This window comes from Phaseolus vulgaris, chromosome 6, assembly GCF_000499845.2.
Source record: "Phaseolus vulgaris cultivar G19833 chromosome 6, P. vulgaris v2.0, whole genome shotgun sequence".
Taxonomy (NCBI): Eukaryota; Viridiplantae; Streptophyta; class Magnoliopsida; order Fabales; family Fabaceae; genus Phaseolus; species Phaseolus vulgaris.
The window spans coordinates 21,173,580-21,242,880 of NC_023754.2; the positions used below are offsets into that span (position 1 = coordinate 21,173,580).

Below are 69,301 nucleotides of genomic sequence, written 5' to 3' on the forward strand. Positions count from 1 at the left end.
CTCAGTGACACCTCATACTATGTCAATAAATATTCCTTCTTTCAAATCTCCCTATAATATTTTAACCCATTCATTGGGGATGTAAGGATTTTTTTTAAAAATTATTACAATTTTTTCGACCTATCTTTGATTTAAAACATTTTTTTGCATTAATTATCTTCCTATATAAATCAATTTTGTGTAAAAAATCAATTTTTAATACGATATTATAATTTAATTTTTATGCATTTAACCGTTATGTAGACATTATACATATCTATAAATACTTACCTGAAATATTTTTAACATCTAATTATTATTTTTATTTTATGTTTATTTAATTATTCTATAATTATTAATGATTTAATATTAAATATGACCAATTTTTAACCATAAAACTCGATAACTTTCATAAAAAAAATAGTTCAAACATCAATTTTAAGTTCTACAAACACATCTAAATAAAAATATGTTGGAGATCACATATCTATTGAAGATGAAAACAATTCATTATATATAAGTAGGTGCAAATCTCACCTTATGAGTCAGTTTTATGGGAGTTGAGTTAAGTTTAAAGTCCACTTTATAAAAGAATAAAACTAATCTGATTAAAATTAATTGCTCTTAAACTCAATTCTTAATAATCATTATACTAGTTTTAGGATTTTTAGATGAAAAGAAAATCTAAGAGTTTCATTTTAAATAATTTGAAAAACTAAAAAAGAAGACAAGTTGATGGTGTTAAAAAAAGTAATTAGAATAAGTAATGAGACCATGGATTGGTTCCAAAAGTAGAAAGTAGGAAGAAGTTAGGTTGAATGAAAGGAAAAGATGGTGGGCGTTGAAAAGGAAGGAGATATGGATTGGATTATGATGCAGAAATGAAGAGCAACCAACGGAAATGGATGAGGGTGGCATGCCACCTCACACATTCATTTTATTCTATTATTTAATTCTATCAAACACTGCTATTACATAGCAATAAAACGTGACGTAATTTGTGTGGATAAAATTGAAATTCTCACCAAACCATTTGTCATATGATAGGTCAATTCAGTGAATGATGTGATTATTGGAATTGAAACTTTGATGATTTTGAAGAAGAGGGAGCATGGAAAGGGTGTTGTCAGTAGATGAAATATCGGAGCAATATTGGGTGGCAGCGAAGAAGGAATCATGCAAGTTAAAGTCAAACATGAACCGTAGTGAATCGGAATGGGCCTTTCAGCAGTTTCTGCAGGAAGCAGCTTCTCCTTCTTCATCTTCTTCTTCTGATGTTAAGGATCCCGACATAAACATTAACATCAACATCCCTGTAACTCTAAATGTTGATTCCCAGGATTACCAAACAATTCTTAAGACCAAGCTTAACCTCGCATGTGCTGCGGTCGCTTTGACTCGGGTATGTTGGAGTTTTTATTTTCTCATTTTTTGCTTTCTTCCAATGTTTTGTAGATTTTAGATTTCAGTTAGATTATTCACTTCAAATGGGGAGATTCGAAATAATAGTGCATGCTTTGTTGGATAGCTTGATGTTTTTACCATGTAATTTTTGTTATAAACATCAGTGTTGAATTAGTTTTTCTAAATTTTCGTCTGATGTTAATGTTCATCTCTGTACAACAATCTTTTAAGAGTTATGCGCTTTTACAGATCAAACAGTATTTTAAAACTGTGAAAACCAATATGGAAGCACCAGGTCTCTTGAAAAGCTTCCATAAATGTGGTCGATTATGGAGAAAAATTTCCAACACCTTTACAAAGCTTGGCATTCTCAGGCTTATGCATCATACAATGGCATGATTCGTGCATCTAAAATCAATTATATTAAGAGGCATTGATGAAGCACAGATAAACTTGACCTGTGGTGAAGTTCATTAACCATTCTTTTTTGTCTAAATTGAATTGTTGCATCAATTCCATGTTTTCCATATGCTCTGAAACATGGAAGTAGTTTCATTTATGTAACTTATTTTTTTAATCAGCAAACATTTCATTTATGTAATGCCTGCACTCCACCAACCTTATATTTTATACTGTTTTTCTGTTTCTCAATCTAATTCTTCATAGTGTTTTCCTAGATTATATATTAAGTTATCAATCCTCTATTTCTGTCACCTACACAGGCAGTTCCTTCTGAAGTGGGATCGCAGGCTACCTTAAAAGGTTTGAATTGATATATTATTTAGGATGTGTTTATGATTTTTTTGCATGTGTAAATGAAAACATGGAAGGTCCATTGAACAATGTAGATCACATTTTAATACAGGCTCAAAGTGTAGAGTGAGGGTGAATGTGGAATGTAAAATGAAGTATTGGCTACTAGAAGAATAGCTTCATGAGTAGAGTGACAGAAAAATCTTGTTGTACAATTTTGTTTAATTGAGAATGCTTTAGACATTTAGTTTTTTATCTCCTAATATGGTCAAATTGAACACATGCTGAGCTAAAAGATCTACATCTTTTCATTTCCTGTGTATGCTTTGATCCTTTGGGAAATGATCCCTCTAAATTACAAAATAAAGATGCCAAAGAACCAACTGGGATTCCTTGCTCACATTCCCTGCAAAAGAAGCCTGCTGTTGCAGTGAGGCCAACAATAAGTGGATCATCAAGAGAACAATCAGACGATGAGGACGAGATTAGTATCACTGAAAACATGAATCCAACTGATGCAAAACGAGTAAGGAGGTAACATCAGTCTCATAATCCAACTTACGAATAATGATTTTACTGTTTCTTCCTAAACACATTCTTTGTATATCTTTGTATATTCTTTGTAATTTTTGCTCATTTCAGGTACAAATTCTACCTTGTTTAATTTTAAAGCCTAACAAACTTGTGTTTTAGGATGCTTTCTAATAGAGAGTCTGCCAGACGCTCAAGAAGAAGAAAACAGGCTCATTTATCTGACCTGGAGACACAGGTGTGCATGTTTTTTTTTTCATGTCTCTGTAATAATTCCCTCAAAGAGTTATACACATTCTGACCTTTTAGTCTATCTTAGGTCTCCCAATTAAGAGGAGAAAATTCTTCTTTGTTAAAGCGCTTAACGGATGTGAGCCAGAGATACAACAGTGCTGCAGTTGACAACAGAGTTTTGAAAGCTGATGTTGAAACATTAAGAGCTAAGGTAAATCCTTGCTAATAAGTTCCCTTACAAGACAAATTATTAAATAGTTTAAGAACACCATGTATTCATGGTTCAGACCAACCTCGTCAAGTTTTTGAATCTAGGAGAAAAAACTAAAAACATTGGACTAGGTGTCATGTTATTGGGACTATGACGGTCTCGGACCATGTAATATTTTTTCCTTGTTTTTGGTGTCTATAAGGTAAGAATAGGAGCTCAATGAGGGTCTCAATCAACTTTATAGAGCAGAAACCAAGTGAAAGGAAAGGAAAACTGTAATATTGGTTTCTGAGTATATTGACAGTGATCATTTCCTTTTTAGGTGAAGATGGCTGAAGAGACAGTGAAAAGAATTTCTGGTTTGAGCCCCATGTTTCATGCCATGACTGAGATGTCATCAATAGAAATACCATTGTTTGATGAAAGTCCTTCTGAGACATCAGCTGGTGCTGCTGTTCCTGTGCAAGAAGACCCAAATCATCAACTTTGTCAAGCCACTTCTAACAATGGGTTTTCTTCAATTAAAACTGTGCAGCAGAATGTTACGGCAGTGGTTGGTGGGAACAAAACTGGGGGAGCAACTTCCCTGCATAGAGTTGCTAGCTTGGAACATCTTCAGAAGCGGATTCGTGGTGATGAAGATTCACGCGGAGAGCAATAACATAGTAGCTAAATTACATTATGGTTTCATGAAAAAATTAGTCTGAAACTCTTGTTTCTTTTAGTTGTAAGTAAGAGTAAATTCTTGTAAATCAATTTGGTGCATGTGAATCATATTGGGCGTGTTCTTCAAATCTTAATGCATGGTTAATGTGTAACATATAATAGTTAGAAGATATATTGGCATCATTTGCATATATATATATATATATATTACGTTGTAGACGTGACATGATAAAATGAAATTGACGGATAATTCTGGCTGATTCTTTCTCTCTTTCGTTCGATTTTTCTTTTAGTTCGAAATTCCCACACTCAAACGTTAAACTTTTATATTTTTACAAAATTGTCTTAGTGTCACATCACTTTCATTGTCCTCAGTGCCATGTCACTCTTATTATCTTTAGTGCCACATCACTCCCATTAAATTACAAAATATTTCACGTATATTATGCATAAAGTTTGTTTAATACTCTATTAAAAAACAAATAATCTACCTGAAATAAAATATTATATTATAATAAAATAATAAATAGAATTCTATTTTTATTCTCTCTCTTTTTTTTCTCAAAATTAAACAGGACATGCAATAATTTATAATTTACAGGAAAAAATAATATGAATTGTGTTATTTAGAAATGAGTAAAGACCATAAATATATTAATTGTGTAATCATTTCCTCTTACACACATGATAAAGCTAGGGATGAGAAACTTGATCTCCAAACCTTGTATATATTTTCATAAGAAAAGAAAACTCCTTAAATTGCTTGAGCTTAGAATTCATTAGTCCAAGTAAGAGTACTGTCCAACATTTGTTTTTATATATAATTTTATTTGTTATATGAGTGATTTATTTTTCATGCCATTTTCATCGTGTGTATGCCATTTGTATGTATGTATACGTCAATACAATGAAACAATTTTTACAATTTAAATCAATAAAAAAAACTATTCAAAATCATGTCATAAAGTTGAAAACAGCGATTATTTTGAAAGCACGTTAATAATCTTAGTTTAGAAAATGGAAGACTAAAATGAATATTAAAAAAACAAAATTTTGTATAAAGATAAAAAAAAAATAGATTTTTATCCAAACTAAAAGGTACTTTACCCGGTTTTTAAAACTCCATGAAAACACAGAAAAGAAATTCCTAATTCTCTCTCAAATGTTTTCTCCATTGTTATAGAGCAGCCCCAAAAAATTTAGTTGAGATTGGTCACTTAATTTATTGATCATTACGAAGCTAGCAAGAACTAAAAAAAGGGGGGAAATTAAAAGAAAGTTACTGTAATTAAAATTTCACACGTGATGGATCACAAAGAAGTAAGGAAGAGGTTGTTTTGTTGTTTGTTTGCATTTGGTCAATGCGTTTTTTTTTTTCTTCATTAGGGTTTTAGGTTATTATTTAATTTCAATAATATCTAAAAAATCGCAGCCACAGAGCAAGAAGAGGAAGAGAGAGAGAGAGAGGAGATGGAGATGAGGATGATGAGCTGCGTTTCGTTTTCGAGTTCAATCCCAAAAGCTGCAATTGGGTTGGGTTCTTCTTCATCTTTGTGTTTGGGAAACCCCAAGTTGTTGAATTCAGGAGGTGGAAGGGTAAGGGCAGTGAGCGTTAAGGGTGGGAGAAGAAGAAACAGAGGCCTCACTTGCAACGCCATTTTCGGATTGGGTATGCCGGAACTTGTCGTTATTGCCGGCGTGGCAGCCCTGGTTTTTGGGCCCAAGAAATTGCCCGAAGTGGGTCGAAGCATCGGCAAAACTGTGAAGAGCTTTCAACAGGTAAGTGTTTCCCTTCTTCTCTTTCACAAACAATCATTTCACATTGAAGCCTTCTTCTTATATTAGATTTTAGATTGAAGTAGACTCAAATTCAAATTATATTATCATAGTAGTAGTTAATCTTGGCTGTTTCAATCACCTGGTATTAGATCACTTATAAATATCAAAATCTGTTCATTTTATACTTGATATGTGTAGTCTCATGATTGAGTGTGTTTTAGATTTGCCTTCACAAATGATACAATAATTAAAATAGTATGTGTGTGTATATATATATATATTGCAAACAACAGTATCTTTAGGTTTCTAATTTTTGGATTGTGTTAAAGCCAAACTCAAATTAATGAACTTGAAGGGTTTGACTTAATTGTTAAAGATATGTTACTTGTGAAGTGTTGTGCACATTTGTTTTATTGCTGGTTATTGTATTTTGTGAATATTGTAGGCAGCAAAGGAATTTGAGTCAGAGCTAAAGAAGGAACCTGATTCCACAGAAGGGGACTCTTCTGAGAAACCTATTGCCATCGGTGAACAGGAGAAGCAGGACAATGAGTTGTCTAGTTCTAAGGAGAGTGTTTGAGATTGTAGACTAGATATGATGAGTAGATATCAAATTATCACCATGACATTGTTATCCCTTTAAAAAAAACTATTCTTCTTTAAGATCTGTTAGTTTAGTATTTCTGGGATTTTGAGTTTCTTCGTTCCACATTTCCTTGGTAATCCGTCGTGTCCTTTAGAGTAACATTCTTCTCACTGTGAGTGTACTTTTACTTTCTCACGTTTAGGTTAGAGGAATGGGATCAAATCTAACTAAACACCAGTGGAATTCTTTCATTTGTTGTCTATACGAGTAAAATGTCATGTTGATTCATGAAATAAATTTTATAGGTCAAAATGGTTTTCATGTTAACTTGTGATTTCAAATGTTAACAAAAAACGCATTGAATGTTTCTCAATGCTAATGAAAAACATGAAATTACGAGTTTTAGTCATGGAGTTTTAATAGTATGAACTAATTTTCGCTTCGCTTCACGGTCGCGCTATATTCATATAATGCCAAATTCATGGTGCATGAAATGACAAAAATGCGGATTATTACAAAACTAAGTGGTTGTGTTGTGATTCAAGTGAAGAATTTTTGCGATTCACATTGTTCATCCCTTCTTTCTTCGTCACAACAGTTTACCGTTGCGGTGTATGAATTGAAATTCTAGGCTATTTAACGTAACAATCAAACAGAAATGTTTTACCATTACACTTTGTTTTTACGATAATCCAATCGATACATTAAATATATATACTTTTTGGATATTTAAATAATTTCATGTTTTCAAACAATGGTCCATAGACCAAACGTGTTAGGCTATACATCAACTTTGCAAATTAACAAAGGCAATTTCTCCCTGCATCATATCATTTAAGACATCTACCAACATAAATGACTTCATCTTTGCTTATGAATGCAGAAATCAAGAAGTAGTTGCTATATACTCTAGATTTAGATATTTGGAAGATCATTTTCGTGATTCATTTAAGTTTCTGGATGGTAATATCCGAAAATGAGTTATGAGTTCTGGATTTCCATATCCATAATGGTATGGTGTAAATGGTACTGAGGATCAAGATCCATAACTTATTTATGTTTGTTTATAGATCTTGGTATTCGGAAGGGTCATTTATGTTATCTAGGTAAGCTTTTGAATGACCAAATTCAGAAGTGACATATTAATTCTTAACTTGTATATCCAGAACTTTGTGATTTAATTTATGGATATGAATACAAATTTGAATTGATCTGGTGCAGTACAGAAAAATCAACCATTACCAAATACACCTTGTTAGTTTAATTTTTGTAAATTTTGTTAATATAAATTTCGAACTTTATTTCAGTAAAAAAATAGAAGGGCATTTGAAAAATGTGTTTATATTGTCTTCATTTATAATTACTTTTTTTTTCTCATTCCATAGTTTTTTCTATTGTAAGACCCTAGAGTGAGAAAAAGAAACCAATAATTCTCGCTATTTCTTAGATTCATGGACCAATTCAATTCAAAAAACTACCTTGTCGCTTTAATTCTTCCTCACTCACAATAAATAAACCTCCTCCTATAGATAAACAATACATATTCAACTGAATCCTCATTCAAATTTTGGTTTACCAAACCCTTAAAATGGGTAAAATCTAAACTACCAAAATCGTCTTCAAAAGCGTTTCTAATATTTCTAAATACAGAAAAAAAAATACTATCTTTTTCGAAGTTAAAACTACTATGGTCCAAACAACCTATAAATTCAAGTGTCGCTGAGCCATTTCAATGGTCACGAGGATAACATTACACAATTAAGAACCTGGTAAATGAGGTTATTGCAAATTACAATAGATTGCAAGTTGTCTCAAATAAGATGCAAGTGTTATTGCCACAGAGATGGAGCGTAAAAAAATTCCTTTACTAATTCATTTGATGTCATCTGTACAATAGCGCCCCAAGCCAGAAAAGTTATGCCATGATATTACACTATCAGCAAAGATATTGTACAACCTAGATTATCTGAGAAACTTAGAATACTCGTTATATATATATTTGGTTAGTAATCTAAAATTGGTGCCCGCAAATCTAAGCTTAACTATCAAAATTCATTTTATCAAAATTATCTGTAACCACCTGTGCACTTTCTCCATTACAGCAAAGCTCATCTCCAATAGAACTTCATAACCTACGGAGCAGAAGAAACTTGCTAGGATGGTGGGGGCATGCTTAAACTCAGCACGGCACCAATATAAACTAAAATGCACTATTGACAGCACTAACCCAACACATATATTAACAAAACAGTCACGTTGCTCCAGAGCTGGTTGTGACCCCATTACCATCTCTCAACCCTTGAATGCACATATGCAGATTTCTTTGCACACTATCCGCAACTAATTTCAACCTACCTTGACTTACATCTGCTGCTGAGCTCCCATTAACCTCCACCGCTCGTGCCACCCTCTGTTTGCATTTCTCCCAATCATCAACACGCAACCAACAGGCCCTACCACCATGGCTACCATTCATGGCAACAAATGATACATTAGAACTTTCACCAAATGAATATCTCAATCTTACTGAAACACAGTACGGCAACCATGCAGCACCACCAGCAGCATTAACATGAGGGACGTGAGAAGAATCAAGGACAACAGTAAGCGCAAAATCAACAGAATTATGAACACGATCATAATGGATGTTGCTCCTGAATGCAGATGAGCTCTCAGAGTTCTCATCAACATTCAAACCAGAATGATTTTCAAGACATAACTCAATTCGTGGTTTTTGAGCTGAAACAACATCTCCAACTTGTGTCTGGGATAATCCTTTTTTCCAAGCAATTAATTTCAAGAATTCTCTCAGTACTGATACGGGTAAAGTGAGCATAGTTATGAATGATGCAACACGAGATGCATCATAGGGTTCTGATGCCACACGACGGCTGAAGTAATCACATATTTCACTTATTTCAGACGGACTTAATTCCTCTGGTGCGGGATTTGAATTTTGCTGTTGTTGTTGCTGCTGCTGGTGAAATCGTTTTACACTCAATACCTGAAGTAGAAGCTGAACTCTGTGGACAGTGATAGCAAATACATATCCTCTGCAGAAAGATGAAAAGATAGCATTTCAGTGTCTAATAACTAGAAGAAGAATACCAAACATTTAAGAACCTGAGAAGACTAAAAGTATTTTCCTATTTAAGATTGGTTACAATTTTAGTCTTAGTTTCACCATATATGACTTTAGTTTAAACTGCTACATTAACCTGTAACTTAAAGTGTATAAGCAAATAAGACCCCATCATACTGTTTTTCACGCACATGGCTTTAGATTTGATTCTCACTTTGTAATATTGAACGTGTAGCACCTTAGTTATTTTTTAAAATACAGATTAAGGTTTAACTTGAACCTGCAAAACTAGCTTGTAAAATGAGGTTAAGATCCCACCAATATATTTTAGACTGACACCAACATCTCTGTAGAATAGTGTGTAGAACATGTCCAACACTTTTTGGACACAACACTTGTCATACACATCTTCAATAGTGTCATAATTTTTTCAGCCCAGCACATCCTGGATGCAGTTGAACATGCGTAAAGAGAGTGAGCCGACACTATTCTTGACTACACACTTCCTAGATATTACTATAATAATAAAGTTAAAAAAAGCTTATATCATAAATGATGTAAGGCCCATACATTTTTTTGTGGTTTGTTTCCCTGAGACTTAACTAAATATTTTAACTATTAAGAGATACTCCGTCCATTTCTTTTTAGGTGTTGTTTACAAGTAATTGCGGAGGAACCAAGAAATGCAATATATTTTCTTGATTTTAATAAAGTATATATGAGATTTTCTATTTTACCCATTTCATCAGTACACCATGATAAATAAACTAATTAAAGAACAAGAATAAATCACAAAGAGTAATTAATGGTGTCTTAAATTTTGAAAATGACAATTAAATAGAAACAAAAAAATTTCAAACAATATAATAGTTAATAGGAAACAGAGGCAGTATCTTTCTTCGAATTCTATTGTGAGAGCTGTCGTTATAGGGAACCTGAAACTTGGCAAATTCATTTATACAGTTTGAATTATATAAATTTTAATTCTCATTTGAGATTTTTGTCATGTTATATGTTGGACATTAACTGTGTATTGTATCCGTGTTGATGTAGGTGCTTCATGGGACAAAATGCCCTAGAGCAAAAATAGCCACTTCTACAGGTTATGGGCAGGGAGGAATATTTTGCATCAACTCATAAAAATACGAGAAATTTTATGCATACTGAAATTAAGGGGGTAAATTTGAACTCTCATAATACTGAAATGAACAAAATGTAATAAACTTTTTCCCCTTTTTTCAAAATATAGATAATAAGTCGTCAAGTATCAAATATGCATAATATTAGCTAGCATGGAATAATCAACTTCACGTACCATGCTCAAATTAAGGAATATAAAAAAAAAATAATAAAGGCATTTTATATTACATCCTAATCCAAAATCCAAGAATTTATTGTGCAATAACTCACCAGCCTAAATCACTCAAGGTAACAAGGCAACAAAACAGAGAAGCAAGGAACACGTTGAAAAAAGAAAAGGGAGGAATAAAATCAAGCACCAATTCTGTAATATCACAACTGCAATTACCCCCCGTTAAGCAGGAAGGGAAAATATATAGAGAAAGTCGGTGTATCAAGAAGGAATGCAAAACTATAACAGAGAGAAGTGTGTAAATAAAATAAAAAATCTACACACAAAAATTGGGGTAACAGAAGAAGGGTTCTAGATACTTACCCAACAAAAAAACGCAAGGCAGGCTGCTCAGGGTCCAAATTCAAAAGTGCACCTTCATTTTCCTTCAAAATAGATCCCAGGATCTCTTTCAAAAGATCAGGTAACTGGGCAAAAAGCCACAACACTCCAAGATACTTGAGAATGCCTCTCAAAACCTTCTTAAGAGCAACGAGAGGAACCCAACCACCTCCATATCCTCCATCATCACCAAGACCAATAATAGCTGTGTTAAGCTCACCTCTGACATGTGCTGGGACAACTGCTCCAGGTGGCCTCCGCAGAGAGACAGGTGATGTCATCAAAGCTAAGTTTGAAGAGCCTGCTAAAGCATTTCCCACACGGTTTAAACTGGCTACTTGATTTCCTGTCCTAGACATTGCAGCAGAAATTGGAAGGTTTATTCTATTTCCATTTGCAGCCATCATTTGGGATCCTGAACCAGGGTTTGGATTATTTGAATTTGTCAGTCCACCTGCCTGTTGTCCAGTGAAACTGGGATCCAATCCATTCAATTCCTGGGCAACATGTTCCATAATAAAAGGCCGAAACTGGGGGCACGGTAATGACCCTCCTGAAAGACGACCCTCTTTAGGAGGTGTTGCAGGCTGCAACCACACCTGATCTCCTGCAAAGCAACGCATGTCAACAGAAAACTGTTTCCTGTAAATGATTCGTATCCAATATGGACCCCGGAGCACAACAGAGACATCAATGGGCAAAAGTGAACTAGGAACAATGCCTGGACCACCACGCCCAGCAGCAGCTAACATTGAGAGGGTCTGGTTAGTGGGACCACTTGCAGTAGGCATGACGGTGTTTGCCCCAGGACCAGATGCAGGCTGACCAACATTAGTTGTTGAATTCCCAAGCAGAAGTCCCTGTGACGATATATAGCCGCCAGACTGTTTAGGAATAGAAGATAGAGCAGCTGCAACTCCTGGAACAGGACCAGCTCTAGCTGGCCTGGTTGCAGCTGCCAGAGCATGCAATGGCCCAGCAGTCAGCCGAATGCAATCCAAAAGTGATGAAACTTCAGCTCCATTTATGAAATCTTCCAGAAACTGCACAGAAATATAGGACAGAAATTTATCTTGGGAACATAGCAAGGGCAAAATATTAGATACATCAATACAGAAGACAACATTAAGGAATTGGTTTCTAATCACCACTGAAATATCAAAAGGAAAAAATGGCATCAAGCATTATCCGTCATACATCAGCAGAAATAACCATAACAATAAAATTAATGCAATGCATTTTCATGTTTATATTGCACAGCCAACTGAACAAGCAAAAAAAAGAGATGTCCCACAGTAATCAGTCAATGGACCCGCTCAGTCCAAAGAGAACAATACTCTGGTGGGATCATGTTAATTCTCATGATAGGGGAGAAAGTCCAAGAACAATGGAGTAAAAAACAAACATGGTGAAAACAAATCAAAGCCAACAATCATGACAGAATAATGTGCTATGCATAATTTTTTTTTATCAAAATCATCAAAATTTTGAAGCACAACATGGAAATAAAAGTCTACTACTGACGCAAAAATAAACACAATGGAAGAAAACAATAAAAAATGGACAGCAGCAATCAGTTGAAGAGAAATTAGCACACCTTGGTATGAGGCCAAAGTTGATCCGGAGATACATGCATTGTGCAACCCTCTTTACCAGATTCCCATTCAACAACAAAACGAGCAAGGACACTTGAACCAAAGCTAAACCACAAGCTCATTAATCCAACTGCCTCAATTCTAAACGCCCTTCTCATCTGCTCAGATAGTTTATCAGCAGTATCTGAAGCAACCTTGGTACTTGGTATTTTGCTGTCAGTACTTGTAACAAGCTCATCTGACTTCTCCTCTGCTCTTACGCCAAGTAATTTCCTCATGCCAAGGGCAAATGTTCTTGCATTGGCAAGCCTTTGGATATCAGCCACTAATTTCTTTATACTATCTACCTCAACAGATTGATAACTCAAAACAACACCATCTGGATCATAATGTATATGTGAATCTATGTCAGATGTATTAGCAATTCGAACACCTGAACCCCATGGTGTATTATTGCTCCCTTTTTGCAGCTCCCATAAATCCCTGAAGTGTTGATCATTTATTTTAACATCCCAATACATGCAACCAGGTCTTCCAAGTCGCAAACATATATGTTGCCATGAGTCACCTCTAGCAAGAGGAAGTCGAAACCAAATGTTAGATGATCCACTTCTCAAACCCACTTCTTCAACATATGAGATGTCTAATGCATCCATCTGGCTGGTTAGTCTAGCATGCTTAATGCAAAGTGAACAATGCCTGACCACATGAAGAAGAGACGCAATGTAAATGCTGGATGGAACAGTCCCTTTATTCACTTCAGCGATTAAACTTCCATAACTGTACCCTTCAGTTTTGGGTATCATTTCAGCAGACATAGCACCCTGTGGCAAAGACAGTTGACAGCCAGATGAATCTGAAATTTTTCTTCTCTTGCAGATTCCTGGGTTGTTTTCAACACCTTGAAGTGATGGAATCAAGGTCAACATGTCTGAAGCTGTTCGCTTTCTGGATTTCTTGTCATTTTTTGAGGTGACATCTTCTCCTGCAATATAACTAACTGTGGATTCCAGTGTTTGGGCTGCAAGCATTCATTTCTCCAGTCACATTTCACAATGAAAAATAAATTGAGAACAGTATGAATAAACTCATGAAAAAGATGAAGATGCAAAGGAAGTATCTTACATACGGGAGTTGTGGCACATGAAGCAGATCCAATAACCTTAAACGAATCAGCTTGAGGTCCATTAGGTCTGGAATTAGGTATGGACATTCGAGAGCCAGTTGGTCGTGGAGGAGATAACAATCGGGATGATCGACTTCCAGATAAAGCCTCATTAGAAGTGTCATTCAACACCCTTAGCTGTTCTTCATCAATTGCGATGGAGGAACTAATGTCAACTGAATGTGGAGATTTTGGAGAGGCCAAATCCTGTTCAGACTTGGAAGCAGACAGCTTTTTCCCAGCAGTGTTCCTTACGTGTCCTGTTGGTATGGAGCCAACAGAACTGGACTGGACTGGGCCCTTCACACTACCAGATGAAAATAAGGAACCACTGTAGAGACTAGTAGCACCAGAAGCTTTTGTTACATTATTAACCTGTGCCATCTGCATTCCTCCTTCCCACTTTGGTGAAGGGCTTCCAGCCTTTAAACTATGGATATTCATGGGGACAGATCCATATTGAGAAGGAAGTGATGTATTCCCAGACGAAGGAACATTTTGAACAGATAATGGAGCCACTGAAGACCCTTTCTCAAGTCCAAACACTTCGTCAACAAGTGATGAAAAACCTGATGGATGACCTCTTGCAATCTGTACAGAATTCTCAAGGCGAATATCAGAAAAAAACTCATGTGCAGATGTTTGATTTGGACCAATGGCATTGGGCAGAACAGAACGTAATTTTCCCCAGTCAACCAGGCTTAAATTCATTTCATCCTCGTGAACCTGCATTTGTCCTATATCAATTTTCTTGATCCGCAGCACCTGATTAAGGTCACCACCAGATAAATTATCTGTTCCAGATGGGTCAGGCTGAGTCTCTAACAACTTAAACAAGGGTTTAAAATCCTTATCAAGCTGCATCAGCAGGAAGTACGAGCTTCCACAATCTGGAAATCCCATCACTAGCATAGCTGAACCATTTGAAGCATCCTTGGGTATTTTAACTATATTGAATCCATGCTCATATACCTGCAAGAATCCCAAATGATCCATAGGTCTTAGACTTTAAGGTAATCCTGAAACCCAAATAATATGCTAGAAGACAGTCCAAAGGAGAGAAAACAGGTAAATATACCTCCAAGCCTAAAACCCTTCCAATAGAAGCAAATAAGTGTAATATACTTTTGCTTCTCAGGCTTATGAAAACCTCAGCTGCAGTCATAGATCCCTGATTCAAAGCTTCTTCACATTCTATTAAGGCTGAAGAAACCACTATGTTTTGTGAAGATTGAAGAAGAAAACGGCCATTCCTGAATAGCAACGCAGAGGAATAGATTTGAGAAAACCCCCCCAATTAAAATGCAATAGATTAGAAAAGTGCAAGTTGGGTACCTGATATTAATTCCAAGAGTAAAAAAGGAAGAGCCATAGGCACGCACACACAACACCTCGTGGCCCTCAGAGTCCTTGCTGCAACACTTATCATCCTTCTATAGACAGAAGCAGAACTCAGATTTAAAACCTCGTGCTAAAATGAATGGAAGAAGGTAAGGCATAAGATTACATGCATGAGATCCATGGAAAGGTATCCAGATTCAGAAATGAAGGTATAATAGTTTGCATGTCGCAAAGGTGAATAGTCTTTCACAGGAAAAGATGTGCATATCAGCATGAGGCTAATGTAGTCCTTAGAAGGCTTTGGCAGTTCTGTCCTTACAAGCCTATTTTCTGGAGTTGAGGACTACTCAAGCCTTATAAGGACTACATTTGCAATATCTAAACATGATATGGAATCTCAACAACAACAGTCTTTGGCAGATAATGCCGAATTAATATTGATATTATTTTGACCAGAAAGGACTGACACCAAACAAGCACTTAAAACAAAACCCTAAAAAAATTGAATATCCAGGATCTGAGAATCTATCTATCTTTTGAAACCTAACCGATGTTAACAAAGTCAAACCTTGAAAGGACTGACACCAGACATGCAGCTAAAACAAAACCTCAAAATAATCATCCAAATTTAATCCTAAACGAACCTACAAAATTCCAATGCAACACAACAAATTGAAACCTCCAAACTCCCAAAAAGAGAAAACGTTTAAATGTTAACCAACCTGCTTATATTCAATATCAGGTTCACCCATTCGGGACTGGAGCACAACATCATCTACAGTTCGACAGACCTGAACATTTTTCACCAGTTCTCTCTTAATTTCGAGCAGCCGAGTATATTTGTTGCAACAAATAGCTCTTAGTAGCAATCTCTCAACATCAATACAACTCTGGTCCAAAACAAACTCTGCCTCCTTGCCTGTCAAGGGGTCTATGACAAAGCTGCTGTGGAGGCACTTTATCTGAAGATCTGACCCAGGTTCAATTTTAATAAATGGGCACGTACCCGATTCAGACACGTTAGCACTCTTATCAAAATCCAACCAGTACACAATTTTCAAGCCAGGAGTTCGAAGGGCAGACGATTCAGATTCCCCATCAGGGTTCTGAGCAGAGCTAGAACTCGCTCCATGACCCTCAGATATGAGCTCAAACCGAATTGCATCCTTCCACCTCCCCTGTCGAAGAACCTGCACTTGCCTTATCACCGTGTCCATGACAAGTGCAACACACAGCTCATGAAGAACCGAATACAGCACCGAAAATGGATTCTCTGCCGCCGCCATTCGCCTCTCCAAATCATCTCCAAGCACGTGTCGCCGCATTTCCTCCAACTTCACAGTCTTATTTTTCTCCCCAACGAGCAGCTCCAAATGCAATATCCTCCACAAAGACAAGTGTCCTCTATACCCAAGCGTTATCAAAACCTTGAACTCCCCAACCACCCTAAGCATTGCGGTACCATCAGAAACCTTAATATCAGAAAATTCTTTGGGAATCGAAACCTGAAGCAATTTGGAGCGAACAAGCGTGTCCAATTTTTTCAAAGCAGGTTTCTGCTGATCCTCGGTCAGAGCATACTGAGTCCCCACATCCTCTACACATTTCGGCAGACGCTGGTAACTTCCAGTGAGAAGAATATCAATTGCGGAAGGAACATCATACACGGGTGCACGCGCCTGTTGAAGCCCCTCGTGCATGAAGAATAGCGAATCTGCAGCTTGCGTGAAACACATGTCGTGATTAGAAACAGTGGAAGCCAGTTGCTGACAGTGCTGTATCAAAGGAACCTGCAAAAAATTTAAAGAAACCAATAAATTAAAACGAATAAAGCAAATTCCATAACAATAAGGGAATGATAAGATGGAGACAAAAGTGAAGCAAGAAAGTGAGAGAGAAATTGAATCACCTGCTGGCACCACTTGGAGAGGACATTGAGACGGATCATGCGCTGCTGAGTCTTGCTGAGGAATTTGAGGATACTAATCTTCTTGTCGGTGTCGGATAATTCGGAGGACCTACATTTATCGACGAGTTCTTTGAGGGAGGCGTATGAATCGTGCGCGGCGCGTGTGACGAGCGTGGAGAGCTCCACCGTCTGTTGCCCTAACTCCGCAGCCATTGGAAGTTGTGGTTGTTAGGGTTCTTCCGATCTATTTGTTTTGTCAGAGCAGCATCGAAACTAGGGTTTTATGAGAAAGAGGGAAAAATTGTTATGCGGACAAGAACAAGAAGAAGAAGACTAAGAAATAGAACGAAAACGACGAAGCCCGTTCCCAATTCCTCTCTCTCTCTCTCTCTCGCGCACACACACACTTTTCACTAGTCTCACTCAGGGTCAGGGCTAAGGTTCGTTTGCTTCTCTCTCTCTTCTAAATATATTGTTCGTTGGTTGTGAAACGCTCTCTCACAAAAATGCGTTACTCTTTCTTTCTTTCTTTCCTTTTCTTCTAAAGCCCTTGACTCCTCAATCTCAAAGCGCCCACCAATTTGGGATCGCTACTTTCATCTATCTCCCAATCAATGAATAAAATGTTCAACTTCTCTTTCCTCCCATTTATATTTTATTTTCCCTCGCTCTTTCATATTTCTCCCAATCATAAATCATTTCGGAATCATTTCTTTGCCAACAAATATTTGTCAGATTATTTATTTAGATCCAAATTTTTAAACAAAATCTATAATTTATCAATTACAAATAAGTAATCTATTTTTTTATTAAATATATTTTTGATTTTTTATATAACATAAAATTGGATTTTTTTTTCAAACTTTAGACTTTATAATACGAAAATAATTAGAATAGATTTTTTATATGGAAAGTAATTGTTAACTTTTTAAAAAAAATTATTAATTTTTTTCATAATTTATTATTGTTTTGATTGAAAATTTATCCAAATTATTTACAATAAAGTGAATCATCAAATTGAATCAATTTTATATAAAAAAAAAAATATTTCAATCATTTACATATTACAAACATTTATATAATCTAAATATAATCTAAGATTTAGACAAAGACAAAAAATAATTTTGTATTATAGTATAAAATGAAACATATATTTAATCCTATGTTTTTTTATGTTAAAAGGATATAATAACGTACTTTAGAAAAAAATAAAATAAAAATATTTATTATTCATTTTTAAAATTGAATTTTCTTTCATTTAAATTTTTTTGTCTTCTGTGTTTGTTTATTCAGTATTGATTTTTTTTTTGTGTTTTCTCGTCTTTTCTGACTTTTTTTATTTCTCATCTTTCATTTTTTTTTTTTCCTTTCTCTAAATATTTTATTATTTAACTTCGTTTGCTCTTTTAATATTGGAAAATACATGTTGAGTAAAAGAGAGAAAAAAAACTTGTTATATGCAGGGAATAGTAATTGGATTTGAGGTATACATGTGCAGTGAGTGTAAAGTTACATTTATAGGTTATTGATATATATTTAGTTTCATTTTGCATTGTTTCACTTACCTAGTATTATCATTTTTTATTTTTTTTTGTTACTATGCATGAATGTCGTAAAATTTGAATGAATGATGGACTCAAGGTCATTGGATGAAGACTGAAACCTAATAATAGTTTTATAATAAATGTATATTGTATAAATTGTTAAACATAGAGTGATATTGATAGATTCTTGCTTGGTAGTTTATGCTACATGCATTTGACATAGGTGGTGTTTATTTTTATATGGAGTTTTTTTAATTTTCTTAACCTCTTTTAAGACTACTTTATTATAACAGGTTTGTTACAAAAAAAATTATTAGGGAAGTTGGGTCACTTTTTTTTCTTACAGATAAAGTGTACCATGACTTTAAGATATAACTAGGAGGGACTTATGTTTATTGATTTGGTTTGTGGGCTGGTTCAATTAGAGTTCGATCTTATGGATCTCTCTCACCATTTAGATGTAGGTTTACAAATGTTTCATTATGAGTTTTTGTAGATTAACCAGTTTATTTTATTTAATATTTAATTAAATTTTAAGTATTTTTATAAATTCGTCATTTTTACTTGAGTATAATGTTTGTTCCTTTAGCAGAATACCAATAGTGATAATAATATGCTTTTCTTCAAAGTGGATGCAAAAACACTAGCGGATAAAAGAGTTGTTCTTCTGTTTGTATTTTTGGGTATTGTATTTTGAAGCAATGACTAGATTCTTTTTTTTGTTTTTATATTTTAACGAGTAGACATATTGTTATGTCTGCTTATAACTTCTTTATATTCTAATTAAAATGATGATTTCATTTATATATATATATATATATATATATGACATTAGGAAAACAATTGAGTTTTAGAAAAAATTTAAATATTTGACATTTATATTTTTTAATTGTTTCAGGATTTATGTACATTAAAAAATTATTAAAAAAATACAACAAATTTATAAAAATACAAAATTTTAAATTAATGAGGATTTTTGAAAAACCCTGAAAGTAATAGGGGTTTAAAAAAAAGCCAGAAAGTAATGGATATTTACAAAACCGTTGAAAAAATTTGTTTTTCCAATGATTACTCTAAACTGTCGATAACGCTCTTTTCAAGAAAATACAAATTGTGTTATGAGATACACATTTAGTATGAGTAAAAACCACTGAAAACGTTAAATATAATGCCAACTACATTCTGTTTTTAGTAGTGATACAAGATACTAAGTGTTCTTACTACATAGTTATCTTAAAAAAAATGTAAATCCGTCTTTATTATTATAGAAATAAGAATAATGATGTAAAAATAGTATCTTTTGCTCTTATCTACAAAAGTTAATCTATGAAAATAATTGATTGAATAAAATTTATTCTGTGTTTGTAAATTTTACTGTTGAAGATAGAAAAATTTCACAATTTAACTTGTTTATTATTGTTAAGTTGTAGCTTAAAAGTGTAAAAAAATGAAAAATACCAAAGTTTCGTATCAATAAATTATAAGTAAACCTCACTATACCCTCGACCAATGTTAAGTGATAACTCTTAATTGTAGTGAAAATAAAAATGATAAATATATGAGGTGCAATCATACATTAGTTATAGACATTTAGAAAGTCATGAAAGAAAATCACACAATAATTGGTTGCTTGTGATTTTTTTTTTTAAACTAATATGCAATATTATTACATCTGTTATTTACCTTGATAAGGTGTGCTAATTAAAGTTTAGACAGAGTGAGAGATTTTTTTTACAAACTATTTTATTAATATCTAACGTAATATCAAATTGTATATTACAACTGCTTTTTGAGAAAATTATTCTCTCATATATTATTAGTTTAGAATTGTGTCACTTTATATAATAGCTTACATAATTTAAGATACTTTCTCCAATGTTTCTAAAACATTTTTTTTAGATTATCTATGACTAAAATATCTTTAAAATTTTAGAATAATTTTAGTAATTTTAGTATGTGTATTTATAGTAAGAGGGCATGGGTGGTGCTAAAAATATACATGCTTTGTCCAACCTCAATCCAATGCTAGGGTTAATGGTTTGGGTGGAAGAAGAGAAGTATGCTAGCAATTACTTATTGGGTTTTGTCCTCTAATGTTAGCCCACATTTATTCAAATCTTAAATGATGTGTTGGACCTCCAACTGGCCCATGTCAATTTATATGCTTCTTCAAAGATTTCTTCCATATTTTTAAAAATATCAAAATCGTCTATTTTAAATGGTATAACCTAAAATAAATTTATATTTTAAATTGTATAATTTAGAATACAAAATTTATATTTTATATTACAAATCTGGAATGTATAATTTAAAATACAAATCTAATCTAAAATATAAAATCACAAAATTTAAGTTATGAATTCTATAATATAGAAAGTCTACAGATTTAAAATTTCAAATTAAAAATAAAACATCAATAAAAATATATAATTTAAATATTTTTCAATATATAAGCGAGCTCACAAAAATGCATGGAGGTGCAGAAAGAATTTCCCCTTCTTCACTGCGATTTTGGGATGGGCAGCTTAAAAGTTTTTGAACAGTTAAAGGTTTCCAAAAAAGACAACTTCTTCCTGCACCCCCTCACTCTCAGAAAAGACTGTTTTTCCCCTTTAAAAAATGACTTCCAGATTGTTCTTTCCGAAATATTTCTGGAATATCTTTTCCAGAACATGTTTTATAAATTCTGAATTTATAAATTAGGAAATAAAAAAAATGTGTTTCGAAAAAAATGTTTTGGAATGATTTTTTTTCTTCCATATTTTTTATTTTGAAAATATCCTTTGCTTACGGAACCACTATTTGGGAAACATTTCAAACTGTAAAGAGTAGTTTTGGTATTTTTGAATAATGTAGGGGTGCTGGAAGAAAAGTGTAGAGGTGCAGGGAGAAACACCCTCCAAAAAAAGAGAGTTTTGAAGATTTCCTCCTCTATCCCCGTGGGTGTAATTAAAGACAGATCAAGATTGTATATCAATATTTTTAAATCATTAAATTAGATAAGGCAGTAATTTAAAGTTCACAAGTTATTATAATCAATGATGAAATTGATATTAATAAAGTAGCAATAATAGTTAAATAATACACATCATAGTATTTAAATTAAGTTTAAAAAAATATACAAGAATATATGTTAACAATTATAAACATGAATACTCATACAAACTATTTGTACTCATCTTTAGTCGATGTGGGATCTCCAACACACTCCCTTACGCCGAGGCTACCAACTCGTGCGTTGGACTATATATTATGGGTGATCTGATGACCCGATAGTGGGTGGTTTGAAAAGCCCAACAAACAATCGCTATGATAGATTCAAAATGACATTGATACTATATTAAGAATTAGACTTTAAACTTAACTCAACCTCATAAAATCGACTTATAAGGTGATGTTTGCACCCACTTATATACTATGAAATGTCATAATCTCTAGTCGATGTGAGATTTTCAACAATCATGCTTAGAAATATAATTATAAAAAAATTTAAAATCATATGATTTCTGTAAAAATACAAAAAGATTAACGTTGTTTTAGAAGACTATTTCTATTTATTTATTTTTTGTCAAAACTAAAATAATTTTAGAAGGACCACTTCAAAATAAATATAAACTCCTACTTACATTTACTCACATTTCTAAAACATTTAAATTTAACCTATTTTAATAAAATAATAATAGAATTACACCATCCCAAATATACTTAATCACAATGAGCTTTTACCCATTAATGTTGGTTAGATGGTATGTGGACTTTTGTTGTTCTCCATGGTGCTTTTGGATTAATACGTTCCATGTTACATCAATCTGAACTTGCTCAATTTTTTCAATTACAACCTTATAATAATGTAATTGCATTCTCAGGTCCAATTGTTATTTTTGTTTATGTATTCCTTATTTATCCACTGGGTCAGTTTGGTTGATTCTTTGCTCCTAGTTTTAATGGAGCAGCTAATTTTCAAATCATCATATTTTTCCAAAGATTTCATACTTGGACATTAAACCCATTTCATATGCTGGGAGTTGTCATTGTATTGGGTGTTGCACTACTATGCGCTATTCATGGTGCAACGGTAGAAAGTACTTTATTTGAAGATGGTGATGGTGAAAATACATTTTGTGCTTTTAACCCAACCCAACCCGAAAAAAACCTATTCAATGATTACTGTTAATCGCTTTTGGTCCCAAATCTTTGGGGTTGTTTTTCTCTAATAAGCATTGGTTACATTTATTTATGTTGTTTGTACCAGTAACTCGTTTATGAATGAGTGTTCTTGGGATAGTTGGTTCGTCCTTGAACCTACGTGCTTATGATTTCGTTTCTCAAGAAATCTGTGCAATAGATTTAAGACTTTATACACTAAAAATATTTTCTTAAACGAAGGTATTCGTGCATGGATGACAACTCAAAATCAGTCTCATGAAAACTTTATATTCCTTGAAGAGGTTCTATCACGTGAAAACACTCTTTAATAGAACTTTAACTTTTAACTAGTTGTGATCAAGAAACTACCAATTTCGCTTGGTGGATTGAAAATGTTGGAATTATCAATTTATCCAATTTTCTTGTTAATTTACGTACTCAAACAAATAGACCTCAATTTAAAGAAATCTCATCTTCTACACATTGACTATGAAAACATGAATCTTTTTAAAGGACACTATTAAGTAACAGATGGAACTTTTTTTTCATTTCAGAACAAGTAGAAAAAAAGTTGTTGCATAATTCAATAATTTCGTAATTAAATTTTTCAATTTTAATAATTAGTTTCTTTTATATACAATGAATTCCAATCAAAATAAAATAAATAAAATATAAGAACAAGGAACTTGAAATTATAACTCTGTGTTGGTAAATGTTTAGTTACCCCTGATAAAAGTTATAATATGTTCAAGAGATAAGAAATAAAATAAAATGTTCAATCCAATTTAAGTTGAATTCATCCTGCAGCCAGCTTTTGAATATTCAACTAAACAGCTCATTTCATTTTGCATCTTAAGCGTTGATTTTACACATTTTTTAGATGGAATGAAAAAAGTTAATTTTGTTTATACCTTTCACATTTCTAAATGTGATTTTATAATTCTCAACGCGAACTTTTTATAATGAACTTTATAAATTAATTATTAAAATAGATATATATTTTTTTTTAAATGGATAAATTATACCGTCCTTAAGCAAAACTAATACTCAAGATCGAAAACTAGATCCATTGAGAATAGACGATAGAAGATCGATGAGGACATATTCCCATTTCGTGTAAGAAAAAATTTGTTTGGCATTGATAATTATATGAGAAGCTGTTATAAAATGGAGAAATTTAAATACATTATTTTAAAGTGGATAAGGAAAAGAATGAGAAGAAGGAAAATAAAATGTACAAAAAAAATCAACATCAGGTCATAAATGGCACACGTGTGGTGGGATAAAAGAGTTTGAAAATTGAATTGAATAGGGAGGTGTGGGGCCTGGGATAATGAGAAGACAGATAAGGATGTAGTAGATGGGCCCATGCCATGAACGCACGATGGGGCTTGACAGCCCACTGGTTTTGGGCCTCTCTCTGGTTCACGTCATTTTCTCTCTTCTTGTTTCTTTGCTGCTCCTCCTCACACCTCCACCTTTCCACCCTTATATTAACTCTCTCATTGGTCCCTTAGGGTTTTGGTTGGTGCAATGCATGCATTTGCATCTTATTTCGTTACTTGTAGCATTTATACACTATGGCCCTCCTTTCAATGCTCATGCACACCACACCTACACTTTTTGAAAATTCTTAACACATGATCAATTAAAAGCGTAAGTAGCTTCCTTCTCTGCTTTTATCCAACAAAAAAAGGTTATCGAAAATGTTTGACATGCAGAAGACTGTCCAGCAAGGTATGCTCTGGTTCCAATTCTGAACTTGTGAAGCATGTGGTGTCACCAGTCACTGTCACTGCAACTCAACTCTCACCAATTATGTTTCATCTTTTTTAGCTCTCTCTCTCTCTCTTTGAGATATATATAAGTTAGTTCTTATAATGGTGTAAATTGAGCATTGCGATCTTAGATAGGATTTTCTCTGTGTCATAATCTATTACTCCCAAAGTCGTCATCATCATCATCTTAGAAAGAATTTAACCTAATTAAATATAAATTGATTGAAGATATACATAATTAAAGTGGGCACCAAGGTTTTGAAGTTATTTATTTACAGTATTTGATTGAAATGATAAGAGGAGATAAAGAGTGAAGAGTGTTGTTGAAGGTGAAATGTGGAGTGTTGTTGAGGCATGAGTGAGAAACAATGAACCTTTTCACAATAACGGTTGTTGGACCCTCTCTAGGGGACCGCTTTATATGGCGGCCACGCAAAGTGGACAAAAAGGATAAGTATCATACAACATTCATAAATATATTATATTATATTTATTTAACCCTTATCTCTCCCTCTTTTTCTTCTTTTACACAATCTTCCATTATAAAAAATTTAGACTGTCAAATTCAACTAATACAAATTTAGTTATCTAGTTATATATTATACAATATTTTTTTATAGTAAGATGAAATTTGTACTCAAATATATATATTATAAAATATTTTAACTAATTTATATTTTAAATTTATAACTATTTATATATTATAAGGTATTTTACTCTTGAATCAATGGGAGATTAACCGATTAAATTATACTAAAGATCTTTAGTATAATTTTTTAAATTTAAATATAAAAAAATGAAATGATTAACCGATTAATCACCTATTTCAAGACTTAAACGTACCTATATGTAAACGTCACTATAATAATTATAAAAATGAAATAATAATGTTACGATACCCTTATCATCATCACAATTTATTTGTTCTAGTTAAATATGTTCATATTTATGCTATAAATTATTTCAGCTAATTTTTTTTGGAGACTTTTGATGTTGTTAGAACATTGGATATTAGTGTTATTGCCATGAGTTTGAAGACTTTTATTTATAATTTGATAAAAAAAATTATGGTTACAATTTAAGATCTTTAATTTAATTAACGTTCAGAATTCTTAATTTTATTTATTATTTAATTGATTGATTTATTTAATTATTGTATTATTTTGGTTGCATCTATAATAGTCATTTTTGAAAGCTGTACTATTTAATTAGCTTTTAATAGTTAATAAAAATTGTTTGATTATGCATGATTGCCATTTGCATGTGACCTTGCAATTTGAGTCTTTATTGCGTTCTCATTTTATAAATTATGAATAAGATGATAAAAACGTGTGCCGATAAATGTTATATTATCGTAATTAGAGACGATTTGATGTTTTTAAAAAATAATAATAGTTAGATATAGTCATTCTTAAAAAGCATTCTCAAAAATATTTATTTTGTAAGCTTTGAGAAAATATTTTAATAGTAAGCAATAGCTAGGTCATCTACACCAAATAATAAAAAAATAACGAAATCATTTTTAACTAAAAATTACGGTCTTATCATTGCTTTAAGATTTCTCACTTTCTCTCTAGCATTTTTTTTTTTTAAATTTAAAAGTAAACAAAAGCTATTGTGTAGTGATATTTAAGCCACTACGTGAATTTTTTCTCCTCTATCCCCATCATATATATATATATAATTAATTTAGTGAATTTAAATAATATCTGAATCTCAGTCTTTAACCTTTTAGTTATTTTTTTTACTCATGTTTTGGTATTTTGGTCGTTTGTCCTTTCTTTTTTTTATTCATTATTTCGTATTTGGTTGTTCCACCTTCGTTCATTTTGTATTTTTATAGTTCTTTGATGATCGATCGAGAGTTTAAGACTTAGATAGTATTGAGCAATTATCTAAGTACTTTGTATAAGAGTTAGTAATATTTATAATAAAAACTTATTTATAGTGTTTAGTAGTATATTATTTCATTCGTGGACAATATTTGTTGCATCGATATTAAATAATTTATCTCATATTTCTTGAATTTATTAAAATGTTGTCTGAATTTATAGAAAAATTATTCTGATTCATATTATCACGTATCTCTTATTTACTTTTAATGTAATTCAAATCACCCAGTAAGTAATATCAGTGTGACTTGACTTGTTTATTTATTTTTAATGTAATTCAAATTACCTAGTAAGTAATATTAGTGTGACTTGACTTGTTCATTCCGATCAGTAAAATATATTTATTTTTATTTTTCTTTTCTTCAATGTTGATCCATCTCCCCTTCCTTTTTTCCTTTCTTTCTCTTGTATCTCACATTTTTAGTGTGTGGCGGTGACAATTGTTGCATACGCTGTTTTTATTATGTGTGCATTTCATTGTTCTTTCACATTACCTCTCTCTTCGAAAATTGATAATTAAATCAATTGGATTGCATCAAATTTGAGAAAAACGAAAATAACTGGTCTAACGATGAAATAATAAAAGAGTCCTATGTTAAAAACTCAATAATAAATTGATCTATATTATAACTACTAAAAAGTATAAAGATAGATAATTTTTTACTGAAATGTGAATACACGTGAGAAAAGAAAATTTGGAAAGATTATAAATGAATGAATTTGACTGTAAAAGTAATATCTTTTCATAATAATGAAAAAAGTATTTGTTATCCTTTAAATGAATTACATTCACTTAACATCCCACTTTAATAATATAATAATATATATTAATTTTTTAAATTAAAAATAAATTAAATATTATTATTCAGAATGTCGAATGAGTTTTTTTTTTATTTAGTATCATCATCCAAAATAAAAATAGAATATTATGTTTAAAAAGACATTAGTGATCAAAGGGACATAGTTGTGTTGAGCACATAGTGTTGTGCTTTACCATGTTTAGCTAAATGGAATTAATAATTGGTGTGTGTGTGTGGAGCCTGCAAACAAAGGAAAGGCAGGCAGAACCAAACTCAATTATTCCCATTTTTATGCCATCATCCATGACGTCATCACCCGACAACCAGCGGAAAATCCAACCATCAGAATCTCTCACACGTGGGATGATATCCACCGCCCGATGTCCCTGAAACACACCACACTCTCAACATATATCACCAAAACCTTATTCCAAACACTCCTCTTTCTTTCAATTCTCCTCCCCACATATCAAACAAACTGTTCAGGTTTCTATTCCAAAGCCCAATCAAACGCACCTCTGTTCCGACACCAACTAACTCTGAACTCCCGAGGTTGCTCCTGCGCTGTTTAATATCCAATTAATTAATTACTTAATTAATTGTTTGATTCATGACTACTGCTATGGAGGCAGAGCGTGACAAGTACAAGATGATCGATTTCGAAGAAACCGAGTTGCGACTCGGGTTGCCGCTGAGTGCAAACGAGACCGAGTCCACGCTCATCAGAAACACTTCCTCTGCTTCCTTCACTGGGAAGAGAGGGTTTTCCGATACAACCACTGCTAGCGTGGATTTGAAGCTTAACCTTTCCTCAACCTCAAACAATGTCTCCGCCACACCCTCTTCCGACATGGCCAAAGACAACACCGCTTCTGCTGCTGCCAACACTACTACACCCTCTTCTCCTCCTGTTAAGGACCCAGCAAAGCCACCTGCAAAGTTAGTTTCTCCTCCTTCCTATTTAAATTTTTTCTGCCTCTGACCTATTTTATCACAAATTATTGAATGGTCTGAAATAACATCAACTCAATCACAGTTTTTATGTTCAGTTTTTTTATTTATTTTATATATAAATTACAAGAAACTATACTTATTACATGCTACTGCGAATAATTTTTTATATAACAATTTTTTCCTTTTTCTTGCTGCTTTTATTATAGTATTCTTGTGTTCAATTAATGCATGTGGTTTGGCACTGGTGGTGAATAATACTGGTAAGACAGATAATGAAACAGTAGTGCTGGTACCTAACTCTGTGATGGAACTGGCTACGGAAACTGTATATGAGATATGGTAACTTATACCTTGTTTAGAATTCAGAAGGAAAATTGTTTTTGGTTTAACATCCTTTTTTGTTGGAGATCTAACATACTGCTCCTTTTTATAGTGTATATAAATTGACGCAGATTTGATTTCAGAAATTGATTTTCTAAAAGTTTGTTCATATTGTATAAGTGAATGCCATAGAAATTGATCTGATAAAAGTTTTTTCACTGTAAATCTGATAAATTGTTGCTATGAAAGTGTTGGGTACAAGTTAATTAATGATTATAGACAGATGAGAAGTTGATGTATATATTATAGTGAATTAGGGAGATGTATATGATGAGGAAGGATGATTTTGGTTATTGGTTGGAGTGAAAGGTAGAGAAAGTAAAAAGGAGAGTGTAAATGTAATTAGGGGTTGGAGGAAAGGGAAAGTGTGGTGGAGATGTTAAGGAAGAAAAAGTGAGGAGTGGTGGAGTAGAAGAGGATGCAGAAATTTGGGTGGATTGCTTTTGCGGATGGCATGGTTCGTTGTCGGGTAGACAGAGGAAAAGGACAGGACACATGGAATCTTACCTTTTCTCAACCACCCAACAATTTCTCACTCAAACCATCAAAGGCCAAAAAGGAAAAGGATAGTCCACGCACCTGTCCCATCGCCTAACATTAACATTAATTCCAAAAGCATGTGCCCAACACAAGCAATTATTATATGCCCCAATAACCCCCCAACTTAGCCACAACTTTTTTTTTTTATTAAACCAAAACCACAGTGAATTCAAAGTTTCAAACCACACGGCTCTTACCAATTATTTCCGTGCCTTGACCGTCAAATTTGTGCAGCTTGCAGATCACTCGCGCACGCTACATGTTTGTTGATGTAGTTTATTGTGGTGAATTTTCAGGGCACAAGTGGTGGGTTGGCCACCAGTGAGGTCATTCCGAAAGAACATAGTTAACAATAATGTTCAAAAGAGCAACAACAAAGAGGAGGTACAAGGTGGTACAAGTGGCAGGAACCACGGGAACACGGGAGCAGCTTTTGTTAAGGTGAGCATGGACGGTGCTCCCTATCTACGTAAGGTAGATTTGAAGGTGTACAAGAGCTATCAAGAGCTGTCGGATTCACTGGCAAAAATGTTCAGTTCATTCACCATTGACAAGTGCGAATCCCAAGGCATGAAAGACTTCATGAACGAGACCAAGTTGATTGATTTTCTCAACGGCTCTGATTATGTACCAACCTATGAAGACAAAGATGGAGACTGGATGCTCGTGGGTGACGTACCCTGGGAGTGAGTCTAAAATCTTCATCTTTTACATTTCTCATTATTTTATTTCCTCTAATCAACCACAACACTATAATTTCACAGAATGTTCGTGGAATCCTGCAAGCGCCTGCGTATAATGAAAGGATCTGAGGCAATCGGGCTTGGTTAGTTATCTTAATCAACTTTCAAATCAACCACAAAAGATCTTATCTTATCTTAATCAGTTAATTAATTTATTAATTATTGAATTGACAGCACCCAGAGCAGTGGAAAAGCGCAAGAACAGAAGCTAGAGTTAAATCTGTACATTAATTCCATGTTTATGTTCCAAACTCTGTTGCTCTTTGGTGGTACCCATTGAAGCTGATGAATTGATTTCTGGAGCAAGGGGTAGTCTGATTAATATAGGAGGCAAGTTATTATGTATAATGTGTCGGTACCATTTTTTATGAATAATTTTCTTGTATATGTATTGTGTATTTTATATATATATGAGAAAATAGTTGGAAATGAGGGACAAGAAATAATGGAGTATGTCTATGTGGGCCCGATTTGTTCCTAGGTACAAAACACTGCAATGTCTATCGTTGGTGTGCATGTCTAATAAGAACAGTGTCTACGTTTGGTTACGCACAGCCTACACGTATGAATTAACTAGGTTATTAATTTATTTGTTTGTGATGATAATCTGGTTGGTTGAGGAAGCAACGCAGAAGAGAAGATCGATGAAGAAAGTGATTGGGTGGGCCAGATTGGATCATGTGCTTGGTGGAACAGCCTTTGGTTAAGGGCTCCACTATTTATTTCACATGTTTCCACTTTCTTTCCTCTGCCCTTCCTTCACTCTCCACTTTCTCTATACTTTTTCTTTTCTTTTCTTGCAAAATAAATTATTATCACTTATTTTCTTCCTTTCTACTCCTCTATTAAAAAAATGTTTTAATAAAATTAAGAAATAATAATGTTTACTGCGTACTTTTATTATTTTAAAGAGTATAAGTATATATAAAATGTGATAACCAAAATGGGTATAACAGACATCTATAAAAAAAAGATAAACAGAAAACTATATAAAAAAACAGATAAATAAAAAATTGAATATGGTTGAGATTGTCCCTCAAGTTGAGAATGAATGTTCAGGATGTCCAATTTGGAACGAGAACTTGAAAAAGATGAAGTTCATAAAGCTTTGATGAAGATGTTTCCAAGTTAGTGAGAAGAAGCCAGTAAACCAGAATTAACTTTCTTACTACCAATGTGTTTAGTTAATTTCAAGTACCTCACCATGTAAAAATGCATACAAACAATTGTTGTTTTATCCAATAACCAGTAAAATTGGTTTAAATAACTAATATAACATCACATTTTTAAATAACCATACATGCATACCTCCCATTCCAGCCGTATACATCATTTATAAACACTTTTTATTTTTTTCTCACCGTAATGTTTGAGATAACAATTTTATCATTTAAACGTCAGTGAGAAAGTTGATGAAAATATTTGTTGTATTAAACTTTCTCTAGTGGGAAGATAATTTAATTTTTTTAGTTTTGTATTCTATTTTTTCACCTTACTAGCTTCTTCTTTTTTTCGTGATTTGTGACTTATGAAAAAATGACTAAAATTTAAAAAAAATAAAATGTTGTTTTTACTCAAACTAATAATAAAAATAAACATATTTTTTAAATATTTTTTTATTTTATTTGATTACATTTTTTATTATTCAAAGGAAAATAATTTTATCATTGTTAACTTATATTTTTATGATACAAATTAGCTAAAATAATTTATACTCTTATTTAACTTTTCTTAACATTTAAAAATAAACAACATCAAATAGATTTTTTTTTAAATAAAAGGGAGTACATTTAAACATGATATTTACTAACTTGCTTTTTTTATGCGAAACTTTATTTGAGACATCTTGAAATTTTTAGTTTTTTTATTTTATTTATATATATATATATTTTAAAGAACTTAATGTAGTAGATTAGACATTTGTTAATTTTAGTTTATGTTTGAATTGAAGGATATTGTTGAAATCAAAAAAAAATATGGAGGTGCAGAATAAGGTATGGAGGTACAAGAAGAATTTGGCAATGAGACTAATAGGTTGAAAACACCAACCCAACTCTTCAACTTTTGGTGGATTGGTCAATGGGTCCTCGGGTGAAGGCCATTTTGGCAACCTAAATGAGTGCTTGTATTAAGAAAAAAAAAATAATAAATCATATTAATATAATAAAATTGAGTTTAATTTTTAAACATTATGAAAACATGTTTATTGTCAAGTAATAAAACTAATCCAAGACATAATTTTTTAAAAGTAAGTTTTAATGATTTTAAAAATTTATAGTTTATGATTGTTTTTCAATAGTTTTTAATCCTTTAGTTCATACATATTTTTTTATAAAAAATATTTTTTATTACATTCAAATAAAAATTTAAATTATAATAAAAATAATTATGTATCTATGAATAATTGCCAAAATAAATTAAAAATTTCAATGATTTCAAACGCATCTTAATCTTATATATATGACAAATAATCCTCGAACAAAGTATTGTGTGCACACCCTCGTCTAACAAATAATACTTAGATTGATCGGATATAACTATGACTAATGCATGATTCTTTAAATGAGATATGAGAACAAAATATCAAGTTATATATTTTTGTCAAGTTCACACTCTTCTATTGCATTTTAAATTACTAAAACATTGTTAATTCTTTTAAGTAGCCTAATAAACTTATTTTCAACATTTTCTTTAATTTTGATTTCTTTTCATTTTATTATACAATTTGTCCATTCTGTCATGTTTCAATGGTTTTATATTTTTATTTTATTTTATTTTTTCATTTTATTTGAAGAATTATTCTTTAAATACACATTTTCCAATACTTACTGAGAATTTGAAAAAGGAATAAGTATTATAAATATAATAAGATTTTAATTATATACATAAAAAATTTACTTATATAATAAGTAGGAATGAAATTCATATTTTTCATGTTTAAAAATAGAAAGCAAATTTCATATATAAAAAAATTAAAGAACAAAAATAAGTAACTAAATAAGGTTGACCAAGTCTGAAACTCAATCCTCTAGCAGCCATTCTTATCTCATTTTACTTCTCTCTCTCATTCGTAAAAGTTGCCACGTATAGATTATAGCCGCCGGTGACGTGGACTTGGTGCATATGGTGTCTTAACATAAATGAAGGGAAATGCATCCAGTGGAAAACGATGACTATTCTGCATCAATTATTTAATATAAATAAGAGAGAGCAAGCAAAACTTTGGGAAAAGTTCTGAATTTAAAGTGAGAGAGAGATGGGAAAAGCTCGAGTAGTGATCCAGCTATTGTTCTGCTTGATTGTGACCGCCACCGCCCAACAATGCGGTCGTCAAGCCGGCGGGAGTAGATGTTCCGGCAACCTGTGCTGCAGCCAATTCGGGTGGTGCGGGAACACCGCAGAATACTGTTCACCCTCTCAGAACTGCCAGAGCAACTGCTGGGGCAGCGGTGGAAGCGCCTCCAATGTTCGGGCCACGTATCATTACTACCAACCAGAGCAACACGGGTGGGATCTGAACGCCGTGAGTGCTTACTGCTCAACTTGGGATGCCGGAAAATCTTACGCTTGGCGCAGCAAATATGGCTGGACAGCTTTCTGTGGCCCCGTTGGCCCTACTGGCAGAGACTCTTGTGGAAGGTGTCTGCGGGTACGTAATCATAAATTTCATTCATTCATATTTTTCTGGGTTATTGGTGTAGTTAACAACATTTTATAGATTAAATTGTTAAAAATTTCATGTTTATTAAAGATAAAAATATTTAATATTATATAAGTGAGATAAGTTATTGGAAATTAAATATTGAATAAAAATTAAGACGTTTAATAATATATAATTGGGGTAAACTATTGGAAATTCTAGAGATCAATACATTAATAGTATAATTTGATTTTATAACACTAAAAAAATTATTAGAAATTAAAAATAATTAGTTACAATAGTGTCTAAATCTAGAGATTAATACATTAATAGTATAATTTAATTTTATAATACTAAAAAAAAATCATTAAATAGAAACTAATTTTAAAAATTAAAAATAATTAGTTACAATAGTGTCTAAATTAGAGACTAAAAAAATTATTAGTTTTTAAATTAGTTTCTAATATTGATAAATAATTTCTAAATTGATATCTAATTATCTATCAAGGTTTTAACAACAACTTATTTAGATTCTAAATTTGGTAGCAAAAACTTTGGTAACAAATTAAATAACAATTTAGAAACTATTCGTCGAAACTAATTTAGAAACCAATAATTTTTTTAGTTTTTATAATGGTCTCTAATTTAATCACTATAGTAACTAATTATTTTTTGTCTCTAAAATTAGTTTCTATTTAATGATTTTCTTGTAGTGTAAGGTTGAATTAGACTTAAAGTATATTTTTTAATATGATATAAGAGTCATTTAGAATCTATCAAAACAAGAGAGTTTATTGTCTTATTAAGTCATCTGCTATCGAATTGTTACTAGATTATTTATAAATATATAATCTCACATACAAGATAAAAAGTCTTGACATGAGAAGAAATATTGAAGATTCAACCTCAACTAAAGATTAAATCATTTCATATTAAATAGATAAATACAAACCTTATCTTATAAATCGATTTTTTAATATACCTCTAATATATAAGAGATAAATGTGTTTTGTGTTGGATTGTGATGATGCAGGTGACGAACACTGGAACTGGAGCACAGACAACAGTGAGGATTGTTGATCAGTGCAGCAATGGAGGGTTGGATTTGGACGTGGGAGTGTTCAACCGTTTGGACACGAACGGGCAAGGGTACCAACGTGGCCATCTGATTGTTAACTATGAGTTTGTGGACTGTGGGAACGAGCTCAACCTTGCCCTCCATGCTCCTAATTGAATCTATCATATCATATCAGAGTGCAGAGTTCCATTAATATGCATTAAGCTTTCTTAATTACAGTTTATTAATGTTGACTCTGCTTGCTAATAAATGTCATAATATTGCGGGCACTGTCAGTGACGCAGAGACTAGTTCAAAACTCTTAAATATTGGTTTTAGTCCTTCATAAAGAAGAGTTATAGAAGAAGAAGAGTCGTTGGTTACTTTGCGTAATAAAATAAGTGATTCGTTGACTTAGTTAGGATTAGGGTAGGTTAGGTTGTTTAGTGCATGATAAAGACGCTAACTCAGTTGACTTAGATGCCAAATCTAAGTCAATCAAATTTATTGAGGGACAAGAAAATTAGGCATAGGATTTAACTTTATTTCCTACTAATATCATATATAACATCCGATTTAGATGTGTATGTTGCATCCAATAGTTGTATTAATAGTAACAATGATGTAATTATTATTTTATTAGTTTTAAGCAAATTCAATATTTATAAGGCTCAAATTAAAATTTGATGAAGATAATTCTTAATCAAAATTTATTGTTATTCTATTTTATCGATTATCGGTTTTTTATCAGAAAAAAAATAATAAAGGTATTTCAGGGTATCTCAATCCTTATACCAGAAACTAAAAACGTCACCACACATCAAATTTAACTACTCTCACCTCTAACCTTTTCTTTTGTTGATAGATCTCATACAAACAAGTGATTTTAGACACCAGTAAGAAAACACATGTTACCCTTACCTTCACATAGTTACCTATGACCAAATCTTGAGTTGTGCCATCATGAAGATTATGTGATGATCTATTCTTTCATTCCTAAAAATCTTCTTATTCCTTTGCTTCCATATTTCTCCTACTACAGCTAGCTATCCACACAAAATCAAAGTTGATTAAGAGCTTCACTTTCCTTAATCCTCCTGAATTGTGCGAAGTGCTTTTTTGGTTGATGATGAATCATCGACGTCAAACCCACCCATCCGTAGCATTTCGACCAAACCAACCAAGTTACCCTACAAGTACAAAATAGATGTGACGTTGTTTCTGTTTCCTCCCCACACATGTTACAGATGCTATTCTCCAATGATATCTTCTTATTCACCAAATTTATTTTAGATGCTATTTTATCCTCATCGTGTAATTGCTTGGAAAGGTGTTTATCTGCCTTAATGAAGAAGAGATGCCTTAACGAAGAAGAGATTATGGAGGCTGCTCCAAACCTCTCAAATAGTTGATGAAAAAGGGTCCTTTATCATAACAGTAGATTTTAGACCCCTTCCCTCCTTCCCTACAAATCAACAAACTTCGATTATCGGTTACTTAAGGTTAACCTTGATTATTTCGATTTTATCTTGGTAAATTTTAGCTTTGTGGTTGTATTTAAGTTTTCCTTTAATGTTTGTAAAATTTATTATGGACACATGCACCATAATATATACTCTTTAATTCTTTTATGCTTTCATTACTGATTTATTATCCATACACTTTAATAAAGAAATGAAAATTTTATATAATTTTATTTGAGATATTTTAATTAGAATGGATGATAAATTTTTCTAAAAGAATATATAAAATTTCTTCCGATTTAATTGAAATTGTTTTTATTTATGAATGTTAAATTCGTACTCCACATGTGTACACCCATGTGTTACGATAAAATTAAACTTCTTACTAGACAATGGAACACTGGTTCAACAACATACAGTGGAAACTTATTTCTGTTGTTTACGTGATAAAAAACAATTATTACCCTATTGATTTTATTTTATTTATTTAGAAACTTATTACAGTGTTTATGTAATAATTGTATGATTTATACTTAAAACAATTCGTTAAACTATTTTAAGAAATAATTTGATATGGAGGCTAGAATGTAATAAAAATTAAAATTAAAATTAAGATATCATAAATATATAAATTAGATACAAAAAGATGACTTTTTTTATTAATAAATCCAACTTTCTTGAGTCAATATACTAAGTGCTTCAATGCACTTTCGGTCAGCCAACACGTCTCTTGAATGACTTTTTTTAATAAAATTTGAATACCACCATATAGTTAAATTATTCATTATTGCATATGAAAGTACTTGAAAAAATGTAAAACAATTATAGTTATAATACATGTTTTCATGTAATAAATTTATGAAAAATGTTCAGTTAATTATTTGTTCAAGTCCTTTTTTTAATGGATTAAGAAAAAAAAAACATAAATTCATTATGAGAAAGTGATGTTGCAATGCATGTACATTATTTAATTTTTAGAGTGTGGTTAAATAGGTTTTTTTATCTTAATAATTTTTCTATTTTGTTCTATTATTTTAAATTTTTTAATTGTTTATTTTTTTAAAGTGAGTTAATATACTATTTTCCATCCAGTTTATAATAATAATATTATTACATTACAATTAGGTAATTATTATTATTCATGTTACATATTTATTAATAAGATGTTATTTGTTATTCTTGAAGATCACCTCGATTAAAAATAAGATTGATTTATAGTATTTAAATAAATGTAAATTTTACTTTAAAAAATAATTTTAAACTTAAAATTCACGTGCTATTATTATAACGTTGATATTCATTCATTTGACATGAAAAAAACTATATTAATTCATTAAAAAATAGAATCAAATTGAAAACATCCAGAGTAGATTGCCATGTGTCATCATAATAAAGAAACAGAGAGAGTGATTTGCTGGGGCTATGGTGATCTCTTAGTTTTTTCAAAATTCCATAAAGGATTGCAAAAATAGGATTTTGAGTCTCTTAAAATATATGAAATTTATCAATACGAACATAATTAACATGATTAGTGAATGAATAAAAATATTAAAACATTGCTAATTTAAGGTAATTGTATATTTTTAGTGAAATTTGTATCACTCTACATATTAATTCTTATATAAAACAAACGAGACTTTCAAAACCTTCTCATAAGAAAAATGAATCTTTAACGCTAAACTAGGTACCTCAAACTAAATAATTTTATTATATTAAATAACTTAAATTAAAATAGTTGTATCAAAATATAGAACACAAGACATTAATTTTGATTGAGACTCTATATATTTGCTACTTAACATTACTTACTGTTCTTTTGATAATTTTTTTATCAGTAATATAAATAAATTAATATGATATAGTTTAGAGATAATGAGACTCAGACGCTTTTTTTAAATAGTGTATCCGTGTCGGATACACGTATCGGTGTCGGATACACGTATCGGTGTCGGATACACGTATCGGTGTCGACACTCGTACGACGCTCGTAAGACATTTATCAGTGAAACATAATTTTAAAAGGTATAAATACAATAATTTTCTAAAAATTCAAATTTATTGTATAAATTTTTATTATGATTAAAAATAAGAAACAAATTCTTTTGAATCCATCATGAAAAATATTTTCATGCTCCCAAAAGAATCTCAAACATACTTTTGCATATAAATATTTATTTTCAATTTATATAATTTAAAATTATATAATATATAAATCCGTGTTCCCATATCCTACATTTTATAGATTATACGTATCTCCGTATCTGTATTCGTATCTGTGCTACATAGTGTCCAACCTATTACAACTATCTTTTTATCATATTTAGCTAAATTCACAAAACCTATTATATCATCAAATAACATTATAAAAAAAAAGTTTCAAATCAGAAACGGTTTTATGAGAGAACCATGAGAAAGAGTGTAGTGAAGGAAAATGGGAACCTTCCTGAAGAAAAAGTGAGATAACATTGCTGATCACAAAGAGCAAAGAAAACAAAGAAGAGACAAAGTATGGAGAGAAAAATAAATAATTTTAAAGAAAACTTTGTTTAGGCCGCATTTGGTTGCGAAATTTTCGGAGACAAATAAATTAACATTACGTTAATAAAAGACGAAATCAAATTTTAGTCAAATCGAGAATGATCATTTCTTTTCCCAAACTTTCTTCACCATGCCTTCAAAGAATTTTCAACAAACAACATCGATTTCTTTGAATTTTCTCGGAAGAATCAAGATGGTGGTCACCAGAGGCTATGTGTCCAGCGTCTGAGGCAACTCATATCATACTTTTCAAAGAAAGAAAGGGCATTTTCATAATTTTGTGATGCTAGAGAGGCCCTATAAATGTGGAAGAGGAGAAGCGAGTGAATGAAGTGAAATGCAAAGAAGGATAATGGGAAAAGTAATTGTGTTTGTTGTGTGCGTGTTTTGTGTTGTGGCTTTGGCCTCAGCTCAGAGTGCGAGCAATGTGAGAGCTACGTATCATTTGTACCAGCCTGAGCAGCATAACTGGGACTTACTCGCAGTGAGTGCATATTGCTCCACTTGGGATGCTGGCAAATCCTTGGCATGGCGCAGCAAATATCCTTGGACAGCTTTCTGTGGACCCTCTGGCCCTCGGGGCCAAGAATCTTGTGGCAAGTGCTTGAGGGTACGTATTTCTTTAATTCTTCAACTTTGTTCTAAAAAAAATAAGAGTTATACATGTGTACTAAGGCTATATATAAAGGTTGAATTAGGTTTATACTCAACTATTTGACATTTAAAGTCTACTATAAAAAAATTTATTAGACTTATTAAGTCATTCGCTATTGAATAATCCATAAATATATAGTTTCACGCATGAATTGACAGTTTCGGCATAAGAGAGATGTGTTTAATATTAATATTTTACATCAACTAGAGATTCAATTTTATAAATTTGAGTTAGATTTAAAGTACACTTATTAAGAAAGAAAAGAGGATAATGAGTGATGGGGTTGCATTGCAGGTGACAAACACAAGAACAAATGCTCAGATAACGGTGAGAATTGTTGACCAGTGCCGCAACGGGGGCTTGGACTTGGATATTAGTCCATTCCAAAAGATAGACACGGATGGGAATGGCTATGCTCAAGGCCATCTTACTGTTAACTATGATTTTGTGAACTGCGGTGACTAAACACTACATATAATTAATTACCTTATGTGTGCTCTACTCAGTCACAAGAAATCGAATAAAGAAAGATGTACAAGTGTGTTACTTCTTATAACAGTAATAAAAATAAATAAAGCCTTGTTATTATAAAAAAAACTGTTCTGGATTTGAAAGGAGTAATTATTAGTATTACCATGCTTCCTTCATTTTATATAATGTAATGTAATAGGTCAAATGGTTGTCGTGTTCATTTTGTTTCTCTTTGTTGCGTGTCTAATGCCGCCACTCTAAATATGCTTTAGTACCGTATATACAAGGGAATTAGGTTTCTCCAGACTGAGCAAGTAGTCCTAAGGTTGCTCTAGTCAATAACAATTATGAGTTGACTTGGGTTGGGACCCAAATCAGTCTTTATCAAAAATTCATTTTTTCTTTGAATATATTTCGAAACATCATGTTTCAATAGGTGAGATTTATTTTCATTCATTTCTCTTTCATCTCACTCAAACACTACCTAATGTTTTGTTTAATTAGAAAGAAGAGAGATAGGTTGGAACAAAATAAGTTGATAAATTGAAAATAAATGAGAAATAAAGTTGAAATTAAAGGTGTTTGATTGAAAAGAAATAAAGAGATGAGGAAGTAAATAAAGAGACTATTAGAAATAGATGATAAAAAATGCAATAAGTCTCATCATTCTCTAAAATTATTTATTTTCCATCTTCTCCACCAAACACACTAATTGTTTGATATTGGAAGTGTTTAAAAATAGTTTAGAACGTGGTTATTGATCCAAGGTGGATCCTTTCGTGGTGAATGAGGTGATAACACTTACAAAGACTCCAATATGTAGAATTAATGACCAAGGTTGTTCAGTGTAAATAATGTTTTAAAGGTGCATCTTGTGTATGTGTTATCTTTTTTTAAACTTTTGCATGTTATGAAGGTAGTTTTCAAATAATATTTTCATTTGAGAACATTAATGCAATCCAACCATGATTTTCAATAAATGCATTTACGATTACTTAAACAATAATATTTTAGACAAATGCTTAACAAGAATTTTTTTTTATTTGGTAAAGATACTGGCATAATAGTCACTGTTTTTATACGTATCTCATACTTAATAGACACTAATTATGAGGACTTATCAAAAGGAGCGAAAATAATCTAATTTAAATTAAAATCAGCTACACTTGTAAGGATTAGCACTTATCCTTGTAACTGCGTCCTATTGTTCTGGTATTTAAACAAATCATCCATCACTCCCTAACGTAAAAAAAGTTTCGATGTAAATCTTTAAACACACATCTTAACTACGTTCGAAGTTTCCAAATTAATTCTATCAAAATCATTTCTTTTTTCATAACTTTAGAACAAACGAAGCCTACGACAGTATAGGATAATACAAAATCACCAAAACTAGCAATTGGCGATAGAAATTTGACATGCAAATTTACCCGCACTGCCATTTTCATATTGAACTAAATTTTAAATATGCATAACCTTTCTAACTGATGACTCTTCCAGTACGTTCGTGCCTTCGCAAAATAAAACACGTACACACCAATGCGGTTTATAGAGGCATTAGCAAAAGCCCATCTATGAATTCTTTTCGGCTGTTCCATGAAATTTCTTCCCAGCCTCAACAGCTTCCCTGTAAAAGATTGAAGGCCACACTATCTGTGTTAGGTTGACAATGTGAGTTACATCTATAAATCACTTAAAACTCGAGTAGCAATCACAACTGTTAGACGAGGATGCAGTAGTTTCTGTTATGATTTTGTAAGGTACACTTTTCTCCTACTCGAGGCACTAACATGGCCTTCATCAGGTGATTCAATCTTTTTTCTATGAATGTCTCAAGACATCACACACTGGTACTCTCCTAAGCATGTGCATAATTACGTTGAAATGTGTATAATGCACGTTTCAGTAAATTATGTTTGCCTCAAACCATGACACAAAAACTATGTTGATCATAATAATTCCATTTGCTTAGTATAATAATGTCATTATGCCAAAGGGTGTTAATAAATAAAATAGTATGCAGACCTGAACGCATTTACAAGCTCCTTACTTTCAGGATCAAGCATTACTCCCTCGTAAAAAGCATTTGCAGCTTCATCAAATTTCTGCAACAAGGATAGCCAAGTATAGTTTTAGAAATGTAAACCACACATACTGCTGTTAATAAGGGCAAACAATTTCTGAATATCATGCCTGCAACACACGCAGAGCTGCGCCTTCCCTATAACAAGCTTTTGGCCAATCTGGTCTTAAAGCTCTACAGGCCTTTGCATCAGCTAAAGCATGCTCAGCTTGGCCCAACCTAATCCAGCAGAGACTTCTATTGGATAGCAAAGTAGCATCAGTGGGATCCAGATCAATTGCCTGTTAACACATTTTAAAAAAGTAAAAGAACACAATTTTATCATCATAGAGAATGAAGTATAAGCATTTTTATTTTTTTTGGAAACCAGCAATAGACAAGTATGCTTATATCGGTAGACACTCACTGCATAAGTTCATGGAAGCATTATTGAGACACACAAGTTAAAACTAACAGAAGGGGTTGTTCATAACTTGTGCAACAAATATAAGTAACATAGGAGGCAAATGAAGGATCAGAAGACCTTACTTGCGTATAAAAATCCACAGCCATTTGATGGTCTTTCCTGTGAAAGGCCTCATCCCCTCTTGACTTTGCTTCTGCTGCTCTCTTTTTGGCTTCAGGAGACACCTAGATAAGTTGACAAACAAATAAGAAATGAAAAATGCTAGGAACATACTATTTGACACACTCGTTTAAACACACTCCCTTTTATTTGTTGAAATTTATTGAAAAGCACAATTTTCCAGATCCCACATCTTTTTTACTGAAATTTTTCTTGTGATTTGATGGCTTTCAATAAATTTTAATAAATAAGAGTGTGTTTCTAACACCCCTAGTAAACAATTATAAAAAAACAAAGATAAAATTTGTATTAATTTCTTTTATATTATAGAGATGAACATTATGGATTACCATTCTGACAATGTATTAAATAAAAGCTCAAATATCTTCTACGAGAGTTCAAGCGTACCCAAATTGGTGCTGTCAACCAGAAGAATGATATTTGAATCCACAGAAGGGGCCCACTAAAACACTTTTTAGTAAGAACTAGTACAGTGCACAAATTAAAATTATTAATGCTACTACATTTATTTTAAAAGATTAAAGAGACTTTAATTGTGGAATAAAGCATACTGTAATAGATAAACTAAAAATTAAATGTGTAAAACAGGTAAAAAATATAAATGTAAAATATTTTGAAAAACAAAGATAGTAAATACAAATATGCAATGGAAAACAAAGATAATGAATGCCACGATCTTTGACATAAAGAAAATTGTGAGACAGAAAGGCCAAGACAACAATTTCTGTTTGTGCCACCTGCACACATGTCAGAGTATGTGCAGGATTTGTGAGATCAACAAGTAAACTCAAAATCATGTAGTCCTTTTGCATTTGTTTTGGTTTAAAGAAAATAGATAATGTGATAGCCACTATATTGTTTCTTTCTGAAATCAAGAAAAGTAATTCCACAATTATTGCTTACTGCCTACACATCTTTTCACAGTGATTAATTCAAAATCAACCAAAAAGAAGCTAGCAAGAAGATCACTCAAGGAGTTAGACTTGATGATGTTTCATCCAATGATGAGTGAATGATTAGAAAACGAAGGAGGGAGTGGAAATGAATGTTTAGACATACCCAAACAAAGTTGCAGATCAAGAATATTATATTCTTGCGGTGCCACCATTGGTGGAGGAGGATATTCTTACTAATATGCTTGGTGAAGGAGATGTTCTTACTAACATGCTTAGTGAAGGAGATGTTCTTACTAATATGCTTAGTGAAGGAGATGGAAAAGATGCAACAAATAAATATTTCATTGATGTTTTACTCCCCTTTTTCTAAAAGATCTCTACTAGATAGAGGCCTAGCCACTATTTAGGATTTCATGTATTATTATTTGGTTTGTGTTTAGCTATTGCCGACTAGCTTAGGTTTTGTTTTATCATGTGTGATGTTATGACCTATTATGACTGGGTTGACTTGCTTTCTATCTTGTGATTATTAACAGTTTAACTAAGTATTTATTTTGTTATTTAAAGGTTTTGTTATATCATGTATCCTATTACAATCACACGATTTACAATCTTGTAGCCCCATCCTGATCCAAATATATCCCTGAGTCTGACTACCACAACTAATAAAAGATCAATACAAGAAAAACACACCTCAATGATATTTTGCTCCGAAGAAACAGCATCGGCCTGATTAGTTTCTTTGGCATTTACCAATTCATCCTGCATATTGTTGCTCCTCATACTTAGTAATAAAAACAAGAAATTCACTTTCTCAGACAGAATGCAAACTAGCATTAAAAGTTTCAAATTTTTAACCATGAGGAATGAATAGAATATGATAAAAACATATGCTGGTAAAAATTGTAGGCAAAATCAGTAAAAGGATAGACAATTTTAGTGGTGGCAGAAGAATATAACGCCTATTTTTTATGAAAGATGGAATATTTGCTTGTCATCTTACGTGGACCATGTCTTCTGTTAATGAGACATTTTAAATTAAAATGATAAAGCAAAATTCTAGATACTGCCCTGATTTTCACGACAAAATAAATGCAATAACATATTTCCATCTGGACAACCTACAAATTTACACGGCAAATATTTGTATTTTAAAGGAAATGGTGTAGTTTTTCAAGCACGAATTCATATGCTGACACATTCAAAATAGAAAATAGTTATCAAATGATCTTGTAGCAGAGATATGGTCTTGCCTAACCCAGTTCGGTATAAAAGAAAAATTTAAGAATTTAGTACCTGTTGCTTGTTAGTTTCAGATTGCATATACTCAAGTATCCCACCAACAGTCCAAGTTGGAAAAGCATCCACTTTGGACGTCAAAGGGAACAATATCTCAACAGCACCTACAGAGCCCCTTGCAGCAGCAACCTGTATTGGCTTGACCCCATCCTGATGCCAAGTTTTATTCCAAATATTAATAGAAGTACATTGTTTACTACAATAACAACCATTACTTGTGTCGAGCAAAGAGATCATACACTATTGGGTTCCAGATAATTTAACTCTTTAAGAACTATTTTTTTGTTCATTGATTCCTACACTAACAGTATAAGAAAATGTTAGGACTTTAAATGTTTCACCTCGTCAGAGATATTAGGATCAGCTCCAGCTTTTAACAAGCAATTTATTAGTTCTACACTTCCATTATCAGCTGCAATGTGCAAAGCTGTTGCTCCACCTGCACTTATATTTACTTTAGCACCTGCCTGCATATAAATAAATATTCAAATGTAACTATATAGCATGAGACAAAAAAAAAACATAAAGGAAGAAAACAGCACCTTACAATCATAAATATCTACAAACTAATCCACCTTCACATAAAACCAGTAAAACAATAGTCTAAATCCAGTGTATTGAAAAAAATCTATGCTACATATCTTACCATGTTGCGATATAATTATTTTCGATAAAACATTATGAATTTGATTCCTTAAACAAGATTTCTATATATGTATATAAGTCTGCATAAATATCAGAAACTTTTCTATCCTAGTATGTTGGATGAGAAAAAAAGTTACATTAACCCATTAGTCATCAGTAATTTGGCTAGCATAACAAAACTTTTAGAGTACTCATACATTGTATAATTAATTTGCACTGCAGGAAAGTATAAGTTTATAGATTGAGAAAGATGTGGAACCTGAATTAATATCTCTAAACATGCCAGAGAACCAGCTGCCACAGCCGAAATAAGTGGAGTAATACCATCATCAGTATCAGCATTAGGCTGCAAAGCAAGATCGTCAAGATGAAAGGGAATATAGAATGGAACTATTTAATAAAATATAATTAAAAAAACTAAAAATGAAATCTTCTATGCAAGCGCATAATTGTTAAAAGACCATTTCTTTTTAACCATACCATACAAGGAAGATTAATAAAGCTTATGCTGGTTTCACTAATTAAACCATAGAATTAGTGACAGAAGAATATAATATATATATATATATATATATATATATATATATATATTTGGAAACAAAAGACAGAATGGTACATACTAACACCTGGAACTGCATACAAAATTCATTAAAAAACAAGAAACTAGAGTTAATAAAAACTCCTTGAGATAAAGCTTCCAATGAATAACACTAAGAATAGGCAACAAAGTAAAAGAGGACATACATTTGCACCATGTTCCAACAGTACGCGGACAGCATCTGGTTGGGCATGACCAGCAGCCCAAACCAAAGGCGTTCCTGAATCACTTTCTAGATCAGGATTAACTCCCTTGGACAGCAAGTACTTGAGCAGTTCAGTATCTCCTGCAACAAAAATGAGAAAGATGAAAAAAAATGAGAATAAGGTGACAGAACTCAGGAATACTATTCTATAATTGCACAACAAAGACAACAACACACTAGGAAAATTTATTTATTTAATAATTAAGGTAAAATATGTTTTAAACCCCTCACTTTCTAGATAAAATAGGCCTTAATCGCTAATCCCGTCCCTCTTTATAAAACTTATAGGATACAGGAATAAGGGACTACAGTCACCAATTATATACGGGTATCAACAAAATCATAGAATTGAATATACAGAGAGTAAAATCAATTTTGAGTGAAAATAGAGGAACATAAAACACATTCATTTTGGCGATATAGTAATTAGTTTCATAAAAAGCAAAATATTTAGCAGCAGGAGAGGTGAGGAGTGCATACCTATCCCTGCAGAATGGTGTAAGGCCGTAGCCCCTAAATTGCTAGCTATAGTGGGATCGGCACCATGGTCAATCAGATACTTAGCAGTGGCGGTATGTCCCTGACGAGCAGCATGAATGAGAGCTGTCTCTCCTAAAAAGCAATAGCAATAACAACAGGTAATTATCATTAATCAACTATACTACAAGTATGAACCATATATACATAGAGAGAGAGATAGGGGTAGAAGAAGCACCATCATCATCTTTAGAATCAACAGGGAGCTTCAAATCGGTTAAGAGGTAGTCGCAAACAGCGGTTTGGCCTTCACGCGCTGCAAAATGCAGTGCTCCTCGCTTATTCGCGTCCTTTATTGCTTCCACGGATTTCGCCAAATCCTTCCCCTCGTCCAGCTGCACCGCCAATTCTGCAAAACCAAAAACACACTAATAATAACATGCAATGCAATAGAGGCACGCAGCATAGCATAACACAAAGCGTAATACATACATACTCTTTAAGAGATCAATTGATCCAGTTCGAGCGGCATTCAGAAACAACTGAACTTTTTGCCTCACTGCAATTTCACATACGAAAGAGAGAGAGCGTGAGTAATTACTAACAATCGATTCAGATAGAGAAAGAGATATGGAAATAGAGAATGAAGATAGCACGATGTGACCTGCGAGTGCGTCGGAAGCGTCGGAAGCCATAACAATGGAGTAGAGAAAAGCGAGAAAGAAGAAGAAAACGAAGGGTTTTGCAGTAAACTACAGTCTCACTGTTTTCTCAAATAACATGAAGTGTTCCACTGCGGCCGTCTACAGCTAGGTATGACTACATAACTTTTAATTAAGGTTAAATATGTCTTAGTTCAAATTTTACTACTCCATATTATTCGTAATAAAAAAATTATTGATTCGTAATAAAAAATTATTGAAATTAAATTTTATAAGTGTTTATTTTTTAATATAAATATATTTATAACATTTCAATACAAAATATTTTAATATTTTAGTTTATACTGAAAATTTAGTTGTCAAGTAAAAAAAAAGAATTATTCTAGTTAGTTTATTTACTATAAGTCCTGTAAAGTTTGTAGCATGAAAGTATAAGACATGTTTAACTCTTAACTTAATAAATATATATATATATATATAATTAAATTACATGTAAATATTAAATTTTTAAAATGAGATAAAATAGTAAAAAAGTAGACACACTATACATTTCCGTCTAATTAATTAATTGTAACTACAACTACTACCTCGTTTTATATTTCTTAATGTGAATCAAAGGGTTTTTGAACTTTTATTTTTATTTTTTATCTTTCTATAAGTTATCGTTGAATTTCACATATTTTTTTCTTCTACATTTTCTCTGTATATCACACTTGTAAATATTTCTCAGTTTAATATATTTGCGTCCATTGAAACTTTATTTAATTTTTAAATCATAATAAAAATATAAATAAGGGTATAATTTGAAAAATAATATCTTTAAATTTCTTTAAAACAAATAAAAAATAATTTCATTTTATATGAATAGGGAGAGTGATTAAATTATAATAATAAATGTATAATTAATTTCAAAAAATATTAAATGTATAATTTAGTTTAACAATAAATTATAATTATTTTCAAATAATAATAACATAATTTATTTCAAATAGTAATAAATGCGGTGTAACTTTAAGATAATAATAATAATAATAATAATATCACAATCGTTACAAAATAGAATACAAAACTCATTTCAAATAAAATTATTATAATAATAAATGAACATTTAATTTTAAAAAATCATAATATATTTCAAATAATAAGAAACGAATAATACATCCCAATAATAAATATATAATTTATTTAAAATAATAATAGTAAAAAGTAATTCAATAAAATAATAGTAAAGGCACAATTATTTTCAAGTAAATATATTATAATAGTAAATGTAAAATTCATTTAAGAGAATATTCGTTTCAATATTTTTAATTGTCACTATTTAAAATATTTTTGTTTTTAGGTATATGTCCTTTTTAGCGTTTAATATTCTCTTACAGTTATATTATTATTGCCCATCTAATATTTAACTAATTTACGGTAATACATTCATTATAATATTAAATTCATAATTCATCTCAAAGAATAATAAATAAATTTCTAATAATAATAAACACACAATTCAATCCAGATAAAATATAACTACGGTAATAACAAATGCATAATTCATTTGAAATGATGATAAATGCATACTTTATTTTACCTGAATTCATTTTAATAAAAACTTCGTAGTCCATTTGGAGATTCTTTCCCTTTCTTTCGCATTCGTGCCCTAGCTTCAATCTAGCTTCATTTTCTTCCATTGACGGGCTCTGAAGGATCTGACCCCGTCGGTGAACACTCATTCTTTTTCTCTATCATTTGCTTTTCAATTGATCAATTTGTCATTTCTTTAATTTTCTTGAAATCTTCGTATGTTTTATGTGATCTTGTTCTGGTCATAATCCTCTGTTTTTGATTGTGTTCGTTTTGTTTTAGTTGGGTTTAAATTAAATGTTTGATTGGGAGGTAGGGTTTAGTTGGCCAAACAAATTCAGTTTTGAAGCCGCAAATGAAGGTAATCCAATACTTGGATGATTGTTATCTTATTGTATTTCATTCAAATAAAAGTCACATCAAAGGGATAAAAGTATACAGTCATTAACATTTTGCCCCCAAATCGTTCTAGGAGTATCATTGAATAAAACTTCATATCAGTAGTTAACATTTTGCACCCAAATTGTTGAATATCATCTATGTTTCTTTTGTTGAAGTTTTGACTTTATTTTGCATAAGAAAGTATTTAGGCAGTAACAAGTGGCTAGCCCTGTTTTGCGGTGCGAGTAGTAACATATTCATGCTGGTAGAGTTTTAGGCATCATGTGTGGTGTGGTCCACGCAGGATCATAGTAGCCGTGCTTGAAGAATTAACAAAAGAGTATGCCGTAAAAATTGCATTGTAAAAGTGTAACACTGATAACAGTCCCAACATAGCCACACAGTACGAAATCAGAAGAATACCTGCTGTTCTGTTATCCAAAAACAGAGATAACAAAGAAAGTGTAATTGATGAAGTTCCTTAGTCCATCTTGTCTGCAACGGTGGAGAAATATGCTTATATGTTATAATAAGGAAATGCTTGATCATAAATTTTGGACCATCTTTCATTTTACGGTTGTGTTTAGTAAATTGTATCCACGTCTGTTTTCCCTCTTCTTTTTTATTCAGTACATTTCACTTCCCAATTTGATTCCCAATTACTCCAGGTTTTGGGAGTGTCAGAATTCTTTAACTTATTTGAATAGGTTAATGTATCTGTTTTGTATTATCTATCGGTCACCTGTGTGTAGGTTACCCATATATTTTTTTGAATATGATTGATGTATACATACGAATCAGCTAAGAGATGAATGATCTCTTGTGCATTTTTCCATTTTTCTTTCAAGTGGGAGTAAATTCATCTTCAGCTATTTTTGGTTTTCAGTCTCGGCCACTCTAACTTAGTTTCCTGACATGTTCATTACTCTTAAAAGGACGTTTGCACGTTAAAGTTTAACTGAACACTGTTTTGTGAAAGCAAGACCTAGGTTGCTTTTGCAATCTCAGTTTGCAAACATAATTTTAACTCAATAAAGTTTGTAAACCTTAATCCAAACATGCACTTGATGGCTTTTCAAGCTCATATTAAACTGTATTTGGGACTAAGGCAAAACAGGTAGTATTGTCCACTGTTGACACACATAGCTGCATGCTCCTAAGGGCTTACAGTTTGTAGCCCAAAGCATCAACTTGCTTGCATACATGTAATGGATAAGTTTGAGAATGCCATTAAGAGATTTAAAAACATAACAACATTGTATTTACACTGAAACTGTGCTTTATTTATTGATTTTTTTTTCTCATTCATCAAGGTTCAACCCAACCAAGCTTGAAGCAAAGAGGAGGCATACAGTAGCAAAGAAAGCAAAGAGAGAAAGAGATGTCTAGAACACTAGTGCAGCCAGTAGGGCAGAAGAGGCTAACAAATGTGGCAGTGGTGCGGCTGAAGAAGCATGGCATGCGCTTTGAAATTGCATGCTACCCTAACACTGTCCTCTCTTGGCGTTCTGGAGTGTAACCTCCTTTCTTTTCCCTCTCTTCATTATTAATAATACATATGCTACACAATCTCCAAATTTCCCATTACATTAAATTTCTGTCAACAGGGAAAAGGATCTGGACGAAGTGCTGCAGTCCCAAACAGTTTATTCCAATGTTTCCAAAGGGGTTCTTGCCAAGTCCAAGGATTTAATTGCAGCTTTTGGAACTGATGACCAGACTAACATATGCTTAGATGTAAGTAAGGAAGCCTCACATCAGAAGTTTATAATAATATCAATAACATTTTTCTCTTTTTTGTTTGAGGGGGCAGATTTTAAAGAAAGGGGAGCTTCAGGTAGCTGGGAAAGAGAGGGAATCAATATTGTCAAGTCAGTTCAGGGATATTGCAACCATAGTAATGCACAAGACATACAATACCGAGACTCAGCGCCCTTATACTATCAGTATGATTGAACGCCTCATGCGGGAAATCCATTTTGCTGTCGATCCACACAGCACCTCCAAGAAGCAGGTTTCTCCTAAATGATTCTACGCTACTATCTTCTCATTTATTTAACGCTTACAGTGATGTTATTATGCTGATTTTTCTGGTATTTTTTATATGATACAGGCTCTGGAGTTAATTCAAGAACTCCAAAAGCACTTCCCTATAAAACGATGTCCATTGAGAATACGTGCTACTGCTCCTCCGGACCAATTGCCTCATCTTTTAGAAAAGCTGAAGGAATGGAATGCTACTGTTATTTCTAAAGAAGGATCCTCTACTCAGTTATCTGTTGTAAGTACTTGCTATTTCTCGTATAGTTGTAAACAACGATAGTTCCATGGCCAATTCTATTTTAAATTAGCTGTACTGGTTTTTTTATTTCTCAGTATTGCATACTATCACCTGAAAGTACACTAAGGATGACAATGGTTGGTTGGTAGTTTTAATTAAGTCTTTATTAATGAAGCCACTTAATTAAGCACTTCTATTTGAAATTTATCATACTATAACTTATTCATAAAATTGACTTAAAACCTTAGTGAAATAATCTTTAAGCTTCTGTATAAGAGCTTATAAGAGTCACAGGACACTTTCATAAGTTCAAATAAGCTTTGTAGAGCTAACGAAAGGTCCAGTTTCAAGTAGTTGTGTTGATGATCTGATTCTAGCATTTGGTCAATCACATTCTTTCTGACATTGTATGTGGTTATTGTTCAAGTTTGAGTCCTGTTCATTTGTAAATGAAGCTACACATAGCATGACTTGGTATTCCGTTGTTGCTTTTAGCTAATTATGACTGATATGTAGAATGTTTTTGCCATTTCTCGTTAGTTATAGAAATATTCAATCTGCTAATCAAAGAATAGTACTAATGCAAAATCAGCTCTATTTTTGGACTTTCTTTCCTACCTCACTCCCAAAGGGATAATCTATTTCTGAAACTGTTCCTTGATTCTCCTGTTATTGTCTCTGTTACATTAACATTTATCCTTTCCTAAATTTGTGTGAATTTGCTATTTCTTCACATTGTGTATGTATATGGTTAATCTTGAATCTGCTAATATGTTGAGGGATAACGGTATAATCTCTGATTGGATTTGAATTGCAGGTTTTTGAAATGGAACCTGGTCTATATAAGGATTGTCATGACTTTGTTATGAATAAGATGCATGGAAGATTTGATGTTCTTGCTCACTCTCTTTATGTGGAGGGGGATACACATGTGGATCAATACAATGATTATGAGGATATGCCTGCACCATTGCCCAAAGAAACTCATGATTCTGTGCTTGATCTGAATGAGAAACTTCAAAAACAAACAATTTCATCTACGAGTAGGCCTACTGAGGTACAACAAAAGCAAAACAAGTGCAAAACATGTAATGTTTGTTTTGATGACTCAAAGCTATACAGGGAACATCACAAGAGTGACTGGCACAAGCACAATATGAAGCGGAAGACAAGGCAGCTCCCACCACTTACTGAGGAAGAGTGCATGGCAGACACGGAATTAGGTGACTCTAAATCTGATTTGAAGGATTATTCATTTTGAGATGATAATAAGTGTTTTAGAGGTGTAAGTTGGTAATCACATTTTTAAGTCGTGTGTGCGTACTTAGGTCAATTTTGTCTGGATAATTTCGGTTATGGTAAACTTCACATGAAAAAATCGTTATATTGAAATCCCCTAGTATATGCTCAATTACAAGGACTAATGCGGTGTTCTTATTGAAGAACTGAAAACAATCATCAATATCAATGTGTGTGTATACATAATGATAGAGAGAGAGATTGTCCTTGCACAGTGTTTCTTGCATGCAAGCAAGCTAGCGCATGAAGAATCTGCCTGTTATAACATTCAATCACAGATTCCTTTAAAGGGCCATATTCCTCAAGCAATTAGTGATTCTAACAATTAGTGATTTGATCCACCTGAGACGTACCAGTTAATTTAATGGTTTTTTTAATGACTGATCTTTGAAATTAGGACAATGATATTGATAATTGCAACGAGGCATATAATAATTTATATAATAATTATAATGATATTTAATTAAATAATTTTTGTTGACTCCTGTGCATATTCTTATTACATTGTTAAAATTAAGTTATTAACCGATTGTTTAAATAATAGAGGGTGTCCAAATATTTTTTTTTTAAATTAATGTAGTTACTGTATAAGATCTTTCTGTTTATATACAGTACGTTGTAGGGTAATAAAGCAGGCCTATAACTACTTCATATCCATTCAAACCATCTATTAAGTACTCGTTTGGTATTAGTTGATTAATGTTCCGATTTGGTGTTTAAAACTAGTGCCATGATCAGTGAGTTTTTGTTTGCTTTTAACCTCCGCAAACGAGTGATCAATTGATTTTCATATAAATTTAGACACTTTACATCCTAGTTAATGAGACAACGTGTTTAAAAACTAGAGATTGTGTCCAATAAAGTCAAATAAGAATATTATATATATATATATATAACGAAATTTTATTTATTATGTAATTTGTGTTATAGATATCTATAGGTTCTAAATTTTATATTAAATATATATATGAATGTACAAATACTATTATATTTTATTATAATAATAATTATTTTGACCTTTATTTTTGAATTAGTTATTTTAAAATACTGTTCATGAAAATAATTAAAAAATAATAATTTAATGCCAAGATCTAAATGGTATGAAAACTCTCAACAATCATAAAAAGTTTTATCTAAAGTTCTAGACCGTCTTTTAAATTTAGAAATGAATGTTATTAATCAAAATTATTCCTAGGAAGATGAGAATTCTTCGTATCAAGATTTTGACTATAGGATTAATCTAAATATATCCTATATCAAGGAAGTTCTAGAAGATTGGTTAAATAAAGTTTTTATAGCTTTTTTATATGTAAGAAAATAATAGAAACGTGTAATGAAAAATATAAGTGAAACTTCTTTTATATTGGTTCGCTCAATTGGACATTTGTCTAATTCTTTTTTAATAAAGTTTTAAAATGTTCCACTATAATAAAATATTACACAAGTACTCTCAATGTTAATTTTAACATATACAAGTATACAAATTTTTGGTTACCCACCTTATCTTCTTTTGAGATAAAAAAAAAGCATACATAGACACTTGAGTTTTTTACCCATATTATTCCACTCCTAGCTATATACTAAAGATTAGTTATTTGAAACACAAAGAATCAACTCTAACCACTAAACAAAATAATTTTAAAAATAAAAAAAATTAATCATCATATTATTTAAATTAGATATTATTTTAGAGACTACAAAATTATTTACATCTAAATTAGATTATAAAATTTAAAATGTTTATTAATAATAAAAATTACTTTAAATATTTTTTTTTTAATTTTTAAAATAATATTTCATTTAGTCTGACTAATAGTTTTAGTTTCTATTTTAATAATTTTCTTGGTAGAACTTTTTTACATAAAAGTTAGGCAGTTTAAGGCTAATATTCTATACGTTAAACTAATTATAATTGTTGCAGTACAAGTTTTTTTTCTCCAATGACGTTCTAGTACTGATATAACCATTTTCGGCATACATATGCATAATTCTTTAATTGGAAGATAGATATATTATTATGTTAGCATTTAATTTAAAAATATGTATTAAACTCTACTTATGTAAGAGAATATGCCTATATTATTACACTTCTTGCTTTAATTCTTAAGTTTTTTGTCACTTGATTTGTCTTACATCACTTATTCAAAATATGTACATCACTAGATAATTGATATTATGAAAAGGTTCATTGCAGTAAACTATCTTCTGTCCTAATCATACTCCAGATAAAATTGTTTATTTATTAAAATTTAATATTATTTATTTTGATAAAAAAAAAACTAGAAATGATTAAATTGTATCATAATAGTACTAAAGATGATAGTCTACAATCTATAAAAAAAATACATGTATTTTCAACATACATTTGAAGCAATTAAAATAATAAAATTAATGTTGTGATGTACTAAAACCATTATTTAAAAATTAAAGAAAATGTGCGTAAGATTTGTTTTTCTAGTGTAGTTTTAAATGAAGAAAGAAAACCATAATAAAAAAAAGTCACGAAACACAAGAAGGGGGTATTAGAAGTAAATATTCAAAAATTTGAAAAAAAAAAACTATATAGAGCTAATTAAATATAATTTTAAAGTTCTCACTACAAATATTTTCTGACTACATTTTGTTTTTGAAAGATTAAGAAACAGTGACAGAGTGTATTTGATTTTATCATTAAAAATTAACTCATAATCTAATTAAGAATTATGTACATAAATGCAATGCTATTAGTGGAATGAAGCAAGAGCCTCATAAATTTGGGAAGGGTTAAAGTAAAGCACATTCTGATTTGTGTTATCGTATTCTATAGTTAACCGTTGCTGACAGTTAGAAACGGGTGGTCAACCACCAACTACCAAATTAAAACCCCCTTTAATAATCTCTTGTTATTGTTATTTAGCTCCCTTCATTTTCCACTTTCACCATTAATTAACTCTAGTAATTATTTTATCATCACACACCAATCAACCCTTCACGGCGAGGGCAGCCACCTTCTTTCAAGGTTGCCTCCGCCGTCGACCACCACTACCCACACATTCATCTATCCGTACACACTCATCAATTCTTCTTCTTCGACGTATAAACAAACGACCCTTTTGCCTAATATATAGAGAGAGATAGATATATAGATACATTGTTCATGCGTCAATAGGTGTAAATAAATATACATTGAATCGGTGAGGTATAAATGGGAGAAGTGGAGCAGCGAGTGGGGTTTCAGGAGGTAGAAACGAAGTTGCAGCAGCATGTTGCGTTTGCAGGAGAGGCGTTGAAGAAGAGGAAGCGTTTTTTGTCGAAGCAGTTATCGATGGTTGAGATGCCGCGAGAAATAGCGTGGGAGAGAAAGAGGAAGCAAGAGGGGAGGACGAGGACGAGGAGGAACAGTTTTCACCACTGCGATGACGTCACCGACGATGACCTTCACGAGCTTAAAGGCTGCATAGAATTAGGGTTCGGTTTCAAGGAGGAAGACGGCCAGACATTGTGCGACACATTGCCTGCTCTAGACCTCTACTTCGCCGTCAACCGCCAGCTTTCACCGGTCTCCACCCCTCACAGCCGTGCCGCCTCTTCCTTTGGCAGCCTCATCAACGCTCCACCACAGCCATCACTTGATGATTCTTGGAAGATTTGTAGCCCAGGTCAGTTTTTCATTTTCTTTCAAATTTTACTTTATTGGAGATCCCAAATCGACTAAGATTAAGAGATTTCATAGTATATAAAGGGTGCAAACCTCATTCTATGAGTTCAATTCTTAATATGGTATCAGAGTCATTTAAAAAACATATCCTATGGAATGTTTGTTGGACGTATCAGGTCATCCGCTATCGCACCGTTATCGGACCATCCATAATATATTATCTCACGTTCGAGCGTGTGTTGAAATTTCACATCGACTAGAGATGATGAGATTTCATAATATATAAGAGGGTGCAAAACTCACCTCATGTACTCACCTCATGTTTATAGATTAAATTAGGCTTAAAGTCCACTTCTTAATACACTTCATAATAATACATGTTCTCTTTACAAAAGTGTGCATGTATGTCAAATGACTAATTCACAATATTTAAATAGGTGAAAACATCTTATCGATTTTGTAAATGGACAATGATATATGAACAATCTCAATTTTTTATACAACCACATTACAACTCTCAATACTATTATTTTAATATTTTTTTATATCATTTAATTACAAATTTACCATTTACTATATATATTTATTTCTAAACCTATCACATTGTCAACCTATCATTTTTCTTTATAAAGTTGTTTTAAGTTTAAAATGTAGTTTTAAGTTTTAAGATGATATTACAGTCATCTATAGAATAAAAAGTGGATATATAATATTTGTTTGAATTTTTTATTCACATATTATATTTGCGGCATGATGAATGGTTAAAAGTTATGGTTGTTGATGAGAAGTGGTATGCAGGAGACGACCCTGAACATGTAAAGACGAAGTTGAGGCATTGGGCTCAGGCTGTAGCTTGTTCTGTAATGCAGTCTCATTGAAGAGTGGAAGAAAATGATGTCTTGTACAGAGAAAGATATGTTCTATAGATATGCACAAAGAAAGAGAGCAAGAAGGCAATAAACAGAATCTGAAATCTGAATAAAGTTGACAAGTATCGTTCTATTTTGGTTTCTGCACAGTTGGAAGAAAAGGAAAAAACAAAACAAAACTGTGCTGCTTTCTGTGGGGTTTTTTTGGGAGCTAAACATACTCACACAATGCTTGGCTCAAATTGGTTGGTCTAAATCAAATACCCCTTTTTTTACGTTTTTATACATATGTTTTCATATGTGGAAATGTCTCTCCGAGGTCCATTCACTTGTACAATTTTGAGCCACTGGTAAATACTACATCGTATGTTACAAATGAAATGTATTTGCATCTAAGATTCGTGTTTCATTCGAATGTTTCAGTGAATGTCACAAAATACCATACAATTATTCTTCTAATTTTACTCTACGCATGCAACAACTTTTGAAACATGAGCTAGCTATTACAACATAAAACTCAATTTAGTGTTGAGAAATTTCACCAAATTATAGCACGAGAGAAAAATATTTTTTTATTAAAATTGATTAATTTTAAAGTTACACTATGTCACATATATTTTCACGTCAAAATAACAATTTTTTTATTTGTTAGAAGAGTGTCAATGTAGCATAGACACTAACACGGATATTGATACGATACGGACACGGATACGATACAGAAATACGTATAATTTCTAAAATGTAGGACACGAGGATACCGATCTATATATTGCATAATTAGGAATTATATAAATTGACAACAAAGGTTTATGTACACAAGTATGTTGCAGATATTTTTTTGGAACAAAAATATGTTTTTTATTACTGGTTTAAAAAGATTTGTTTCTTATTTTTATAATCATAATAAAAATTCATGCAATAAGTTTGAGTTTTAAAAAATTAATGTATTTTTCTTTTTTAAAATTGTGTTAAAATCGTGCTAGAATTGTCAAAAATTCAACAAATATTTTTTGAATTAAACACTTCACGGATACGTATCATACGAGTTTTGGTATCCGATTTAAGAGAAATGTCTGAGCTTCATAGGTGTCAACAAAACCTTTTTCTACAAATGAAAATTCTCTTAAACGTGTATTTGGGAGAATATTGCTAAAACTAAATTTTAATAATGCAACAAAATTAAAAATTAAAGCAAAATATTTATACATACATATATGATATAATTGCGTCAATTAATCGTTTAAGCTTTCTCACAATACGATCATTTACTATATTTTAAATAAATATATTATCTAAGTAACAATTAATTTTTAATTTACATAAGTTTTATAAATTTTATTTATTTTGGTTATTCATATGTTTTAAAAATTTATTTAGTAGTATAAATATAAAAAAATACTAAACTTAATGTAAGTTACATTCGTTTAACTCTACAATAAAATAGAGCCTAATTTTATAAATAAAAAGTAATTAATTATTATATTAACTAAATTATATATTATTTAATAAATTATAAAATTATTAGTATTTAAAGTAATTTTTATTACCAATAAAAATTTATAAACTAGTTTCTAAAGACTAAAATATTTAGTTATTATATTGACTAAATTAGAAACTATTTAATACATTAAAAAAATTATTGGTATGTAATATAGATTTTATAATTAATAAAAATTTAGAAATTATAAACTTTTATTAATAATATAAACCAATTTAGATACTAATAATTTTTTAGTTTTTAAAATAATATCTAATTTAGTTAATATAATGACTAATTTTATTTTTCTTTAATTGTTATTTAATAATTTTTTTATAGTAATTATCTATCAATATTTTAACTATCAATTTTAAAATTTAAAATAATTGGTAGCTAACTAGATATCACTTTACAAATTAGTTTATAAATTTTTGTTAATAATGAAAAGTACTTTATATACTAATATTTTTTTAGTTTATAAAATAATATCTAATTTAGTTAATATAATAATTAATTATTATTATTTTCTAAATAATAATTTTATTATAGTGTAATAAGAGGTCACTTTGCCATTTCAAATAGTTAATTTATTTGGAAGAGTTTTGTTTTTTACCAACCATGTTATTATAGTAGAGATAAACATTTGTAACACACCATTACTCAAATAAAATAGATTTTTTAAAATAAAATAAAATAGAAATAGAAATTAACTTTATAATGAAGTGTCCTTTGCATCTCATTCATTGATCATGTGAAATCTTAACAAATTAGAAAGTAACATTACTATTAAGAGATCTTGGATCCCGATTTACGTGAGGAACAACTTAATCAACACAATCAAAATTTGATAAAAGTTAGCCATCTTAGATTGAAGTTAAATACTATTAATGAATACACAAAAGTATATAATTAATTACAGGTATTTAAATTTTATAATATTTACTTTTAAACTCCTCCTTCTTTATTTTCTTTGATTATTGTTTTATTGTTCTTATTCAACCTAGAAAATAACAAAATTATAACTCATTCAAAATAAAGTTATGTTGCCGCTATGTCAAAATAGGGTAATACAATCAACAATGGAGTACATAAATATTCCTAGTTTATGTTAAGAATAATTTTTAATATCCCAATTAATATAATATTTTTTAATGCTGTAGGTTTTTTATACTTTCTTTATCAGTATAATCATAATTAAGGTTGCTAATATGTCAAATATAAACCTAAAAGACTTTTACTTCCTGACTCCCATTTTTGAATCTGCACCCCACAAATTTCAAAATTACAATTTTACTCTTCTTTAAAATGATTTTCAGATTATCCGTTTTTTTCCAAAACACAGTTTCTAAAATTTATGGAACACATTTCCAAACATATTTTTTGAAACAAGATAAGATTTTTAGAATAAATTTTTTGGAATATATGAAATATATTTTGAAACAAACTTTTCAAAACAGGATTTATGGAACAATTTTTTTTAAACATATATAATATCTTCCAAAATGTGTTTTCCAAACATAATTTTTTGGAACAAAATTGTTTTGTTCTTATGCAGTATTTTCCTTCTCTTCTTTTTCTTCTGCAACGGTGATGGTGTAAAGGTGGGGATGATAATAAACCCTACGAGAAAATAATGAAATAAAAATTAATTTTAAAAAGTAAAAAATAATTAATTATTATATAAATTAAGTTGAATATTATTTTATAAATTTAGGGTTTAAAATGTATTTTTGGGTTAAAAATATCTTTCAAAATTTTGTATTATAAATCCTAGAGTTTAGAATTTTAAAATTCAGAAGAAAAAAAAGATATGTGTCAATAAAAAAGACGAAGAAAAAAATAAACTTGTCATTTCACATCTTCTATGAATGTACAGAAAGAAAGCACGGAGGTGCAAGAAGAAATCGTCTTCAACTTTTGATTAATTAGATCTTAAGTTATTTTTCTTCTTCCATTTTTGTAGTTTGACATGTTATAATGATGCTTCTTATAAGATCTCTTTGCTGTTTCTTTCTTAGGTTAGCTCGATGGAAGTTAAGGCTCATTCCTGCTAAATTCTCCTTTTAAAGACCTTTCTTGATTTTCCTGAATATATCATTTTTTTTATAAAAATGAACCACAAAAAACTATATTGATACAAAATTATATGATTCAAGAGTGAATTAAAGGAGATTTGGATAATAAGATCCTAACTCTTCCATTTGTGTAAAATGTCATTGAGAAAGTTGTTGTGAACAAACTTCAGCAATTAGATTTTTTTTCTTCTCCACCTCAATACTTCCTTCTTATTATTCTTAATGAAGTTATATTCTAAATTATAGAATTTGAAAAATATTTTTTGAATTTTCCTATATCTTCAAATTCTACAATTCATAATCTATAATTTAAAATATATTATTTGTCTAAAATAAATCTAATTTCTACGAAATAACTTTTTTAACAGAAAACTATTCGCTATTACAGTCTTTAGAAATATTTATTTTTTGGTCATAAGTATTTAAAAAAAAATATTTTAACAAACGTGTTAGTAAATTATTTTACTTTTACAATATATATTTTTGGTTCATAAATTATCCTTTCCATCGAGTATTATTTCTAGTCTTCTATATAATACTAAAAACAAATTTAGTTACACATTTGTGAGTTCCAAAACATTTATTTGGGCTGTAATTTCTGACAAAGAGAAGAAACATTGGTGTGTGGATACGAGGAGAAGCAATGTTAAAGCATTAAGCGAATTATGAGTGAGTTAGTAAATGGAAAATCAAAGTGTTGGTAAAACAATAACATGGAATGCTAAATATAGCTTAGAGTCATGGTATGTTTCAAATTCAAGCCACACGCTCATTCGATAACGATTCTTGCTCCCCACCTCCCATGCACAAGTATGAAAAGGAAGAAAAAAATGTCACCAAGTCGTCATAAGACAAGAAAGAGAGAAATCAGTAAACTTCATCTTCTTCTCCTCCTCCTCCTCCTCCTCCTCCTCCAACCTCTTGCCTGGTTTGGCACCTCCAACCAGGTGAGTCTTTGGTTGCTCGAATCTCCAAGGATGGTATGCAGAATGCGTTAATTTGACTGGATAGAATTTCCCATCATCTTAGCACAAAGAAAACCAGAAGCCAAGTTCTTCCTTTTGGCGCAGGAAAATATTATCCATCTTGTGGAGTAAGTTATACGTACCTTTGTAATCTAATAACCTACCTTTTTCCTGTACTGCCAAACGTGTTATCCTCTGGATTTTCTTTTTCTTTACCCTTCTTCAGGGATGAGTTTCCGTTCAAAAGGTCCCTTGTTTCTTGTTTGTGTCCTTGTTTTGTTGAATGACATTCATGGTGCATGGAATGAGGAGCCAGGGTCTTTGATCTTGGGTTGTGGATTGGATGGAGGTGCCGAAGATGGTGATACAAGAAAATGGAGTCCTGATAAAAAGTTTTTGGGGACAGAAGGTGGTTCGATCACATCCAAAGCCTCTTACCAAGACCCTTCTCTTACGTCTGAGATTCCATACATGTCAGCGCGTATTTTCACATCTGAGTCAACATACACATTCCCCGTTAAACCTGACAAGCGTTATTGGCTCAGGCTCCACTTTTACCCCTCTCTTTATGGCAGTTTCGATCCCTCTGACGCATATTTCTCCGTGGCTGCAAATGGGGTTACCCTCCTCACCAATTTCAGCGCCTCAGTCACTTGTGAGGCTCTATCACAAGCTTATATTGACAGAGAGTATTCCCTTGCTCCTTTGAATTCAGATACCTTGACTCTCACTTTCAAACCTTCTGATAAATACAAGGGTGCATTCGCTTTTGTTAATGGCATTCAGCTTATCCAAATGCCCGATTTGTTTGATTCTGCAACATTGATAGGGTATGATGGCCAAACCATAGATCTGACAACCTCGAATTTGCAAACCATGTTTAGACTAAATGTTGGGGGGCAGTTCATATCTCCAGTCCAAGACTCTGGACTTACAAGGATGTGGTATGATGACACACCTTACCTTTATGGGTCAGCCAGTGGTGTGACCAACAAAGCTGAGAAGAATGTCACATTCGACTATCAGGGAATGGCAGAGTATATTGCTCCTCTTGATGTCTACTCCACATCTAGATCAATGGGGGGAGATAAAAATATCAACATGGGCTACAATCTCACTTGGAGCTTCCGTGTTGATACCAATTTCATGTATCTTGTAAGGTTACATTTCTGTGAATACTACTACTCCAAGATCAATGAGATTGTCTTCAAAATCTTTGTCAACAACCAAACGGCACAAGAGCAAGCCGATGTGATTGGGTGGTCAGGAGGCATAGGAGTGCCAACTTATAAGGACTACGTGATATATGTCGAAGATGGAAAGACTAATGACTTGCTCTGGCTTGCACTTCACCCCGACCCTGACACAAAGCCTGAGTTCTACGATGCCATACTCAATGGAGTGGAGATATTCAAGCTCAATGAGACAGACTTATCTGCTCCCAATCCTCTGCTTTCAGACATGCTCCTCAAAGAGCACCGGGAAGAGGAAGCTGGTGTTTTCACCCACAAATATATCCATCATTCTGTTATCGGTGGAGCTGCTGGAGGTGCTGCTGGTTTTGCTTTTATGGCTGTACTATGTGTTGCTGTGTACAACAAGAAGAAGAAAGAACCAGGGTCAGAGTCTCAAACTGGCTGGCTTCCCGTCTATTCGAACTCAAACTCTACCAAATCCAGCAAGTCTGGAAAGAGCAGTGCCAACTTATCCGCCATGTCTCAGGGTCTTTGCCGCTATTTCTCCTTGCAAGAGATAAAGCAAGCAACCAAGAGTTTTGATGAGTCCAACGTAATTGGGGTTGGCGGATTTGGGAAGGTTTACAAGGGTGTCATTGATAATGGAGTGAAGGTGGCAATCAAGAGGTCCAACCCACAGTCAGAACAAGGAGTTAATGAATTCCAAACGGAAATTGAGATGCTTTCCAAGCTGAGACACAAGCATTTGGTGTCCTTGATTGGTTTCTGCGAGGAAAATGATGAGATGTGCCTGGTTTATGACTACATGTCTCTTGGCACCATGAGGGAGCATCTTTACAAGGGTAACAAATCTATCTCTACTCTATCATGGAAGCAAAGGTTGGAGATTTGCATTGGAGCTGCAAAAGGGCTTCACTACCTTCACACTGGGGCAAAGTACACCATCATTCATAGAGATGTCAAAACAACAAACATTCTCTTGGATGAAAACTGGAATGCCAAGGTTTCAGATTTTGGCTTGTCAAAAACTGGTCCAAATATGAACAATGATGGTCATGTTAGCACTGTAGTGAAGGGTAGTTTTGGCTACTTGGATCCTGAATACTTCAGGAGGCAACAGTTGACCGAAAAATCTGATGTTTACTCATTTGGGGTTGTTCTGTTTGAAGCACTGTGTGCCAGGCCTGTTCTCAATCCTCACCTTCCAAAAGATCAGGTTAGTCTTGCTGAATGGGCATTGATTTGCAAGAAAAAAGGAACTCTAGAGGACATGATTGACCCTTGTCTCAAGGGAAAAATCAATCAAGAAAGCTTGAAGAAGTTTGTAGACTCGGCTGAGAAGTGTTTGTCTGATCATGGTGCTGATCGTCCCTCCATGAATGATCTATTGTGGAATCTTGAATTTGCTCTCAATCTGCAAGAAAATATTAATGGTCCGGGTGGTTCAACTCATTCTGCTCCTACTAAAGAAAGTGAGTTAGAAGATATAAGCCTGGGAGAAAACGACGTAGCACGCCACTACAAAAACTTGGGCCTCGGAAGTGATGTTGACATTAGCAACGATTCGACAGAGAATCAGCATGAAATCTTCTCACAACTTGTCAATCCGCAAGGACGATGAAAAGCCGCATGATCCGGGTATTCATATGTTTGCTTTGCTATAGAGGAAACAATTTCGAGCATTCATGGAATTCAAGCAAACCAAACCGGCTATTTTGAAGTATTCGTGGGGATTCTTATTTCTACTCTTTCCTCCCCGTATATTTATCAACATTAATTAATTTATACCCTGTCTGTCAGTTTGTATGGACAAGCACTCAAATTCCTTGTTGCCTGTCATATATAATTGAGACTCTGATTCTTTACTTGCATTGTACAAAACCACACCTATCCTTTTCTAGCCTTTTATTACTATTTTGTTTTTTTGTGTCAAGTTCGACTTGATTAATAGTGCGTGAGAAAATCCTGTGCAAAATATAGAAAGAGATGTTTGGTAGAAATGTAAACTGTACTGTTCTTAATTTGAAGGCAAAAGTTGCATTCAATACAGTTCCAACTATTCAAATTCTGGTTTTCTTAAACCTGCATTTAAAAAGAAAAAAATATGTCACCGATATGAGAAAAGGGATTTACAATCATTCAGGGACAATTTTATTCATGAAAATAATATTTTCAGCATCTCTTTCTTCAGAAGAGATGCATAAATTACAGTTCTGTGTCGTTTCATATCATCATGTGGCTGTTGAGGAGATCAGGACCCTCTTCCTCCAAAGGAGAGATCAAATTTCCAAGCTTATCTTCCAGTGAGAACTGGCATGCTATCGGGGGTATTCCTATGCATGGATATATGAAATGAATTTTCTGTTACCAGAAGAGAGACCCTCATGAGCACAGTGGACTACTTGGTAAGTTCGTATGCTTGGCCTTCATTCATCTTTTCTTCTGACCCCAAACCAGGGAATTGTCCAATATCATGACCTTCCAGTGGTTGAAATTCATTATTTAAACCAACAGCAAACTCTTCAGAGTTGGTTCCGGGGCTTTGGAAATAGTCTGCAATCTGCGTAAAAAGGGTCCAATCCAATTTCGAATGAAATAAAAAAAAAACTAAGCACTTCACTGTAGAGTAAAATTGAATTAACATTAAAAAATGTGCAGGAAAATGACAATAATTGACTTGTCAAAGTGAAGGTGGTATATACCTGGTTCGCTAGAGCAATTCCACTTAAGACAGCTGCCTCTATATTAGAACCTAGCAGCCAATCACCACATATCCCAGCCCTTCCAAACGGATCAAAGATGCAAGGAACTCCAGGTGTGTTAGTTGGAAGAGCTGCACCCCTGCAAATCTCAGAATAACATAATTTTCAATGAATTAATTTTACATGCAATTTTCAAAGAGCAACCGATATGATATTTTAGATACTTGGAGATTATTAAATATTATATCCCACCTAGTTTCTCGAGGATTGAGCCGTGGCTTAGAACAAGGAAGAGTGAGAATTTAAAAAAAAATAATACGAAGACAAACACATTAAATTAAGTTTATATAAGAATTACTTTAAAATAAATCATTTTTTAGCAATCACTTTAACAATTTTATTGTCAAGCAACTGTATCAGATATTAACATCACGGTCAAATGTTCATAATTTTCTGTACCCCTTCCCAAATGGCAGGCTCTGCCCTAATAAAAATAGGCATTAATATTACATCCTCATCCTCCAGAACAAGAATATCCCTTATCATTCACGGCCCTTTCTTTTAACTTGATCACGTAAGCTGATTCAAGTAAACTGCTAATTCTTTCCACTTTATAACCCATCTTTTTTCTTCTACTGTTCCCTTTTTCTTCTTATTAACCCAATTACTTCATGCATAAACGACACATGCAAAATGCACATCTTAAAAATCCTAGTGACCAACCTCCTAATTTGGCCAAGACTATGACATTTCAAACTAACCAACACAATACTTCCAAGATACGATCATTACCATAGTTGAAGCCTGGTATACGAAGGTTCTGGAAGGGACCCTTTTGATAATCCAAGGGCAGATTCAACACCCTCTAGCATTCCAGCCTTTACCCTTGCCACTGTAGCAGAAGGGATGTTTTCCTGAAAATACAGGTTGGTGCAAAGCCCTAATTAATGCAGGCTATACTTATTCATAAAGATATCCCAGTGAATGCATGACAACAAAATGGATGTAAATAATCAAATCCCTTTCAACTTTCAAGTGTAATTTTAGGTAGGAAGATAATGAACGATATACATCTTTAATATTCCTCCGCCATCCCCCATCCTCAAAACAAATAAACAATACTGAACGTAAGCTAAAGCCAATCTAAAACTTGTAATCCTAATTCTTGGTATGTGATTTTGAAATTTCCACCACCTACCTGTGGAACCTTATTCTGTTTTCCATAAGCAGCAGTGCTCAGAAAGGTCCAACAGTGAGGACCACCACTCTGGGAAATCAGTAGTTTCTTTGTATTATTTGCCATCCATGACACTGAATCAACTCCTCTCACAAAAGCTCCTTCAAAAGGAACTTCTGTGCTACTTGAAAAAGGGAGAGGGTCCTCAAAAGCAGCTAGAAGGGCCCATATTGAACTCAACTCCAACCTCTTAACACATAATTAGGCAATACAACAGAAACAAGAAGCATGAGGTGCATAAAAAAGCGCCTTAACAGTAAATGAAGCTGAAAAGTGAACTGGTCTATCAAATCAAATGAACTGAATGGGCATATCATGGACCAACCTTCATTTGTTTTGCAATTAATGGTAATCCTGATGTCATAAGCAAGCGATTGGCACATTTTCCTTTGACAAACATAGTTACAATGAGCAGAGAAAAACTGTACGAAGTTTCAGTTAATTATACAATTTTAGAAAAGCAATAACCAAATTAAGTCCATACTAAAATCAGTTAAGCAAGGAAGCATAGCTAAGAAAAATTTATGGTCAGCATAGAAATATCAAGTTACCATTGTGAGCAATAACAATGGCATCGAACTTGCCACAAGGCTTGCCATTTTCACTCAAGTGCCAGATCCCATTGAACGGCTCCAATTTACTAATCCAGCATGGCCTCACCACATTAACCAAGCGAGTCTGCACAATTCACAGCAGGTGGTAACAGAAGCAAAAAACTGGAATAAGAATAACTAACTTAGGCCTTCTTTAGATAAATAAGTACGTCGGCAGAAAAAAGATAGAATGCAAAATGAAGTAAAGTCTATTTAGATGAACTTCATACATAAATTTCTTTAAAAAATCTCACTACTCTAAAAATCGACATTAACTTGTGAAAAAAACATGTCTAACTTCTGTTTCCTATTTTCTGTTCTTAGAAGTGTTTAGTGGCAAGTTTATCTAAAAAAAGTTTTAATTTTTTCTGCATGTTAAAACTTCTTTTAAATTAACTTATGAAAACTCTGATCAAACTAATGAAAATAATAACTTGCATGAGATAATTTTAACTTTTAAGAAAAACCTAACTAATTTTAACTTCATATTTTCTTCTCTTGTTTAAAGTTTTAATCTATGATATATAAGGAGTAATGCAATGAACCTGAGACAGTATAGAATCAGCAAGGAAGCGCATTCCATTGGTGGCTACGTATCTCCGAGGAGAGGGTACAAACGGAACAAATCCACCACCATTATGAAGCTCTCCGACGGTACCATGCCACTCGCGCACCAAGCCCCTCTCCATCCAACCGTCGACGAGTTCAGCAAAGCGAGAATCATTCACGGTAAAGAATTGAGCCGCATGATCGAATTTTAACGGATTAGGATCGACGACTCTGGTTCCCAATCTTCCTCCAAGACCGTGAATACCCTAAAACAAAGTTCTTTAGCTTTGGCCTAACCAATGGTGAAGTGAATTAGGATTAAGGGGAGAAGAGACTGACAGTATCGAACACGGTGGAGCGAACGCCGCGTGCCTCGAGGAAAAGCGCGCAGATAAGGCCGGAGATGCCACCGCCGATGATGCCAACGAGGGGGTCGTCGGAGAGAGGAGTGGTGAAAGTGACTTGTTCTTGACTGAAGGATTTCTTCAGAACAGACCTTCTAGAAGTTCCGTACGACGATTTCCTGCGGGTTTTGGAGGAAGGACGTTTTTGCCCTTCCATGGCCACCGTGCTACCGCTGCAACCACACACACGTGTGGAGGGCCGCCACGGGGTAAGGGGTAGTACATTCAAGCTCTTCACTGCACTCATCATGCAAACCATGCTTCCAAGGACCTAACCTAACACCAAGCCTCCGTGCATTTTGGATAACGTTTAAATTTGAAAAAAAAAATCACTCATTTTTATTTTGAAATATTCAAATATATATCATTCTCTTCTTGCGTTAACTTAACGTGTTTTCATCTTTCTTCCATTCCGAAACACAGTCACCCATCTATGGCAACAATCCTAATCATCCATAATTTTGACCCAAAAACAAAATCATGAGAGTTTCTCCTTAAATATTATTTATTTTGTTCATTTTCATTTCGAATGAGAATTTTACTAAGTGTTGTAAATTTCTTGTGAAGAGGTAGATCAGTTTGTGTGCACTTATTTTTAAAATGATCAAATCGCATAAATATACAATGCTATTTTAACAAGTATCTCGGGATCAAGATGTGTGTATTCTCCTGTTACTACCAATACCATAGTCAAAAATCCAAAAAGACTCTTAAGAAACAGGATTTAGCAGTGATAAGTAAATTTATAAGATCCTACAAAAAAGGAATATATTTCATAAAAATTCCCTTACCAAGTCTGGTGCAATCTGAGGAATATGAAATTTCTTACAGACATCTTACATCAATAACTATTTATATATGAAACAATGTGTGGCGATATAACTTACAAAACATATACACTTAAAAGTAAAAAAACAAAGCACATAAAAATGTCAGTCCCGATGAAAAGAAAATTAGGCCATCTTTTCTGCAGAGTATCATCCCATATGGTGTGACAAAGGAAAATGAAGGCTATTTTCCTCTCAGCTGGAGGTCAGTAAAATCTTGGGAAGCTCATGATTGGACCGATATGTCCGCATT

General features: G+C 32.4%; 12 protein-coding genes across 23 annotated transcripts in view; 8 read left to right on the forward strand and 4 right to left on the reverse strand.

The window, feature by feature from the left end:
• Window positions 1–767: 767 nt before the first annotated feature.
• LOC137831803 (light-inducible protein CPRF2) lies at window positions 768–3,906 on the forward strand. Of its 2 annotated transcripts, none has more exons than XM_068639622.1 (6): window positions 768–1,381; window positions 2,106–2,145; window positions 2,505–2,670; window positions 2,830–2,905; window positions 2,987–3,112; window positions 3,435–3,906. In XM_068639622.1, the coding sequence occupies exons 1-6, from the start codon at window positions 1,091–1,093 to the stop codon at window positions 3,771–3,773; spliced, it is 1,038 nt and encodes a 345-aa protein (XP_068495723.1). In that variant the 5' UTR covers window positions 768–1,090; the 3' UTR covers window positions 3,774–3,906. The 2 variants fall into 2 exon arrangements, with proteins under 2 accessions (XP_068495723.1, XP_068495724.1); XM_068639623.1 differs by having other exon boundaries at window positions 803–1,381; window positions 2,845–2,905.
• Window positions 3,907–5,059: 1,153 nt separating this feature from the next.
• Window positions 5,060–6,220, forward strand: LOC137831804 (sec-independent protein translocase protein TATA, chloroplastic). The gene is made up of 2 exons (XM_068639624.1): window positions 5,060–5,557; window positions 6,003–6,220. Exons 1-2 carry the CDS (start codon window positions 5,249–5,251, stop codon window positions 6,135–6,137), a joined length of 444 nt encoding a protein of 147 aa, XP_068495725.1. The 5' UTR covers window positions 5,060–5,248; the 3' UTR covers window positions 6,138–6,220.
• Window positions 6,221–7,987: 1,767 nt separating this feature from the next.
• Window positions 7,988–17,548, reverse strand: LOC137831805 (mediator of RNA polymerase II transcription subunit 14). The gene is made up of 8 exons (XM_068639625.1): window positions 16,929–17,548; window positions 15,742–16,809; window positions 15,014–15,111; window positions 14,757–14,931; window positions 13,639–14,650; window positions 12,516–13,534; window positions 10,901–11,961; window positions 7,988–9,196 (listed from the first exon to the last, which is right to left on the reverse strand). The coding sequence occupies exons 1-8, from the start codon at window positions 17,139–17,141 to the stop codon at window positions 8,395–8,397; spliced, it is 5,448 nt and encodes a 1,815-aa protein (XP_068495726.1). The 5' UTR covers window positions 17,142–17,548; the 3' UTR covers window positions 7,988–8,394.
• Window positions 17,549–27,483: 9,935 nt separating this feature from the next.
• On the forward strand, window positions 27,484–30,254 carry LOC137831806 (auxin-induced protein AUX28). The gene is made up of 4 exons (XM_068639626.1): window positions 27,484–28,027; window positions 29,260–29,649; window positions 29,728–29,789; window positions 29,881–30,254. Exons 1-4 carry the CDS (start codon window positions 27,699–27,701, stop codon window positions 29,916–29,918), a joined length of 819 nt encoding a protein of 272 aa, XP_068495727.1. The 5' UTR covers window positions 27,484–27,698; the 3' UTR covers window positions 29,919–30,254.
• Window positions 30,255–32,776: 2,522 nt separating this feature from the next.
• Window positions 32,777–34,730, forward strand: LOC137831807 (pathogenesis-related protein PR-4-like). Its single transcript, XM_068639627.1, has 2 exons — window positions 32,777–33,355; window positions 34,380–34,730. The coding sequence occupies exons 1-2, from the start codon at window positions 32,963–32,965 to the stop codon at window positions 34,578–34,580; spliced, it is 594 nt and encodes a 197-aa protein (XP_068495728.1). The 5' UTR covers window positions 32,777–32,962; the 3' UTR covers window positions 34,581–34,730.
• Window positions 34,731–38,718: 3,988 nt separating this feature from the next.
• On the forward strand, window positions 38,719–39,656 carry LOC137831791 (pathogenesis-related protein PR-4-like). Its single transcript, XM_068639599.1, has 2 exons — window positions 38,719–39,014; window positions 39,354–39,656. The coding sequence occupies exons 1-2, from the start codon at window positions 38,742–38,744 to the stop codon at window positions 39,522–39,524; spliced, it is 444 nt and encodes a 147-aa protein (XP_068495700.1). The 5' UTR covers window positions 38,719–38,741; the 3' UTR covers window positions 39,525–39,656.
• A 1,156-nt stretch (window positions 39,657–40,812) lies between these two features.
• Window positions 40,813–47,140, reverse strand: LOC137831793 (uncharacterized). The gene is made up of 13 exons (XM_068639600.1): window positions 46,984–47,140; window positions 46,816–46,878; window positions 46,558–46,728; window positions 46,323–46,454; window positions 45,784–45,923; window positions 45,299–45,385; window positions 44,736–44,861; window positions 44,392–44,544; window positions 43,789–43,857; window positions 42,142–42,243; window positions 41,724–41,894; window positions 41,556–41,635; window positions 40,813–41,157 (listed from the first exon to the last, which is right to left on the reverse strand). Exons 1-13 carry the CDS (start codon window positions 47,012–47,014, stop codon window positions 41,103–41,105), a joined length of 1,380 nt encoding a protein of 459 aa, XP_068495701.1. The 5' UTR covers window positions 47,015–47,140; the 3' UTR covers window positions 40,813–41,102.
• Window positions 47,141–48,521: 1,381 nt separating this feature from the next.
• Window positions 48,522–52,610, forward strand: LOC137831794 (uncharacterized). Of its 4 annotated transcripts, none has more exons than XM_068639605.1 (7): window positions 48,577–48,689; window positions 48,839–48,917; window positions 50,251–50,452; window positions 50,545–50,674; window positions 50,751–50,951; window positions 51,051–51,218; window positions 52,036–52,610. In XM_068639605.1, exons 3-7 carry the CDS (start codon window positions 50,319–50,321, stop codon window positions 52,477–52,479), a joined length of 1,077 nt encoding a protein of 358 aa, XP_068495706.1. In that variant the 5' UTR covers window positions 48,577–48,689; window positions 48,839–48,917; window positions 50,251–50,318; the 3' UTR covers window positions 52,480–52,610. The 4 variants fall into 4 exon arrangements, with proteins under 4 accessions (XP_068495702.1, XP_068495703.1, XP_068495706.1 ...); XM_068639603.1 differs by having other exon boundaries at window positions 48,589–48,693; XM_068639601.1 differs by lacking the exon at window positions 48,839–48,917 and having other exon boundaries at window positions 48,522–48,693.
• Window positions 52,611–55,437: 2,827 nt separating this feature from the next.
• Window positions 55,438–57,419, forward strand: LOC137833110 (uncharacterized). Its single transcript, XM_068641482.1, has 2 exons — window positions 55,438–56,155; window positions 56,953–57,419. The coding sequence occupies exons 1-2, from the start codon at window positions 55,702–55,704 to the stop codon at window positions 57,030–57,032; spliced, it is 534 nt and encodes a 177-aa protein (XP_068497583.1). The 5' UTR covers window positions 55,438–55,701; the 3' UTR covers window positions 57,033–57,419.
• Window positions 57,420–61,250: 3,831 nt separating this feature from the next.
• Window positions 61,251–64,601, forward strand: LOC137831795 (receptor-like protein kinase ANXUR1). Its single transcript, XM_068639606.1, has one exon. The coding sequence runs from the start codon at window positions 61,769–61,771 to the stop codon at window positions 64,355–64,357; it is 2,589 nt and encodes an 862-aa protein (XP_068495707.1). The 5' UTR covers window positions 61,251–61,768; the 3' UTR covers window positions 64,358–64,601.
• A 124-nt stretch (window positions 64,602–64,725) lies between these two features.
• Window positions 64,726–68,691, reverse strand: LOC137831796 (uncharacterized). Its single transcript, XM_068639607.1, has 8 exons — window positions 68,157–68,691; window positions 67,814–68,083; window positions 67,227–67,353; window positions 67,001–67,062; window positions 66,637–66,864; window positions 66,231–66,352; window positions 65,439–65,577; window positions 64,726–65,296 (listed from the first exon to the last, which is right to left on the reverse strand). Exons 1-8 carry the CDS (start codon window positions 68,478–68,480, stop codon window positions 65,135–65,137), a joined length of 1,434 nt encoding a protein of 477 aa, XP_068495708.1. The 5' UTR covers window positions 68,481–68,691; the 3' UTR covers window positions 64,726–65,134.
• A 272-nt stretch (window positions 68,692–68,963) lies between these two features.
• LOC137831797 (protein WVD2-like 1) overlaps window positions 68,964–69,301 on the reverse strand; it is a 4,772-nt gene continuing 4,434 nt past the window's right edge. For all 8 annotated transcript variants that reach the window (XM_068639611.1, XM_068639608.1, XM_068639615.1 and 5 more), the window contains exon 7: window positions 68,964–69,301. This exon is cut by the window's right edge and continues 243 nt beyond it. In XM_068639611.1, the coding sequence (XP_068495712.1) occupies window positions 69,275–69,301 (27 nt within the window). In that variant the 3' untranslated portion in view covers window positions 68,964–69,274.

Bases quoted from the DNA above. Each gene is read 5' to 3' on its own strand.
- LOC137831794 (XM_068639601.1), top strand. From the start codon at position 50,319: ATGTCTAGAACACTAGTGCAGCCAGTAGGGCAGAAGAGGCTAACAAAT. The intron at 50,952-51,050 runs GTTTCTCCTAAA...TATATGATACAG, and splicing joins ACAGCACCTCCAAGAAGCAG to GCTCTGGAGTTAATTCAAGA. The intron at 51,219-52,035 runs GTAAGTACTTGC...TTTGAATTGCAG, and splicing joins CCTCTACTCAGTTATCTGTT to GTTTTTGAAATGGAACCTGG.
- LOC137831803 (XM_068639622.1), top strand. From the start codon at position 1,091: ATGGAAAGGGTGTTGTCAGTAGATGAAATATCGGAGCAATATTGGGTG. The intron at 2,146-2,504 runs GTTTGAATTGAT...TACAAAATAAAG, and splicing joins ATCGCAGGCTACCTTAAAAG to ATGCCAAAGAACCAACTGGG. The intron at 3,113-3,434 runs GTAAATCCTTGC...TTTCCTTTTTAG, and splicing joins TTGAAACATTAAGAGCTAAG to GTGAAGATGGCTGAAGAGAC.
- LOC137831805 (XM_068639625.1), bottom strand. From the start codon at position 17,141: ATGGCTGCGGAGTTAGGGCAACAGACGGTGGAGCTCTCCACGCTCGTC. The intron at 14,651-14,756 runs GTATATTTACCT...GGATTCTTGCAG, and splicing joins GAAGGGTTTTAGGCTTGGAG to GTATATGAGCATGGATTCAA. The intron at 13,535-13,638 runs GTAAGATACTTC...GAATGCTTGCAG, and splicing joins ATGTGCCACAACTCCCGTAT to CCCAAACACTGGAATCCACA.
- LOC137831795 (XM_068639606.1), top strand. From the start codon at position 61,769: ATGAGTTTCCGTTCAAAAGGTCCCTTGTTTCTTGTTTGTGTCCTTGTT.
- LOC137831804 (XM_068639624.1), top strand. From the start codon at position 5,249: ATGGAGATGAGGATGATGAGCTGCGTTTCGTTTTCGAGTTCAATCCCA. The intron at 5,558-6,002 runs GTAAGTGTTTCC...TGAATATTGTAG, and splicing joins CTGTGAAGAGCTTTCAACAG to GCAGCAAAGGAATTTGAGTC.
- LOC137831807 (XM_068639627.1), top strand. From the start codon at position 32,963: ATGGGAAAAGCTCGAGTAGTGATCCAGCTATTGTTCTGCTTGATTGTG. The intron at 33,356-34,379 runs GTACGTAATCAT...GTGATGATGCAG, and splicing joins CTTGTGGAAGGTGTCTGCGG to GTGACGAACACTGGAACTGG.
- LOC137831806 (XM_068639626.1), top strand. From the start codon at position 27,699: ATGACTACTGCTATGGAGGCAGAGCGTGACAAGTACAAGATGATCGAT. The intron at 28,028-29,259 runs GTTAGTTTCTCC...GTGAATTTTCAG, and splicing joins CCAGCAAAGCCACCTGCAAA to GGCACAAGTGGTGGGTTGGC. The intron at 29,790-29,880 runs GTTAGTTATCTT...TTGAATTGACAG, and splicing joins ATCTGAGGCAATCGGGCTTG to CACCCAGAGCAGTGGAAAAG.
- LOC137831796 (XM_068639607.1), bottom strand. From the start codon at position 68,480: ATGGTTTGCATGATGAGTGCAGTGAAGAGCTTGAATGTACTACCCCTT. The intron at 68,084-68,156 runs GTCAGTCTCTTC...ACTTTGTTTTAG, and splicing joins GCTCCACCGTGTTCGATACT to GGTATTCACGGTCTTGGAGG. The intron at 65,297-65,438 runs GTATATACCACC...CTTTTTACGCAG, and splicing joins GAATTGCTCTAGCGAACCAG to ATTGCAGACTATTTCCAAAG.
- LOC137831793 (XM_068639600.1), bottom strand. From the start codon at position 47,014: ATGGCTTCCGACGCTTCCGACGCACTCGCAG. The intron at 44,545-44,735 runs GTGAAACATTTA...ACTTGGCATCAG, and splicing joins ATCCTAATATCTCTGACGAG to GATGGGGTCAAGCCAATACA. The intron at 41,895-42,141 runs GTAAGGTCTTCT...ATGTGTTAACAG, and splicing joins CTGTGGATTTTTATACGCAA to GCAATTGATCTGGATCCCAC.
- LOC137831791 (XM_068639599.1), top strand. From the start codon at position 38,742: ATGCAAAGAAGGATAATGGGAAAAGTAATTGTGTTTGTTGTGTGCGTG. The intron at 39,015-39,353 runs GTACGTATTTCT...GTTGCATTGCAG, and splicing joins CTTGTGGCAAGTGCTTGAGG to GTGACAAACACAAGAACAAA.
- LOC137833110 (XM_068641482.1), top strand. From the start codon at position 55,702: ATGGGAGAAGTGGAGCAGCGAGTGGGGTTTCAGGAGGTAGAAACGAAG. The intron at 56,156-56,952 runs GTCAGTTTTTCA...AGTGGTATGCAG, and splicing joins TTGGAAGATTTGTAGCCCAG to GAGACGACCCTGAACATGTA.